Here is a 72089-nt window from a genome sequence, read left to right as displayed (position 1 = left end):
GCCACTCATCTCCCAGCCTGTAGCGCTGCTTGGGGTTGTTGCGCCCCAGGTGCAGGACCCGGCACTTGGCCTTGTTGAACTTCATACAGTTGGCCTCAGCCCACCAGTCCAGCTTATCCAGATCCTCCTGCAGAGCCTTCCCACCCTCGAGCAGATCGACACACGCACCTAACTTGGTATCGTCTGCAAACTTACTGGGGGTGCACTCGATCCCCTCATCCAAATCATCAACAAAGATATTAAAGAGAACTGGCCCCAGTACTGAGCCCTGGGGGACTCCACTAGTGACCGGCCTCCAACTGGATTTAACTCTATTCACCACGACTCTTTGGGCCTGGCTATCCAGCCAGTTTCTAACCCAACGAAGCGTACACCAGTCCAAGCCAAGAGCAACCAGTTTCTTGAAGAGAATGCTGTGGGAAACGGTGTCAAAAGCCTTACTGAAGTCAAGGTAGACCACATCCACAGCCTTTCCCTCATCCACTAAGTGCGTCACTTTAGGGCCTCACCTTTGGTCCCTGCCTGTGCCTGGCCTTATGCCACATTAATACGGAGCATGACTCAGTGGCTTGACTTCCTGGCTTGACCTGGTCTTGTGTGGCGATCACCAGATTCTTGTCTGAGCCTTGTTGCCTTCACTGGACCTGCCCTGCTCACCTTCTTTGGGTGCTGTGGGACTGTGCTGCTGTGTCAGCAAGGTCTCAGCCCCTGCCTGCCTTGCTGCCACCCTCAGCTACCAGCTCATCTTTCCTCACAGAGCAAACTACACTTGCTGAGACAGTATGAAGAAAAAAAAAAGTCTCAATACTTTGCAATATCTAGCCAGTGAAATTCAAATACTAGGTTTCCTATAGGTAAGCATTATGATAGAGCAAACTGTGACTAAAGAAAACGTCCTTTTTTGAGTTTACAAATACTTATGTGCAAAGGAGTGCAGAGTTACTGTTTCATGCAAAAAGCAGGCCATGCAGTGAACACTCCAGCTGGCTGAAGCACCGAACTTCAAGTCAGTTGGCAGGCTATCTTCAGTAGAAAATGCCAGACTATGGCCCACAACTTCCTTCTGAGGAATTCCCTAAAATTAACTGATTGTGCTTCTGGTACAAGATCTGAGCAATCAGCATCAAAAGGACTAGCAGAACAGTGGAGCAAGCACAAGAGAATGTGTATATGAATGTATGTGCACATTTGGGAACTTCCTTCAATACAAAACTAGCCAAAATCACACAGTCCTGTTGTGAGAATGTTAACACCCAAAAGCAGATACAGTTCTGGCCCACTGTGAACTGCTGTCATACAGCTGCAAACAACAACAAATGCAAATGACATTCTCTGCATCTATAAATCAGAGTTTATATGGTAAAGCAATACCAGGAGGTTGTTACAGTTTAGCCACACCTGTGCTGCTACTGGCTAAAGCAGTGCATCTGAGACATCCAAGGATCTGGGATTCCAGGAAATGCAAAATTATACTGAGATATGACTCTGCCCACTAACACTTAAACCATATGATAATAGCAGTATAATAATAAACAACTCCCAATTAAGTATAGTACTACAAAATGGAAATTCTTATGCTTCCCTAAAAGAGTAAGTTACAGTACAAATGAGGTTACGTTTTGATCCATTCATACCAGTGGAAATGTAGAGTAATTCCAGTGACTTCAGCAGAGTTCCTGAGTATTGACATGTCGGTCCAGGTGGCATCAGAAGCTGGTTGATTGTCCTTTCCATTGCTTTGCTTATTAAGACTCCATGCGTTATACAAAATTATCAAGTTGTGGCAGAAAAGATTGTTGAGTATTTGTGCTATTCAGAGTGGGTAAACTATTTTTTTTTTTTTCTGTGGAAGCAAGGCTTATAAAGACACGTGGGCTGTCCAAGGGCAAGATGGAAGATTGTGATGTTAGTTTGCTTGTAATTTCCTTTCTATTTTCTTTCTTCCCACAGTGTTGCTTGAACACGTGAGACTGTTTCAGCTATATATGAAACATGTGAAAGTGTCTCAGAGAGATTAACCTCTGATAATCAATATGACAATTACTAGCTGTTGAGGAGAGTTCTTCCCAGTGCTTCCCTGCTTATGGAGAGACAGCAAGGTAAGCTTAGGTCTTCACTGACCCCAGGGAATTCTTTCAGGAATGCACTCTTGAAGACAATTAGAGGAAGAGCTTCCATTCTCTAGTGTCATTATTAGAAACCAAAGTTACCACAAGATGCCAAGCATGATTCTTTACTTTCAGAATTCATGAAGTTACTTGTCTTATATTATGTTTGCCTGCTAATCAGGCTATAGTATTCAGACATCATTGACCCATGAGAGGCTTTAGTGAAGGATTAGTCAGTTCAGATAACAGGTTTGCATATTAGAGTTTAGCAAAATAACAGCATCTCTACAGGGTATGCGTTTCCATAATTAGCACTAGACTGTAACCCCTTAGATCCTGTGAAACCCAAGAAAATGCTCCCCAGGGGCTCCATGGAGAAGACTTTGATTCCTCCAATAACAGCAATAATTTCATGGCATTCTTGATGTCTGATTTGTGGTGATTGTAGTGGAATATCTTCATGTTAGAGAAAGAGAAGAGAAAAATGGTGGGATTGTGGTTAGCAGGTTGTTGGAGAATGGTGTGGACAGTCTGGAAATGATAGGCTTCTGATGCAGTTTCAGGTTTCCATCTTGCTTTAAAATCTAGTCATAGGTAGCCTTTGCCTAGGTTATCAACAGATTCCAGCTGTTCTGAAGGCCCTTCTAGGAAAGTCCATGGATTGACTGCACTGGCTTCTTGGTGTTTTTGAAGGGCCCAAATAATATATGGAAACAGCTGATCTGACAGAGAATACTATGTACATGCATACTTCAAGGAAGTGTACGCTTGACTGTATTTCAACACACAAAAAACATCTGAGATTTCTCCTCTGTAACAACTGAGTCCACATCCAGATCTGAGGTCACTTTTATAAAGAGGGTGAACAAACCCTGGAATTAAGCTTTGACTCTTAAAGCTGTTCTTAAAATGCAGTGTGTGTAGACAGCTCACCCACAAAGTGAAGAGATACAGGAACCAGGAACATGCAGCAACAATGACCCACTTGTGAATATAAAAACACTGTGGGGCTTGGATTAGGAGTATGACAGGGAATGATGACAGGACCCTCTCCTGAAGCCAGGAACTCTGAGGTATGTATGGAGTTAGAAGTTGAATCTTTTTTTTACTGCTGAACGGCAGTAGGTTTTATGTATTTATGCTTGTTTATGTGCTAGAGACCTTGGACTCTAGAATACTACATCACTACATTCTGATAATCAGCTGTAGTTACCTGACTTCTTCAGGGACTTGTAAATAATGGCATGAAAGTTGAATTCTGTAATCTGACTATATGGAGTACAGGGACAGGGCTACTGATTCTGCAAACTTCACCATTCAACTTGAGCCACAAGCAGAGATAGATGGAAACGCTCTTCTAACAGGTGACTACTGGTACTTAATACCAATCCAAATAGTTAACTAGGTTTATGGATCACTAAACTGGCTGAGCAACTGTGCTCCCTGACTTACACTATTAATACGTCAGAAACTATGTGTCCCTGCTGCAGACAAAACACAAGTAAGGTTAAGATCTTGTGGAATGAGTTTGCTGGTTCAATGGCAGGCAGACAAGCGTACAATGGGAACTGAGAGAAACCTGAAGAAATCTTGTATCTGAATAAATTTACCAGTACAAGATTCATTAACAGAAACTAGACCAAAAAATAAAAACATACTGTTTTGAGAATAGCTAAATCTGCACAACCATATACAGAGATCAAGCCCATGAAGTAAATGGAAAAAGATCAGTCACTCATACTGTGTTGTGTGCTTGCATATAAAAACTCAATTTTATTCCTTATACTGTCATCAAATTTCTGAGCATTCCTCTTTAGCCTGAAAGATCAATAGACAGTTTTCACACCTCTTTTTGCTCAGAAATACTGTGAATACATTTCACTTCTTTGTTCAAAGCTTGACTTCACATCATGTCTTCTTCCCTACAGCCAGAGTAGGGGATAATACAAAAAATGCTTTCTTGAATGAAAGGTGAGCAGAAAGATTGGGCTTGGCTAAGGTTTTGCTTTTCTAGTTTATTGAGATTAGAGGTGTATAATAAGTGTTGGGTTTCACAGTAAGACATCTCCGCTCGGTTTATCACATGCCAGTCATTCAGCCTTTCTACTCCACAGTATGCAGAAAACCTTTACATAAGTAGTTGGTCTCAGCAATGCACTTTTCCAGACTGTGCATTACAGATTCCAGTTTCACTACCCCTCACAACACCCCAGAACAAAATGGAACGGAAAAATAATAAACGTTCTGTAATTTTTTAGCTCCCACTGAAGACATACACGAGCTAAAATAGAGTTTCTGTGTGGATACGCTTCTGAAAAGTAAAAAAAATATTCTTTTAAGTATAGCCTTCTCCAAGGAATAATCTTGGTCTAGATGATGCTTCAGTATCCTAGTCAGACCCAGACAGGGCCCTGAATAATGATAACAGAACCTTCATCTAGATTATATGCGAGAGAGCTGATGTCGAGATGATGGACAGAAATAAGGCTTTTGGTGTCCTGTGCTGTTAAGTGAGCAAATGGCTGCATTATAGTTCACCAGAACTGAGTCAGAACAATCCCCAGAGTTGTTTCTGGGTGTAAATAATACAATAAACCAGAACCATATAGATGACTGCCACAGTGAAATCAAAATCTGATTGAACAAGGCCTAGATTTCCAGATTCCTACAGCTAAGAAATTGATTTATTAGTATCCATGTTTTGGGGGCTATTCCAGAAGAGAAAGGAATCCAGAAGAACTGGCCATGCTGACTTACTTGGTGATATGAAGCCAGATACCATAGATGAATGGGTACATTCTGTTCTGAAGATGCGTTTTTCAAGACAGAAATTCCCCCGCAGACTTCCTCCATCCTGCCAGGCTCTGCCTGGCTGTTCTTTGTCCAGATGTTGATGTTTTCCAGGTGCTGAAAACAGAGAGATGATGCTATTTGCATATGAGGTAAAAAGATGTAGAATTGAGCATTGCTTATGCTGCTTATGGCCCCAGCCATGCTGCTTCAATCAGTTACATCAAGCACTGTGGTGGCAGAGATAGCAAAAATGGAGGGGGTGCAGGAAGGCCCACAGTCCCTTCAGTTTAAGGGCATGAGGCAGAGGACTCCTGACCTTTCAGGAGTGGAGTTCCTTTGATATAAACTTCTTTCACCATGCTTTTGTCAATGGTACAGCAGCTGTTTGATGGGTACTTTGCGAACATATGGTCACCTTCGCCATTAACCCATGTAAAATACATTAGTATAAAAGCATGCACCATGTCTGGGCCTCTTGCTTGGCTTCAAAACCACGCCTTACTTGTGCGGACTTTGTTTCAAATCCAGAGTATTCTGGGGTCTGGGACTGTTTTTGTTTTGTGTCTTGTTCAACACAGAGCATGCTGAGACTGCTTAGCACGTAATAAAATAAAGAATAACCCTAAATGAAGAGGAAGCCTTGAACTATGGAAAGAATAAAAGCATTTCAAAGGTGTCCTGACAATGTTTTACAGGTTTCAAGCAGCAGCTAGATGGCTCACGACGGAGGTCTGCTCTTTCAGACTCAGCATCTCTTACCCTAACGCTCTGAGCCGAAGAAAACGTTTGTTTGCTGCCAGTGCTTGTAGTCACAAGGGCAGCAGCCACCTTCTGAGGACAAGAGCCTTTTGTGCTGCTGCACATTCTGCTGCAGTAAGCACAGGGGTGAGACCGCACCTCACCTTTTATCCCAATTTCACACATTGGCTTCACAGCATTAATAAATTGGTTTCGTTTGCCACACATTTGGCAGGAGAATTTTCTAATAACATTTTTATCCCCTTTGAGAACATGAATCACTCACACGCCGAGTATAAAATTACTTCCCTCCCTCCCCTTATTAAAGGCACCGCACGTTAGCAGGGGTCAGACACTCAGCGTTGCCAGTGGCAAAGTCAAAAACAAGGGCATGGCTGGGAGGCACGGTTGCAAAGCTCAATGCTTTTCTTTCTTACGGGCGGCAGATAACCTATTTAGCACTCCAAATATACGGTTTTCTCCAGCTGTCAATCCTACCTGCTCGGGGTACAGATTGAGAAAACGTGTCAGACTTACCGCGCCGCCCACACGGCCATTCCAAACAATAAATAAATAAAACGTGCGCAGCAGATGTCCACTGCGGCTGTGCTCTCAGGGGCCGGCAGAAGCTCCCCTTGCTGACCTGGCCATCCTCCCCCACCAGGCCAAGGCGAGACAGGCCCAGACAGGCCAAGGCAAGCCAGGCCGAGACAGACCAAGCTGAGCCAGGCCAAGCTGAGCCAGGCCAAACGGGGCCGAGCCCGGCCAAGCCAGGCCAAGCCGAGCCAGGCCAAGCCAAGCCAGGCCATGCCGGGCCTGATCTTGCTGCCACCAGGGGGCAGCCAGGGCCGGCCGCTCCCCGCCGCAGGCACCTCAGGCCGGGATTGGGTTTGGCTTGAGATATGCCAAAGGGTGGGGGGCAGTTGAGTGGCAAACCGAAAATCACTGTGCTCGCACATTTCTAAATCCATCTGGTTTTGATTTCTGGTTTAAAGAAAACAAAAAAAAAATATATAAATCACTTTTCTGATTTCCAGAGTAATGGTGGTTTTCTGTTGTTGTGTTGTGTTTTGCTTTGTTTTGTGGTGTTTTTTTTTGTTTGTTTGTTTGTTTGCTTTTTTTTTTAAAGGGAGAACTTTGTTTAGTGTTTACTTTAGACAGCAAGCAGGTCATACTGCCAGAAGCAGTTTAGTAGATGACTTGAGGAGTATTGTACTTTGATCGCTATATTTTTCCCAAATCCACACCTCAGTCAAAATACACCCTTTGAAAATATATAGAAGACGTCCTCAGATCACCTTTTCTCCCACATCCTTGGCAGAGACTCCCTGCTATGGATGAAGACAGAGGAAAGAGAAGCAAGGGCGATGGCAAGAACCATCACAGACAGGGAGCTACAAACGAATTGGGGCTGCTGGAGGGATCCCAGGCAGTGGAGGAGACGGGACATGCATGTACATAACCTGCACTGCTGCTGAGTCCCAGGCATGGATTTCTCATTTCACAGAAACCTGAGAGGTGCTGGGGAGAATCCCCCACATACCACACTGGTTTTCTCCTTGAGATCTTGCAGGTTACATGCTGTACTACCTAATGCAGTCAAAAATTAACTGCCCGGCAGCAGATCTTCAAGATCACAAGGAGCTTTGCTGGGAAGGGTGTAGCTGTGTAAGGAATTTAGACATCTCCAGGTCTGGCAGCAGTTTTGCTGGCCTTCTAGCATATCCTTGGAGTGACCAAATTGTTGGTTCTTGAAGGCACTTCTTCCTTTTTAATGAGGCCTTTGCTTTTAATTTCTGAATTGTTCACAGGAATATTCATATGACAGTGTTACACAGGTACAGCAAATATCGCTTGATGGCTCTATGTCAATGATGATATTGTGCCTCCCCCATGTTACACTACAGCACATTGTGACACCAAATGTCAGCAGATTTTTCACCATTTTTTCCTAATAGGCTACTTGTTCCATGAAACTTGTCAACAGTTCTTTTAACAATTTTAAATCAATCAGGGATGTGTGAGAGTTCATATTTAGCATAGCATGCAAATTGTTCCATAGCAACATATTTGTATTTAAATACAAAAATAGACCCCTCAAAAAGACCAAATTTAGTTAATGCCACAAGCATGCAGTTGTTCGGTAAGTGCCAGGTTCATAGCTGTAGGCTCCCACACTTTCCACATTTGACCCTTTAAGGGCTGTGCGCTTCCTAGCTTCTGCATAATCAGCAAAAGAGCTGAGTGACCGGCTCAAAACACAAATGCAATCCGAGGCATCTACCCTCTTCTGTCGGTATTGAAATAACAGCCAGCAAGAGAGCCTGTGCTGCAGCTGTCTGGGTTAGGTTTGATTGGTCAGATAAATCACATTGTATTGTTTCCATTCCTTTGGCTGGGGGAATGTGTAAGCATTTCAAAACTGAATGCCTATGCATGAGAACTTAAAACTAGTTTACTTAAATGCACACATATGTATTTTTGACATTGACTTTTTACAGATTTTCTTGTCAATAAAACTAAATTGCTTGACTGTTCACAGAAAGTTAACATAAACATAGCCAAAGTGAATTCAATTTTTTAAATTGTATTTTAGCATGTGACTGCATTCAGTGACAACTTTGTCAAAAGGAATGATAAAGTGATTCCATGCCAATCACTGCATTGAAGTAATTTCTCTGACTGACAGCCCCAGTCTTTAAGAAATAGCAGAGCAAACACCAAATGCCTATTTCAGAGCAGCAGACCGCTGATTTATGGCAAGTTGCGGGTAATGGAATTGTCTCAGCTCATCAGAGGATGCAGACACTGTCCAGTTACTTCCCAACTGTGCAAACGCTTTTGTTTTGGAGCTGACAACTCTATACCTTTTCACCACATTTCAGGTCCTTCTTCAGGTTGATGGAGAAAGCCTTTCAGCATATAGCAAAAATCATGCCTCACTATCTTTCCTAACTCTCACAAAATCCCTGGGAAACAATCACAGCTGTTCTACAGAAGGGGTCCAAGAAAACCCTGCCTACTCACCCCCTCAGCACCAAGAAGACATTAAAGGAACAGGGAAAGGGAATCAAAAACTGAACTTTTAGCACAGTGGCTCAACCAAAAGGAGGGAAAGATAGGGGAACATAAGTGCTGTCAGAATTTTGGGGACAATTATTGATAAGTCATGTATGGAAGTACTGATGAATTAATCAGGGGCAGAATACTTGGTGCATTTCTAGTATTTCTAGACTTTGCTGTGAGTCCCATTTACCTGAAGTCTGCATGGCAGCTTCTCCTCCAGCAGATTGAGAGCAAGGACACCATCAGCTCCCCATGAGTCCATTCCTCGATGTCCATACAGCCATAACTGAGTGACCACAGCTGCTCACTTTTTGTACCATTAGCATTATACCTTGCTTGTCTCCCTTGACAGGCAGCTTTTCTGGATGCATTAGTACTGTTGTGACCATGGCTGTTAAACGGAAAAGATGTAGGCAGGGGCTAACTCAGTTTGTGATATTTAAAATCCGTTATTGTTGTCTGGAGACTCTAACAGACCTGACTGATGGATGGGGTCTAATTCATGTAGCTATTGTAAGGTTGCTTCAGTAATGATCTATCCTCAATCAATATGGCTGCGACAGTCTCTGCTTCCCTTCATGTGTGAAGCAGCTGCCCTTGTTTTCTGAGGATGTGGGGTGGAACTGACACAATTAAAGGTCATCCTCCATCTGGGAAGAGAAAGTTCTGGTCTACAGTGAAGCACAGGGGCTGGTTTCCATTTTGTTAGAGTTATGTAATCTCTAAATAAAAAATAATTCCGTTGTTCACTACAAGATCTTGTTGCTTAATGCTCCCTAGAAATGGCTGCCAGATTCCTGTAGGAACATAGCATGTACACAGCATTTTAAAATCTGTATAGATGGGGAGTTCTTTAAATTGTAAATGAAAAGCATTGTTTTATAGAAGGGAATCCGCTTTTCCAACTGAAAACCATTAGTGCCTGACTTTCAGAGGTGCTGTATTCCAGTCAAAGCCAAAGGCAGCTGCTTTTGGTTTTGTGCAGCCTCTCTGAAAACTATAATATTAGCAGTCTACAATATTAACAGTACGTGTTAATAGCAGGCATGTTAGGTACAGGTGAGAGAGACATGGAAATAAAGGAGGGATGCAGGGCATACACAGAGAAGCAAAATTAGACAAAAGAGAAGCAGCCAAGCTTTTAAAGAAGAGCATCAACAACAATTTGCCATTTCAGATTTCATAATTCCAGATTGATAATTCCAACTGAACTATGTTGCAAAACCTTAACCCGTAAGTTTAGAGCTTTTCAATTTAAGTATGTGTGCCTAGGAGACCGTGACAAAAAAAATATATTTCTACAAGGGATTAGAAGAGTGCACCCTTGCTTGTTTTGGATAACAAAATTTAATTAACTATTTTCCCCTTATCCTTGCATATGCACATTGTTCAACAAAGTGGACAGGTTGCAATATTACCTCTTCAATCTTCACATTTGATTCTTGAACCCAGACTCATATCTTGAGGATTGCCTACTCTTCCTTTACTCAGAAAAGTATCTTTTAACTCCTATTGATTTCTTTCTGATTCTGATGAACCAGCATAACTTAAACTGTGGGTGATCCATATAGAAATCAAAGGCTGCATTTCACTGTGGCCTCTGCAACAGAACTGGAAATCTGGCAAAATTAACGAGCTGGAGGTCCCCAGGACACATCAGAGTTTCCATGGCATTGCTCTCCTGGGCCATCCTGCTTGCTAGAAGAATCAGGCTCAATGGCAGGGACAATGTGCCAGAGAAGGCACAAGGTATGGCTGGAGTACACTATGCCCTGCGAAAACACTGACTCCCCTGAGTTTCTGCTGAGGTGGACCCTACTACTCATGTACTCCTATAGGTACATTTTTGAGTTGTCTCTTCAGCTTGAGCCTTTCTGTTAAGTTGCCACATATGTATCCGTTATGTGACCGACAATTTGTTGATCTAAACTTAACTAATGTGCTTAACTAATGCATGTTAATATAAACTCTGGCATTGTTGACAGACACACTTGGTCCTTTAAAGGCTGTTTTTAATTTGTTTCCAGTGTATAAATATGTATTAATTTCATTTCGTACATATCTAGTGTACAGTATCTGTGGATACTCAGCATCAGTTAAGGTGTCTAAATTTATAAACCAACAAAATTGTGAATATTTATGTTTGTGGAGAATCAGTTAGGTGCATCACACTATATATATCACAATACCTGACATTCTCCAACTTGACTGCAGAAAATTACAAGAGGCTTTTTAGAAGGAAAAGCACAAATTTAGAATGACAGACAGACTGGGATCTGTCAAAGAACTAGAATCATAGAATCACAGAATCATGGAATATCCCGAGTTGGAAGGGACCCATAAGGATCATCAAGTCCAACCCCTGGCACCACACAGGTCTACCCAAAAATTCAGACCATATGACTAAGAGCACAGTCCAAATGCTTCTTGAACTCCAACAGGCTTGGTGCCATGACTATGTCCCTGGGGAACCTATTCCACTCCATGACAACCCTCTCAGTGAAGAATCTCTTCCTAATATCCAGCCTGAACCTCCCCTGTCGCAGCTTGACACCATTCCCTCGGGTCCTATCACTGGTCACTAAAGAATTCTGCTCTAGTTCTGCTATTTTAAAAATACTTTCATCTGTCTCTAATCTCATTAGAGATTAGAGCTTGCCATCTCATTACCAAAATTCACTTTTCCTAGGCCAAAACCATGGAACAATGACAGTTAGACACTGAACCTGCACTGGGTGGGTTGTCTGCGTGGTCAGTATCCTTTGCTGGCAAAGACTCTCTGATAGAAAGAAAAACAACAAAGTTTGTTTCCCCTTCTTCAGCAACAGAGATAACTAAGCTAAGTAGAGTTTACTGAGGTTTGCAAGGAAAAGTTAGGATCTAGCTACAGGTAAAGATGCATGTAGGCTTTTATTGTTACAACCGTTGTGCTTGGCTGCCATTTATTTTGAAGTTAATGCATAAAGAGCAAAAGAAATACATGCAAACACAGAATCTGAAGAAAATGGGCTTGGAGGTGCTGAGCAAAACTAGGATCAAAGGTTAACAGTACTGTGCAGCCTACCTGCATGTACAGGACAACCCTGAGAGGCTTAGCCAGTCGTGGAAGTACCAGCCAGCATGGTTCTCTTGAAACAGAGAACTGAAGGAATCTAAAGATAACTAAACCAACACAACTTTAGGATTTAAATCTCCCGCTTCTTCCCATGACAAAAAAAAAGCTCTTCATTTTACTTTCATAGCCACCCCAATACAGGAAAGTAAGGGTCTTTTACAAGACTTTCCTCCTTCTGCTGCAGATCATACAGCCCTACCAAATGGAAAGAATCTGATCAGTATTTGTCCCCCCTCCATTATGCATAACCTTAAGTAAATTTAGACAATGTGGTGTTTAAAATGTCCATGATTCCTCAAGTCTCATGCATGATAGGATTTCTATTCCATCTAGCGCTACTGACACAGGGATGTAACAGTAGGAATTTTTCAGAAAAGAGCTAGAAATTAAGAGTATCCTTAGATCCTAAAATCATTTCCTATTAAGGTCAGGAAAAAAATGAAAAAGGGTAACACTAGTCACATGGAGCAGTACTTGAAAAACACTTTTTGATTTTTGTATTCCTAAAACAATTTCCTGCAGACGTGCTATCTTCCTTAGAGATTTCACATATGTAGATTACAGCACAGCATGTATAAAAAAATTGCTTTTCTTTCCCAGCCCCTTTAGAAGCAGTCCCTGGATTCCCAAAAATCTGTGGATTACAGGTTGAAAACCACTGACATGAGGACACTGCACCTCATGGGAAAAGATGAGAAAAACTGTGGATTAAAGATACAAAAAATAAAGGTGGGACAGTCATGTAACAGACTAGTAATTACCAAGTTTGTTTTCAAATCAAGGTTTGCTTTGTTTCTATGTACGTGCTCTTATTTAAACAGCAATCAGCTCAGGGAATTCAAGTGGTGTATGTTAGCCCTCAGGTATGACTAGGTGGTCCAGTTATTCCCTCTTCAGTCATGGAAGACCGTTAGAATGGTGATAGCTGTGCTTAGTTTTTGCATGCTTGTAACGTATTTTGCTCCATTACATCTAAAGCTCAGCAAGGCTAGATTATAAAATACTTGGAGGCTGTTTTGGCATTTTCACACTTACGACTCTATGCTGATGTGCACATGTGAGCACCTTGAAGGTGCTCTATGTGCTCTGTTTTGAGGAGAGCTCTGCACTCATGGCCATTTGACATTAGACATTCTCAGCAGCTAACAGTCATACCCAGGAAAGCACATTTGCCTTGCAACACTGAATACTTGACCCCTCACCCCCTTTACTCCTATTCACTGGAAAGGCTGCATTAGGGAAAACAGGCTACACTTAAAGGAGCTTTATGGAAGGAACAAAAGCATGTGGCTCTTCACAAACAGATTACCAAGATAGTAAACATCCAGCAGTGTAGAAGGAAATCTCCGCAGTCTTTAGACAGCTGTACAGATGTCATTAATGAAAAGGAAAGGAAATCTTTTCAAAGTGAATATATGCCTAGATCTGCCCCTGTGCATCTGTGCCTGAAGCAGAAGATCTGAGCATCAGTTTTTAATGAAGTAGAGCCTGAAAAGAATTCCATATATGTTAGGTGATGTAAAAGCATTCTGTCATTGAACAAAAAGTGTTGCAACCATGCCTCACTGCATGAATCAAATTACAAGAAAAACAGTAAGAATCCAAATGTGGAAGATACCTCATTGTTTAAGATTGTTAAAACAAAGCATGCACTGTTGTGTGTAAGATTGCATTGGCAATCAAGAAGTGGACAAAATTATCTGATGCTTGGGTTCTCATTTGTATTTACATAGACAGCATATTCCTAAGGACTGAAAAAGGGCACCCTTTTATTGAATCTTCTTAGTGAAAACTTCACTAAGCAAGAGATTAGTATGATTCACTCACCCATGCTGCGAGTATGATGCTTTTAAAGTGAGTAAAGAATCTACTGTTTATGACCTGATCTATCTGATACTGCTTTGCTGCAAACATTTCAGTATCTTGTACCCCAGGCCGTTGCATCCTCTAGGAACTGACACCTTTTGTTTATTGGACTCAAAATGAGACAATCCATCATAAGAAAAACAAAACACACACACAAAAAAAGGGGGGGGGAGGTGGCAAGAAAAACAATTCACCCTATTTAAACATGGACATTTTGTTTCTCAATTTTGACAAAGGATGAAGTATCCAATATATTGCATTGCCAATGATGGCTCATTATAAAAGGCTGCCCTGTGTGGTTAAAAGCATAGGTGATTGTACTGGTTGCAACAGACAGAAGTCTCCAGCAGGGTCTTAAATCCAATGAGACCCTCTGGAGGAACAACACTAGGAATCAAAAGTAATGAAGCCATGGCCACTGACTCGAATGGAGGCTCCAGAGTGTTGCAGCACAGCATCCCTATGAAGAGCTGAAAGTAGATGTGCCTCACCTTCACTCATGCAAACTGCAAGATCTCTCCTAAAGCACAGTATTAGCACAGGGCAAATAAAAACCTAATCAGAGAGTTTCTCGAGGAACGGAAGGTGGAAATGGGGGTGAGCACAGGGCGCTTCACTCTCATAGAGACCCTGTGTACTGACCCCCAGTGGCCACCCAGAGTTCACATCCAGCATCTGACCCAGACTTCCAGTCTTACCCAAGTCTCAGAGGGAAAGCTGAACACCAAAGCTCTGTGTTGTTGCTGCAGTTCTGATAGACGTGCTGCAGTATGTCACTGAAAGCCTGACAGTCCTGTTCCCTACGGGCATCCAGTCTTCCAGCATCAGAGAGGTGAAAGGCAGCTGCCATTCGCCTCAGCAGCAGCTGGAGAAGCCACAGCAATGTGTAAAGAGTGTCAGAAGTGAAAGCCTCAGGGGCAAAGAGGGAAAGAAACGACGTCACTGTAATGGAAGCCTTTTCTACTTGTCTGTCTGTCTGTCAGCAAGGACTTCTGAATCAATAAATACCAGTCAGAATGCACAATTCCTGCTGACCTGCAGTCCCCCCTTCATCTCTGGAGAAAATAAACATGGGTTGTGGGTGCTGAGCAGCTCTGCCTTCTTCAGAGCTTCCATTGTATTTGTGTTTGCAGTGTTTCAGCTGGCAACGCTGGGCAACATTCACTCGGTAGTCCCAGGAACTTGGAGGAACTCCCCAGTTATTATGAGATTATCCCTCCATTGCAAAATAAACGGTTCTTCAACGATTCCATCTCAGGGGTGTTCTCTCACAGATGTCTGGGTGTCAGGAGGGGTCAGGACAGGAGGGACTTGATTTTATGTATAAATCCTCTCAGTGCAAGCTGCAGTTCCCAGAACAATGCCCTTCACTGTCCAAAGCATCCATGGGAACAGGAGCTGCCTCTGGAAAACCAAAACTAGGCTCTCTGTCTCAGACCTCAGCCCATGGCAGCACCCTACACGCCTGGAGGCAGCTCAAAATCAGATGCAGAAGGGAGCTTCTGGTCACTTGTTTAAGGAACAGAAACATGAGATACCATATCCCAGTGTTCCCCATTCTTCATGAAAAGTGTTGTGTTTTGGGATTCCCTCTCTGTCTTATTCCATATCTTAATAGAGCCATTGGTCCTCGCTATCAGTCACTGTTCCCAGTGTAGTTGTCAAACTACTGATTTAATAACAAAAGGCCCAGCATCCTCCATGCTTGCTATTTGCTTGGGGGGAATGCAGGGAGAGAAATGTCTTTGTTACTTAATTTACTAGCAACAGCAGTAGACTGTCATTTTGTATTTCATCTGGCCACCAAAAAGGGGGCGAGACATACCTCACCCATGGGCTTCACAGGTACTTGATGACAGTGGAGTGACTCAAACACTTTCTGGATTATGTTCCACTTTCACCAAATTGGGCTGTGGTGGCGATAGATCCCTCCGGCTTTATTCTCCAGTACCATGGTGCTGCTTGCTACTAGCCTCATTCCCCATTCCCAGTTTCTAGTTCCAGATTTACTGTATTTTGTTCTTTGGGCCTGTAAGCACAATAAAACAGAGACTTTTACACAATGCCTGGAAAACACCTAATACACTGTGACTCTCCATTGACAATTTATTCAAGCCTCTTTTCTCCTTTTTCCCCTCAACCCTTCAAAATACTTAGTTATAAGCTAAAAAGAATGAAAAAATGGGGTTGTTCAGCTTGGAGAAGAGAAGGTTTCCAGTACCTAAAGGGCGCCTTTACAAGAAAGCTGGGGAGGGACTCTTTATCAGGGAATGTAGTGACAGAACAAGAAGCAATGGCTTTAAACTAAACTAGGGGAGATTTAGATTAGATATAAAGAAGAAATTTCTTACTTTGAGGTTTAGTACCAATGGAACAGGTTGTCTACAGAAGCTGTGGATGCCCCATCCCTGGAGGTGTTTAAGACCAGGTTGGATGGGGCTCGGAGCAACCTGGTCTAGTGGAAGGTGTCCCTGCCCCTTCAAAGGAACTTCAAAGTTCCTGCCAATAGTCCCAAATCATTCTATGAAAGATATTTTGGTCTTGGGGAAGGTTCTGGATTATTTATTTGCTTCTTCAAATTCTGAAAAAAATCATTACTACTGACAGTTTCAGACAGCAGAGAACAGAGCAGATCTTCTTCAGAAAAGAACAAGTTATGCAAATATTCTAGCAAGTTTCAGGTCACTTGTCTTCAGAGCTACGTGGGGTCATTCTGAAAGCCAAGCCTCCCTCAGAGTTTTCAGAATTTGTTTTCCATGTTTTTGTACAGAGCATTATTGTTTACAACGCAGTCCTGCAAGCCTGAGAAACCATCATGATGCAATCCTGAGGCTGAATTAGTATGAAGGCAAGACAGAGCTCACCAAATGTCAAACAGAAAGTGTCTGGAGGGTCACAGTGGTAGAGAACTGGTCTCACAGGTGATGTGCACAAGACTGTGTGACATAAGGTGTTCAAGAGAAACTTCTCACAAGAAAGGGCAGGATAGCAATCAGAAGTGGTACGAGCTGGACTTGGGGGGCACAGTCTGCTCTGCTGTTTACTCAGAGACTCTGACTCCTACAGCTCTGGAGCCCACTTTAAAATCAATTATTGTAAGTCATGCTATAGAAATCACAGCTTATATTTCACAAAGTTTCTGGCTATTTTAGCTATAGAAATAACTGAACCAGGGGTAAACCATTGCAGCATGTAGAACTGCCTTGGAGCTGGAAACAATAGTTCTCACATCACCTTCTCCAAGTGTTTCAGTCACAGCCTCTTGAACTCATTTATTCTGCAGCAATGGAATTTGGTAGTTTCCCATAACACATAAATTCAGTATTTTGCCAGTACCTGTAGTCAGGATCCCAACATCAGTTTCTGACCAGCTTGCAACCCAAACAAGTAAAAGCCAGAGAACAGTCTCTTTGTGTCAGTTGAGGTAGTCCTGGCACATGGCAGCATTGAGGCTGAGAATTGTGATCTGATAAACTGGTAAAGCCATCTACAAGTTATCTCGTTCCCGGGCACATACCAGAAATAAAGCCCTGGACTATGCTTCCTGAAACAATACTTCATTAAACAGGGCCCTGACAACAGAGATAGATTGCCTGGAGACATTGTGGGGCCAAGAAAAGATAAAAGCTTTCTTAAAAGAATGGTTGAAAATATTCATTGCCATATTGTGGTGATGACTATTTTCAGCAGCTATGGGCCACAGCTGCACATGTTTGTGTGAAGAAAGGAAGACAAGTATGAAAGGATTTTTTTATATCATTACAGTTTGGTCCCATCTCATTACACAAAACACAGAAGCTGGCTTAGCAAAGGATGTGTGAATCCTCTCAGATTGGAACAGAGCTAAGGTAAATACTTGTTAATTAATTTTATTTAAGCCATTAATGAAATTCTTAATCTAACTCACTTCACAGAAGGGTAGGCTATGGCCTATATATTATACCAGGTTTATGTACTGTAGAAATAATACTATGTTAAGAAACTATTAATGTTGCAAAGTCAAACGTTCCAGTGTTAAGGTTCATCAGCAATAAGCCTGACCTTATTTTAGGCCTATCTATGAGCTACCTTGCAGTCTTTAATTACATATCCGTATAACATTTTTCCACTGGATCACTGCTGTGGAACCTGTGTATTTGAGGTCTTCTTTTATACTCACTGCTCGATAGGTGTTTCATGGCTTACTTACGGCACATCAACCAAACTCTGCTCTGCATCATCAATTTTCTATGACTTTTTTTTTTCCCCTGTAATATTTGATTTTGAAATTGCCAGCTTGAATTAACTACAGAGTGGTCTATTTTAGGCAATAACCATCTGAGGTCCATGCCTATCCCCCGTCATGTTTCCATTCCCAGCTGTAAGTCCCCCGCCCTTCTTCTGAATATCAGGATTGTCCCTATGTCCTCATTCACAGTACTTTGGTCCCTACCTTCTGTAGTCTTGTCAGAAAGGTTCCTTCTTTTCCCATGCTCTGTCAGAGGAACACTGAAAACACAACAGAGGCAGCAGTGCTGTTCATCTCCTGCGCCCTGGGACAGCACAGCCGGACCACGTACCCCGCTGCTCCTGTGGGAGAGAAGGTCCACCCCTAGATTTAAGAATACACAGACATTCTTCAGAGAATATGCATTTCTAATGTCTTTGTGCAAAGTGGGTCTTTCCAAGGCTCATAACCTGAGTAAATGTGGGAAATTTTTCATGGAAATAGCCAAGTGCACATTCCTGACATCAGAGGGATCTCCCACACCAATTGCTGATCAAAAGGCAAGGCTTTGATACAAATTAGGTAGAGAATATGATTTCTTACTAGTATTCCTCCAAAGTTTTTGAATACGTACGTACATGAGAATAAAGTCTCCTTTTGTGTTTGTGTGTGTGAAAACTCAATTAATTATTCTTTCCTCCTTTCCAAACAAGGGGAAAAAGAACGATGCAAGGCATAGAGATTTATCTCCAACATGGGAAATTTCATCCTAGTTACTTCAAATGTAGAAAGTTCATGCATAACTGAAAACAAGGTATTATAATGATTGGCGCAAATTGTCAACATACTTAATTATAAACATTTTCTTATATGTAACAATCAGTTTCCTGAAAACACTTTAAGTTATTTCTGTTAAATGGAAAACAAAACTCTGTTTTGCTCTCATATTGATTAAACGGTGCAGTAAGATCTTGCAAGTATTTAGTCAAAAACTTGTTGATAATCCTTCCTATGTTGTATTTAAAATGTTTGGCTCAGTCTGTGCAACCTCTTCCATTGAATTCCCACAGACAGCCCATAGTCATCATAACACAGAGTTTTTCCCCAATATACATGACGTGGATAAAACCAGTCAGGGAAGGAATTTGATATTGTCAAAAGTATTTAAAGGCTGTAAGAATGAGCTTACCTAAGCATTGTTCAGGTTGTTTTGTTTTCAATGAGCTTTTCTCAGACTTAAACTAAACATCAGAAATGCCTGGGTAATGGTAAGAGGTATTTGCTGGCACTGCTCAGCAGCAAAGAGACACAAACCCCATTACATGGAAACATTAAAATAGGACCAGGCAAAGCAGTACAGCAGGGTGCCCAATACAAATTAACAGGGGATCATTAAAGACTCCAAGCTATCTGCATGGGGGCTTGCCTTCCTCTCCTTCTCTTGCCAGCAGCCCATCCACCTTCCCAAGCCCCATGGCTGCTTTCCCTCCAATCCTTGCCCCACTGCCATAGCACACCTTGGTCTCTACTGGGGTGGGAGGCATGTTGGGGCCTGACTGGGCCCGTGCCATGCAGTCTCATGTGGAAAAATCACTGGAGAACAACAGCAAAACATAATTTCTTGTGGTAAAGAAAGGAGTGACCAGAAGTGAACTAGCAAAATGTTAATGTATATTCCTATGGCATTGTGGTCAGGGTGAGCTCCAGCTCATTTTTTTAATCAATCCTGGCATCAGGGTTGAGGCCTGATTAGGAAACGGAATTGTCTTCTCTCCAGAAAGGGCAGAGCAGAAGGTGACTTTCTGGCCTGGGTTGAGGTGCTTTAAAAGGGGAGCCTGAGGCTCTTTGATAGGGGAGCTGGCAGTTCTGCTGCTTTGGTGGTACCTGTTTTGTGGACAAACAAATGACCTCAGTTTCCAAGGCTGTCAATCTGGAATCCCTCGTCAGCACCAAATTAATTAAAATGTCTTTAAAAAGTGAATAAAAAACATGTAAAGAGTGCTAAGCAATCCAGAAATCTGAAGCTTGAAGCCCAAGATCGGATGGTGGAGAGGGAGCAGGGGGTCTCTTTCTCACCTAGGTAATGATTATACGAGCCCCATAAGGACATAGTTAAATCAAGTATTAAGAAGACTGCACTTAAGAGGGGGAAAATATGTCAATCACACTTTGCCTTTGACAAAAGGAAATTCCTTGAAACTGAGAACGGGGAGAGAGAGGGAGGGAGAGTGTCTCGTCATGTGGGTGGCCAGGAAACTGGAGGCCAGAAAAGTACGAGAGAGAGAAAGAGTAAGAGACGGGGGGGGGGGAAAAACCCACCAGACTGAATTCTAATCCAAATGCTGTGAGGCGTTCACACCAGGCCTTGTGAGAATATTAACAAGGTTACAGGAGAGGGGCCTTTAGCCTCGGGAATTATTAGTGAATATGGAATTATATTTGCGCAAACACAACCAGATGCAAGCGGCTAAATGCTCTGCAGATGTGAGAAGAGACGGAGTGCGTTCCAAATGGGCAGCAGCTTCATGTGTTTTAACCCTCCGTCATGATGCCTGGGCGCCTGCCTTAGAGGGCTACTCTTTTTGAAATGGCAATGGGACAAGAGGGACAGGGTCTTCTTTTTTGTCAGAAATTCAAACAAGGATACACTTTAGGGATTACTCTCTCCCAGAGGCACAAGCATCTCCTAGCTAACTGACTATCATGCTGAAGAATACATCTTCACCACATTCCTTTTCATCTCCCTGTACTTTGTCTGAGATTCGCTTCCTCCAAGTTTTCATTTTTCTTCCATTTGACCATGTCTTTTTCCAGAATCTCTCTCCGTCCTCCCTCCCTGCTTTTCATTGTTCTGTTCTCTCTGTTTTCATTGTCTAACTTCATCGTGGCTTGAGCAGTCAGCTAGTACTCACGACATAGCAGGCTGTTTCCATTAGAATGAGACATTGATTACAAGAGCCAGGTATTTCTTTGAAGTAATCCTGTTTTACTACAAACTAAGTCCCGCTTCTTCAAATACAGTAAGACTGAACAAGAATCTGGTGCTTTGCTCATGATCCAGATCTGCTTGCAGTCAGTACACTGCTCAAAAAGCTCCTTCCCCTGGCTTTCTTTCAAGGCCATTGTGTATTCACTTCATTTTGTGTATCATGATTTTTGTTTTGCTCCCTGCGTGTTTCCTCCTGCTTTTCACTGTTTTAGTCACTCTAATCGATCCATTCAATGTTTATTTTGGGCATGGCATCCACAGTTTAAGCTATTGCTAAACAAATGGACATCTGTTTGTTCTCTCATTTAGCTGGTGCGCAAGGCAGCAAGCACACCCGGCAGCCTCAGTGAGATCGATGGCTGGTTCTAAGTTGGAAAGCTGCCTCTCAGCTCCCATCACAATATTAGGTGTATTATACTAGGACCTCAGTTTTAGTTGAGAATGCAGCGTTGCTTTTCTAGATGAATCGCTTGTTTTAAATAATTATGGTTCCTATTCTGAAAATGAAAGAATATATACTGAATCTTTAAAGATCAGCTTTATCAATTTAAATACAAAGACACAGAAATGGCCACAGACATAATTATAAACATTTTGATAGTCACTCTATGGCAGGGCTGAGACTTCTGCTCAAGAGGAATTTTTTTTGCTATGAGGAATAACAGAAGCAGATGACTATTCATTCATCCTATAAAATTATAAATATGAAAGATGGAGACTTGGATGCTTATGTAAGTGGGATTTTAATAGATTATACTTTGAAACAGTTGAGTATACTAATCGTGATTTTAATGACCTAAAAAGCTTGAATTTCTATTAAATAGCATCTTGAATATTTCCATGAATCACAACGCTTGTTTTCTAAGATAATCACAACATTCCTACAGTATGGCTCGTGCTTAATTATTGATGAAGCATACCCTCACATTTCATTATCTTTAAAAATATTTTCTATCACTGTAATCGTGTTTTCGAGGCAAGTAAAGACTCTAGAGTGAGGGCAAAATTTTCCAACTCTGGTATGCTTCACTGCTCTAGGAAAAACACAGTATACTCTCCCTAACGGCACAATGTGTATGGGGTGATTAAAAAAGATCTGGCTATTTCAAAGACTTATTTGAATATATTCATTTGCTTAGAGATGAAAATTAATTAAAAAATCAGGCAGTTAAAAAACAGACCACCCATTATTAGACCTTTGCCTCCTATCTTGGTAACAGAATACACTCTAGCAACCCAGGAGTATACCAGTGAAAAGCGAAGGTGGGGAAATACATCTTCACAGCTGAAATGCTTATTACTCTCTGACAAAAATTGCTTCCTATTCAAATTGTCAAATAAGAATCTCTTTCTCTCAGTAGTTAAGGGGGAGTCAAATCATCAACAGGAAAAAGCAGTACTCAACCTCCCCTACAAATCAGGCTAAAACCCTTGCTAGCTCCCACATAAGTGGACCTTGTTGAAACCTTGCATGAAGACTTCATTTCACTCAGTTTTGTTATTAAGTTGTGGGTTGTTTTTTGCTCATTTGTTTGGTTTTATTGGTTTGTTTGCTTTTTTTTCTCCTGTTGCATGTAATCCATTTCCCCCACAGCAGGGCCTGGAGGCTGCTCAGTGGCCCATGGCCTCTTTCAATATGGTTGCCACTCCCCACTGCTGTGGACCAGCAGTGAGCTGTGGCAGGCCTCAGCTGGTAGCCACGCTGAGAAGGCTCTTCTCCATTGTTCCCAATGGGGTCTGTGTTTTATGAAGCCTCACAGTATAGCCAATCGCCATCTCCCCAAGGGCAACGGCAGTTTCTGTTTCATGGAGAACAATGGATGATTGTGGCCAGTCTAAAAGGGAACAATTCTGCATGGGGAAAACAACAACAACAACGAGAAAAAGCAACAGTAAGTATGGACGTTCATAATAAGCACCAGTGAGGAAAGCACCTATTGTGCTAGACCCTCTCTGTGGAGAAGCTGAGAAGGAGGTGGGAGACAGCATGCTAGTTTTCTGCACTGAGAGGGAGGCCAGGAGCACCATCCTTGGAGGAGTGATGGAGAGGAAAGCGGGCACATGCAAAATCCTATTTTGCTGCTCAAAGTAGAAGGAACAGTGTCACTTCTGCTGTGGGATGCAGAAATGGTGAAGAGCTGAGGCAGAGCGCTCAGGGAAAAGCTGTGAGGAGCCGAACAGCCACAGCCACTATCAACAAGAGGCTAGAAGAGCAGAATGCAAAGGATGCTAGAGCCTATCTATCTATTTCATCATTTTTTCATTGCTCTGGTGAAACAAAGCAGCTGCAATTCCAGTGGAAGTATCTCATAAACCATAGGTGTTCTATGTTCCCAGATGGGAGCACAATAGTCAGAGCATAGCCATGAATATCTATGTAAACAGTAAAATAAAATAAACCAAAAAATAATGTTGGAAATCTTTATCTGGGGGTATTATTTAAATTGCCTTAACACAGTTGTATGATTTTTTTTCAAAACAATTGTAACAACTCTGCGTTTTATGTATACTTCAGTCTTTTTGGTGTCTAGAAAAACATTTCACATCGCCATATATCTGCATTTTGATGCTGTGTTTATTTTGGTATTTCATGACAGTCTCATTTTTAAAATTAACATTAAATAATCAGTGAAGTGTATATTGATCTGTACATTAAAAAGATATTAAACAACTACTAACTCAACAGGTTTTAAGCCTCTGATCTCAGTTTAGCAATTAATGTTTTTATTAGTCCCATAGAAGAAAATATGAAAGCATGGCTACTAAAGTTTGCAGATGATGCACAGCTTGGTGAAATGATAAACAGTACTGAAAAACAGCCACTTACACACAGATGGGTTGTCTGGTAGGAAAGGGAATCCATACAAGCAACAGTCTGAACAGAAATAATTTGAAGGTCACACACCTGAAAACAAAAAATTGTAAGTCATCTACAAGCTGGGAGACTGTGGAAATCACTGGCACCAAAAATGACAGAAAGAACATGAGCTCTCAGCACAGTAGGCAACAGTATTCTCAGATATATACATGTTATTTATTGTTCTATCAGTCTGTACATCAACTCCATACTTTCTTAGCAACACTTCTATTTTTTTTCCTACTGATCACTGGAAGCAGAGAAATTACATTGAGTATTGCAATAGTATGATGGCATATTTTGATGCTTACCCTGAAGAGAAGAGATTGAAAAACCACAAAGATTAAAGAAATGCAACCGTAACTTAAAATATATGAAGCCTATCTTATGATGACAGTTCTGAAAAAAAGAAAATCAGTCTATGCCATTTGCTTAAGAAAAAAAATATTTTTTGATTATGATAGGAGAACATTTCTGAAAATAAAAAGTGTTTTAGCTTAAAAGGCAACAATGTTCTATAACGTAAAATTGTAAAGTGAAATTACAGGAATTCAGATTGGAAATGGCACATTTTTTAAGAACTGGAACAATTTATAAAAATATGACAGGTTTCACATCTACTACTTTACAGAAGTGTCCAGTGCCTAATGACCAATGATTTAAATGTGAATTCTTATTACAGAAGCAGGTTGAGGGATTAATTTAATTATGGTTTGTAGTATCTCTTATGAGAATCTTGGACAAATATGTTAAGACAGAAAAGTGTTCACGCTGTAATACATACTCTAGAAAAAGCAAGAGATATGTTATGCTAATTGGTATTGTTAAAATAGCAGCTTGGTGATTCTCTTATTAATCTGAAGAAGCAGTTACAAAGGAGAGGTTCAGACTGTGTGAATTACTACCTATTTCTAAATTTTCCAAAGCTGTTTGGTTATTAGTTAAATTTGCCGTGTTTGTTTAAAACTTTTAAGTATGCTTCATTTTTTCTATTAATTATAGAAATAACAGTTGCAGTCTTAAGAGTCTTGAAAATGTTCACATGTATAGAAATATCACCATCAGCTGGGTATACCTGAATGACATTTGGCAGCTGGGGAAATGACAAGGAAAGGCAAGACCATACTTGCCAATAACGTTGCTCAAAGTAAAACTCTAGTCCATGGTCTGGTACTTGAAGAGATGTTATCACTTCAGGAATGAAGAAGTGCTGTTTCTTAGCAGTAAACGCATCCTCAAGGCACAAGAAGATTATGACTGAATAACCAATACAGAAGATGATTTTATTAAACTGTTTCCCAGATTTGTTTCAGTTTTGCACACAATGTAACAGACCTTTGTGTACAATTGGGTGAGGGAGTTAATTAATCTAGTAAAATATTATTTGGGTGGTATCTGCACTGAATGCATATTAATATATAACAGTTTTAATAGGACAGCATTTATGTTTGAGATAGGAAGGCCTTGCAGCACCATCTAAACCAGTAAACTGTCTTCTTTCCAGGATTCAATTCCTCCAGGAATATCAGATTGGAACATACTGTATATCTGGTCCCCAGGGGTTCTTGTAACATCTTTTCTGTCCTTTTCCAACTGTGTTCTTTAAAGCAGACAGATATGTGGATGATACCTCAGAACTACTTTTTTTCTTTGTGAATTCCATTGACACAGCCTTTTTTTTTTTTTCTGCCTGTGAATTGCATTTAATTTCTAGAGGATAAGTGCATTCATTCTCCATTTCTATTAATAGTCCCTAAGAACACTATCTAGACAGCAACATTTGCATATAAAACTATTTCAGATACAGAAGACAAATTATTAAAAGCACTGATACATTGCACCCAGAAATATGCTAAGCATTTAGATATTCTATCTATAGATATCTATTCTTATCAGATAAAGAATAAGATATATCTGTGCTGGGAACAATGTTTGAAGGTCTCCTCAGACATCCAGGCTGGATTAACCACTGGAAATAATAGCAGATTTGGGTTTTCTATTTACTGCAGTAAACCAACCTTGTCTATAAACTCCTTATTGCTGCAAACTAAAGGTGTGTGTCTGGGGAGGGCAAGCTTTTCCCCTTGATGTTCCAGGACATGGAAATACAATCCTTTTTCAGACACACATGTTTGCAATAGAAAACTTTCACTCTGCTCTCTTCTGTTTTTAATCTGCTCATGACAGGAAACACAGATTCAAAATGAATGTAAAAAACACAGCCACCATAACTGATGATAATACAAAAGAACATGTAGGAAAGATTTCTTTTTCCCAACATACTATAGGGAGAAAAGGTTTACAGATTTCAGAAGATTCTAGGTGTTTTTATTTCCAAGTGGCTACCAGTACAGTGTTTTTCCATGAACTTCACAGAAAATAGTTCTCTGCAATGCTATGATACTACCAACAGTTTCAGCACACAAAAGATAATACAATTCTTCATACTCTTCCAGATCTTCAGCATTCAAATGACTGCCCTGCCAAAGTTTCATTGAGCCGGCAAATGTATAAAAATGGTCAAAAATCCTTCCATAGCATGTGTAAAATATAAAATGAAACAGGTAAGACTGGGATTTACCTTCTTCAGCCAGTCATGCTGCTAACGTTGAGGCTCTCCAAAATGTCAAAGATGTGCTTTTAAACTATGTCAATTTACGTGTCTGAAATGAAGGTTTTTTTCTGTTCGTAAATGTAAAGGGTTGGACTGGACTCCTTCCTGTGCCTGTTCCAACTTTGTTTCTGACTCTGTATTCTTCAGATTCCACCCTACCTGGTCTCCTTTCTCTGCCTCATCTACTTTGCCAAAATGTCCTGTCCTTGCTTTTTTGTTCACACAGTATCTTTGTAACATCATCCTTCATTTAAAAAAGAATGTTAGGCACATGCAATGCACAATATTGCACATGGCAATTTCTGCAACCTCGTCAAACAGTGTGTCATACACTCTCTAATCTGTGTCCACTTTGCCTGTTTAGCCTATTGAACTATTTGGAGCATGGGCTACCTCCTTTTGTGTGCTTAAGCTATGAATGGCACAAAGGGGCTACATTTTAGACAGTACCTGAGCAAATACTATAGCGAACAATGATTTGCCTAGCATCATATAAGAACTTTAGGACAAGTGGCAAGGAATAAAGCCATGTTTTCAAAATGTATTCAATTTCTTTAACCATTTGTCCTTTTTACAGTCTGTTGCCACAGCCACCAAACAATTTCTAATTTTTACTTTAAATAAGACATGGAGGCTGTGGACAAAATCCCTAGAGGGACTGTTATACATCCCTAATATTCCCTGGACCCTGACATTGTAAAACAACCAAGGCTGGATCCTGTGCAAAGCAGTGCCTCTTAAAGGCTTTATACAAATATAAGTTTTGTGTACTATAGCCCAGCTACGGAAGTCCTTCTGCCCAGAAAAAAAAAAAAAAGAGTTTGTGTTCTGCTCCTAGCACTATCATGCATTTTCACTAATCACTTATTTGAGCATATGTCTAAGTCTTCTCCTGAATCATTTTATGGCTATTGTCTGCAGGTTTTTCCGTGATTTTTCAGTATTTTTTTCTAAGCATGAACACCCAAAGTGGACTTAGATTTACTGATGGGTACTCCAGTACTAAAAAATTACTTAATTCAACATTTCAGCAAGAGGATTGCACTAGAAATAGAGTTGTTTGTCAAACACAAATTCCAGGTCTTCCACAAAATTGCTGTGTCTCAGGAGACACCCACTCACCTGAAATGTATGGTCTTGAACTTTTGTTTTTAAGTCAATAGTCAGGTTGGAGATATTAAAAACAGGGAACAGACGTAGTTATATTTTGACTGAGGTCTGGTTCATGTGCACCTGCTACTGGTATTTCCTAATCTGAGCTCTGTAACAGATTCTTCACATCTAACAGCCTTGAATGGATTCACAATGCGTATTGGGGCAATATTAGCAGGGAAAAGTGGCTAGGAATCATCATTGAGAAAGGCTGGAAGAGTTTTGGCTGCAGTGGGAGATTTCAGAGGGCAATAAATATGATCAGTGAATCTTTCTCCTCCCCTAATTTGGCCCTCTCTCAGGATGCAAGCTGTCTCTTGTCTTCTCTGGGATTTTCAAGCCAACCTCCTTCTCTTCTCACCCTTCCCATATATTCACATCACTCTCCCTCTCTGCACTAAGAATATCCCATGCTGCTTCTGTGCCTGCTAGATTTCTGTTGTAGTAGTGAGCTCTTGTTTTTTTAAAGTGCTATTGTAACCCAGTAAGTGGAAATTTTTCATTTTGTTCCGCTTGAGTTTGGGTTCAACAAAGACTTCAAAGTAATAATTCAGACTCTTATGGTTGGAGGGAAAAAAAAAACAATGTGAATTCAAGTTTTTACTCCAGTTTCACTTTGATTTTAAAACATGTTTTGATTTAATACACTCTGATTATCAGAATGATAGCTGTGTTTTTGGCCTTATTTACACATCTGTCAGTATTTGTGTTAAGAGCATATTTCAAGTATCAATTATTCACCATCTATATTCTAGATTACTGGTGACAGTACTGAGTAGGGCAAAGCACAGGTTACTGTAGAAGTCTACTAGAAAGTCTCTCAATTCAAATTTGATAAGTACTTTTTCAGAGCTGTCAGGTAATCAGCCCTTAGTCCTGTTTAATGTGTGTTTCTCCAATAAGTTTAATTAGAATCCTCTGCAGTACTAAGTCGAAAATATTTAACAAGTCTAGGAAGTATTGCTTTTGTACTGTTACACTTACTAATTCAAATTCTAATAACATTGAAAATGAACACTAATACTTTTTACATAACATCAATACCTTCATTCTTAAGTTTGCAATCACTGAAACACACATAGCTTTTTGCTTCATCATTTTGCCTGAAATCAAGGTCTGACTTAATGGTTTATAATAGCATCAAAAAATTCATATTTAGTAGGTGCTGCAAAGCTTTCTCCTTGGTAATTCCGTACTGGAAAAGGGTTTGTTTTAAAACTCGTCACAAGTGAGGAATGGCCTACATTTCCTTGTCACATCTTCTCAACTTTCTTTCCAGCTTTTGAAGCTAGGTTTATATTCCACTTCCCTCTTTAGCAGCCCTCTCTTCACCTTGTTATTTTGAGACAGCCCTACCTGCTTTGATTACTCTCCAATGGAAAGAAGTTCTAGTCAGGAGACAGATGCTAAAGCATCCATACATCCCTCCCACCGCCTGGATTGTTGCCTAATGCTTCACTCAAAGCATGTCTTCAGTCTCACTTCAGTGGTGCAGCCACAAGCTCGTCTAATATTTTTTTTGCTTGTTTTGGCCTTAGGACAGGAAAATCTCAAAAAAATATCATCTGGTCTTTTCTATTTTTCGGCTTCTTCTCTGCTGTCTCCTACAATTCAAGCAGTTTCATGTAATTTTCTCAAAAACAGGCTGACATTTTTGCTGAAATGTAAAGCTAAATAAAATGTCAGAGCAAGATGGACATTGTACATGGAAGTTTTCAGCTCAAATTATGACCAATATTCACAGCGATGATACAAACAATGAAAAAGAATTACATGTACAGTTTTTGGACTCAAATTTCTCATTGACCTTGCACAGCAATTTTTTTACAGTTTGTTTTAGAGTCTGGGGAGCTAAATATAGATTAGGGTCCAATATTGTAAGCACTGTAAACATAGTTTTAAAATGTAAAAATTGTTATTAGCCAACGCATCCAAGTGAAAATGGTTATATAAACTTACGGTGCTTTTAACTATTAAGAATACTTCAGGATTTTACAGTTAGGAACTGTAAAACAGTTGGGAATGTTGTCTGAATGGGCTAAAGTTGCGCCAGGGGAGGTTTAGGTTGGATATTAGGAAGAACTTCTTTACTGAAAGGGTTGTTAGGCATTGGAATGGGCTGCCCAGGGAAGTGGTCATGTCACGATCCCTGGAGGTCTTTAAAAGACGTTTAGATGTAGAGCTTAGTAATATGGTTTAGGGGAGGACTTGTTAGTGTTAGGTCAGAGGTTGGACTGGGTGATCTTGGAGGTCTCTTCCAATCTAGATGATTCTGTGATTCTGTGGTAGGGTTTGGACTGATCTTGCCCAGTACCGTGCTGGCTGTTGGGAATAACCACCTGTGTGCTGAGGGGTGTCACTGCAGATGCACACGGGTACCCGACAGCTTCCCAGCCTGGAGCTGGGTCTGCTATAACCCAACCTCAGCGGCCCGTTAAACCTCCCTAGGCCAACCGTTGCTATGGCCGCTGCCCCCACCCCGGTAGGCGGTGCCCGGCCACCACGTGACCGTCTGAGCACCACCCCCCCCAGCTCCACTGTGGGGCGCTGCGCGCATGCGCCGGCGCTTCCGGGCTTGTACCCTCGTTCCCTCCTCCCCCCGCCCCCCCCGCCCCCGCCATGGCGACACCGGGGGGCCTGATCCGGGCCGCGCGCCGCGGGACCCTGGCCCAGGTAACGGCACCGGGACGGACGCGGGGCTCTCTCGGGCCTCTCGGGCCTCTCGGGCTCGGGCCCGGGCTTGCCCAACCGCCACGCCGCGCCTCCCCACCCACAACGGCCGCGGCCAGCTCCGCGCATGCGCAGGGGCGGGGCAGCGGGTGCTCACCCGGGCGGCTCCGGGCGTCACTCGTGGCCCCGAGCGCTGGGTTCCGGGGGGGGCTGCGAGCTCCCCTGTCCTCCGGCAGAAGGCGAATTAACGTGTGTAAACGTGGGACTGCCTGAGCGCCGCTCACGGGGCGTTGGCACAGGCTGCCCAGAGAAGCTGTGGATGCCCCATCCTTGGAGGTGCTCAAGGCCAGGCTGGATGGGGCTTTGGTTAACCTGGTCTGGTGGGGGGTGTCCCTGCCTGTGGCAGGGGGCGTGGGACTGGATGATCCTTAAGGTCTCTTCCAACCCAAACCATTCTGTAATGCTATGAATCTATCATAGTGATTTTTTTTTCCCCCATAGCTGTGCAGTTGGCTTTTTCATGAAAACCATGTTCACATTTATCTATCGTCTAAATCTGGAACGATACTCAATGTTTCTGTAGTGGAGCAGTTCATCTAGGATGGGTGTCAGCGTAGACAACCTGCATCTCGAGTTGCCTGTGAGGAGAAAGGGGAAAAGTGAAAGATCAAATACTACTATTTGATTTCTAACTGTCCATGCTGTCTCTGACCTTGCAGCTACTGTATCCCCCTCAACCACAAAGTTGTTCTGAAAACTTCAGGCCAAAAAAATACACTAACATGCAAAAAAAAATTCTTTACATATTGGTAAGTTTTGGTAAATTACAAGTTGCAGGGATGTTTGGTTTATTTCAGAACTAGGTTTTTTAAGATTAAATTTAAGAAATGAGGGCACATTTCAGTTTCTTATCAACACAGCTAATAGCATGCAATGACCTTGATTCTGCTCTGTTTTGAAAGGAGCACTCTGTTGAGGAGGGGGAGTGGGCGGGAAAAAGGAAGAATCTGTTATCCCAAAGAAAACTTTCATAAGTGATATTTCACTTAGTAATTGTACGCTTCCTACTAGATGTTACTATGGGGCAGAGGTAAGGTGTCCACTTATATTTTAGGTTTTTTTGTTTGTTTTGGAATTAATTTTGTGTATAAGACTACTCTGAATGTTAACCATATGGAAGACCTGAAGAGTCTTGACATGTCATACTGAATAAGCTTGTTAGGTATTTCCATTCCTTTAGGTGCTTTGATTTCATTTCATCGATGTGTACCTGAGTCTTCCTAGGTTTATAACACTTGAAGTTTTGAACAATTACATTATCCCTGTAATACATTTGCCAAAGCAAGCAACATGCAGATCTTGCAAATATGCCACAAACAACTTTTCATTTTTAGAACAAGAACTGCAAAATTTATCAAAACTAGTAAAAAGGATTGTATATGCCTGTATTTTCAGCTACTCACTGTAGTTCTTTGGGATCCAATCAGTATCCAAACAGGTAATTTCCCCTGCCTTCATGTCTCTTGAAAAGGTTGCTGTTCTGTTTTGCATAGTAGACAAATCTGCTCTAAGTAGACTTGGCTTTGTTACATCTTAATATTCTCTCTGACTTGAACATCTTTGCCAGCTTAAAGTCGCCCATTAAATCAAGATTATTTTTCAGGTGCTTTGTCATGTCTTTATTCTTACCTGATGTCCTTTAGATGTGCTGTGTATGTGAGAATGTAATTCCTTCCTACTATTCTATAAATGTTTTTAATTTAAAAACCAAGAAGCTCAAAGTTAGTATTATGTAACTTCTTACTACTTCTTACTTACTGTATTCCCACACTCACACAAACAATAGTGGTAATTTAAATTTTTTTTTTGTTTTCAAATTTGCAAGTCCAGTATATTGTGGGCTTTTGTCACTTTCACTTTAAGTGCCCTCTTATGGCTATCTGGAAAGAATTGCACTCTAATATGAAGAATAAAACCTGGCTTCCTAATTTATGCTGTTCCTATTGCCAGACTGCACTTTGGTGTAGTTCAACTATTACGGCAGACAGCTTGGAATGGATCAAGTATTTGCTGTGTGCTAATGCAGAAGATTCAAATTTCAAGCTCGAAATGTGTTTGTCTTCAAGCTTCGGTCATATGTACTTATTGGCACCCTAAAATATTTGATATTTTAAGCATTTGATAATGTAGTCATAGTTATTAGAAGATGCAATTTCTGTGATTTCAGCTGTGTTTCACTGGAGTGCACAGTTCATCATTAGGCTGGATTTATCCTGCTGTGGAAAAGTTCCTGGTTTTGTAACTATTTTTACTACACAACTGGAATATGTAAACACAATATACATGGTTAAGAAAAAAATATTTTGTTGGAGAGATTAATTATATTGTGAGTATCCTGACTTTTAAGACCTTACTTTCATACTCCTTGACTTACTGTTCATCAGTGGCCTGTAAGACAGGGTTATGGGAAATCATTTCATCAAGTTTTTTTCTTTGATAAGACAGTCTTAAAGATGGCAACTAGGAGGTACGTCAGGGAATTAATAATAATATTCTCAGAAGTCCAACTATAGCCTAAACTATCAGTAGGAAAATATAATCTAAGGTAAGTCAGTTGGTGTCGGTGTCTGACTTGATAAAATATGAATTAGCAGAGTTTTAGTCCTGTCAGCAAAGGACATTCTTAACCACAATAGGACATTCTTAACCACAACAGCTACTGATGAAAAAATCTCAGTATGTGAGTGAGGTGAACTTATGAACTGTATGTAGTTAGGTGATTGGGGAAGAAAATCTTACCTGTCAGCAGTACTACCAATGTCTGTGAGTAACTGCCAAGCATTTTTGTACTGGTGTGAACTTAAGCTCTTGGACAGGATATTTCTTTCCTCCTTTACACCTCAAAATGGACTTATGATTTGGTCAAAGAAAAACCTAGACAGTATTGTATGTATCCCCTTCAGACTCTGCTTTGTTCAGATCTACATCACTATTGCTACATAGCATGTTTCAGACACATACTTTATGTTGTCTCAGTGAAGTAGAAGAAATATGAGGTCTTGCTTTTGATTATAGGTTCTCATGCACCGCTAGCTGGTTTTCCAGGCACCCAGATGGAATCCATATAATGGTTTGGGTTGGAAGGGACCTTTAAGATTGCCTAATTATAACTCCCCTGCCATAGGCAGGGACACTTCCCGCTAGACCATGTTGCTCAAAGTCCCATCCAGCCTGGCCTTGAATGCTTTCAGGGACGGGGTATCCACAGATCCTCTGGGCAACCTGTTCCAGTGCCTCACCACCCTCACATTAAAGAATTTCATCCTTTTGCCTAAAAGCCTACTTTTACATGTTATTGGCCTTCCTGAAGATATCAGGAGCCTTTAGCACCATTTTTTTGTTCTAATAGCCAGGCAGTTATCACTGTTATTATAAGAATACTGTAATACCTCTATGGTTTTTCTTTCTGAGAGCATCTTTTAAAGAAAATACGAACTTTCCATTTTGCTTCTTTTTCTCCTACGCTGATCTTCCCTCTTCTATGCGTAAGCCTTCCCTGGCCTTCACATATGATCTGTTACAGAGGTGGTATTGTCTCTGCTAAAGCTGTGTGCTTTGATAGCCTACAACCTCCATCTCGTACCAACTTTAGCAGCATTCTTCTTCACTGGAAAGTGGATTTTCTTTTAGCTCTCAGTGATACAGAACTGCTTCTTCTAGCCACAAGGGATGTCTTATTTTAATACAAAATACTTTCATCTTTGGTATTAGAATTCAGCCCTTTTTTATTTTTTTGCTTGCACTCAAATTTGGATTAGCTATAACGAAACTCAGGACAGTGAGTCTGTCAGGCACTGTTCAGGTCATACAGAGAAAAGATTGATTTGAGTCCAGCAATCCCAAGGATACTGCTTCTGCCTCTTTTAGAGTGCTGCACAGAAAACATCCCTGGTGAATGTTTAGTCAGGACCATTGCAAAAACAAGATCTTCAAATCCAAGCAATCTTAGCCAACATGTTGGTAAACTTAGCAGCTCAGTTAGGAGTGTGCCTGTACCTTTACGTGAGTTAACAGCCAGAAAAATGCCACAGGATAAATCGGTTTCCTTAGCTTGCTTTTTGGTCACAGTTTGTGACCAAAGATGGTGCTAAAATCAAGGTGCACTTACTGTTTCTTCCTCTGCTGTGGCAGCTTCCTGAGGCCAAGGTTAGACTCCTCAGTCTGGCATGCTTTGCTCCTAAGAAGTCTGTGTTTGCTATTGTTTTTTTCCCCTCTAGTTATGTTCCAGGGAATTACAAAAAATGGGGTTTGTTCACTGAGAATTTATGCTAAGCAGACTACCTTCCAGGCTGCTTCTTTTCTCATCTCTTGTATTTTTGGAGACAGGAATGGCATTTGTCCTTCTCTGGTCTCTTGATACTTTGTTAGGCCTCTGTGAATGCCAGCATTCTTAGTACTTTAGAAGATCTTCAAACTAGTTGGTGTTGATGAAATATGATTCATTTTTTGATGAAGTATTGTTCTTTCTGTATTCAGGCCACCTGATCACTCCATTGTTAGTGTGCTGGTTATGTTACTGATTGGTCATGTTTCATATTTTTTTAATGAAGATTGCTGTGAAAAAGGCATTAAAGATAAAAATTGAAGGGTTATTTTAGAGAGAACCGCTAAAATGTCTTTTCCCAAATTGCAGATTTAATCTTGAATATTTTTAGCTATAGTTTCTGTATGAGTTAGGGAGAAAGGCAGTAACTGAAAGCACGAGGCCCCAATCCTTACGGATATCGAAGACTGAAGTTAAAACTGTAGTGGAAGCTAGAGCTCGATGTTTAGTATCATTCAGCTTTGTTTTAAACGAAATGCAAACTCTTTAAAGGAGACCATGTTCCCAACTTGAATTTGTTGCTGTTACATAGGGATCACTTTGTTAATCATTAATGAAATTAGTCCCCAGATACACATAACAAGCTGTGGTTGTACACAGGTTACTGCAGCAGGTCAACTTCAGAACGACCATCCAGGCACTCGTGTACTGAGATTGATGGATGAGCAGAGAGTTTAAGTGCCTGCCTTGGATTTATGATTGTGGCAGTCCCTGGTGTAGCATGTCTTTCTTCTAGAGTGCATGAAGGTTGGAGGCAGCGAAGTGCTTTTAACTGAGAAAAAAGCTGGAAATACAAATGTCTATTTGATAGCAAAAACCCGTGCCATGGCCTGGTGTCCAGTATGAGGTTGTTCAATATGTTGTAATCTACAGGACCTTTAGAAAAGATCTAAGAGACATGAGAAGTACCTTGCAAATAGGAGTGGATTCTATGTGGATTCCAGCACAGAAATTGATACTGAATTTATTTATTTTAATTTCTCATTTTCTTAAATGTTAACTGTTTGACTATTGCTGATGGGCGCAGATGCTCATGGTTTGGTTACCCAACTGCCCTTGAAATCAATTGGATTTAGCAGTGTGTTTCAGCCTCTGGATTAAACCTTTAGCATATTTTAACCAGGTTGGAAATTAATGAATTCTTTCCTAATCAGTCATTTGTTTTATTTTTAATCGCTAAGTAATTTGCATTTAGGAAAACTACCGTATCTTTTAGATAGTATTGAAGGTGTTCTGTATGCCAGAATGAAACCATTATCTTGTGTACCATTTTCAAAGGTGAAAGGAAATTAGTATGCAGTGAGAATATATATTTCTCGAGTCTTCATTGAGTTTGGGAGAACTCAAATTTCTACACAGAGTTATTAGAATTTCCAGTTGGAGAGAGACTTCCCTAATCTGCCTTGCTTAATGCTTCGTCTGTAGCGAATTTTGGCCACTGTTGTAGCTACAGAAGAGAGAGCCCCCCATTGTAGACAGAAATGAAGCATCTTTGAGGCGTGAACTAGCCCTATTCATTTCCATAATGGAATTCTAACAATAAAGTCTGGCAAATGTAGACTGTTTTAGCAGGAAACAGCCCTTTATTCTGGCATCTTGGCAGGGCTTGGGTAGAGTCCCACCATTCTTTCCCCCTCTGGCCCTTGCTTTGAGTCTCTTAGCTGAGCCTGTTTTTTCTCTTGAGAGACTTCTGTTTTTATTAACTTGTTTTTGTAGAGTGAGTTTAATGAAAGATGCTACACTGGCAATCCTGGATGTTGAATTTCTGTGTATGTTTCTCTGGTGCATATATTGGACAAACATCATGAATTGTGCAGTCTGTAGTGGATCACCTCTGTCTCTAGACTGCAGAGGGGGGTCTTGTTTTAATGCTGTTTCTTTAGCAGATAGAATTTCCATTTACTAATACGGCAAGTGCTATTCTAGACCTTCAACAATTACTTTTTCCATGACACAAGTTGTGGTTTATCCTGGGACTCTAGGGTTAGATGAACAAGCATTTTATGGAGTTGACTCAAATTACAGTAGAATCAGAAGCTGAAGTGAAGAAAACCCCTAAACTTTAAGTCAGTTATGTCACCTTAGATCATTTATTTTTTGAGCTCTGCTGAGTTTGTAAGTAGTGATTTGAAATTGTTTTCCTTCTGGTTATTTGAGCCGTTAACTGTTAGTAACTGCAACAATACCATTCTTGGAGTCCCTTGCTCAGACAATTCATGTAGGAAATTTTATCATTTTGTGTTGTATCAAGCAAATCTATTTCATCTACTGGACTGTAGAGTATTGTCTACCTTGAGAGTATATTGAACTTCTTACTACAAGGGGAAGAAAGAAGGGGAACCATATATATGGTTGCTACCAGAAATCAAATGTCTGTTTTTAACTTTTAACCTCAAGGTTTTTTTGAATTATGCTAGGGCTTGCTTCCACTGCCTGAAGCTGTCACAAGCATTGCAAAGGTGAAGTTGATCCAATAGTTTCAGTGATATCTGTACAATGTCTAAATAAAGAGTTAGTGTTGTGTGCAGGGACCACTGATACGGGTTTCCTCAGTTTTCATGGTGTTGTGTGTAGGTCACGTTACAAACCACTACCCAGGATATTGATGTTTTTTTCATAACCAGGCAGATAAAACCCTGTAATGCTCCATTTGTATTTAGATAGCACTTTCATAACTGTACAGAGTAGAACCGTTTTGTTTACATTAACTAGTTTATAGATGAGGGGTTTGGAGCCTTACAGTACACATTAGAAGGTAATGTAAGTGCTTCTTATTGAGCTTTCAGAGGGGGGTAATCCCACCTAGGTGTGTGTCAATATTTCAGTTCCTGTGCAGAAAGATCCCAAGGGTAAGTAGTGAAATGTTTCCATTTTCGAGGCTCAGAGCTCCTATATAACTCTTCTAATTCGCAGAAGTATTCAGAAGCTAAAGTGAGATGAGATTGTGTATGTACTCCCACACTGACAAACTGAGTATTAATATGTGGTTCTGAATCCAATCAGTACAATCTTCTTACAGTTGTTTCTGGTCACATACTCTCACTGACAATCAAATATCATTATACCGTGGTCTTCATAGTGTTCTCCCGACAATCTGGATGTTAAACTGTTGATCTCATTTGGGAAGTTACTGGCCAGCATTCAGAAAACTTGAGTTTCTAGCATCTTCACAGCTTCTAAGCTCACCATCATCTATTTCCTTTTGCCAGGTGTGCAGTTTTGACTTTGACATCTGCTGTGTAGCTCTGCCTTGGAAAAGATATTTCAACATTTCCTTGTTAATAAGATTTCAGGCTTCTAAATGATCTCAGGAGTGATGATTTGGTCCAAATGACCAAAGATTTACATAGCAACTATTTCTGTCATTTGCTTTCATGCTCACAGATACTCTAATATCACTGTCCTTTGGCAGCGAGATTGCTAAATAGCCTGTTTTGAGCTTATCCAACAGCAGAAACAGTTCTTTTCAGGGATTCTTCCTTAATCCTAGAAGGTCTCATGGGCATTCCGTTTTCTGCTTACCAGCGTTGCTTTTTACATTAACATCAGCAAAGAATTATGGGCAGCTACAAACTTTTGATGACAGAACCACATTATTCTATCCTTCCTAAATATAATCTTTTTATAGCCACATCAAAGATTCTTTCAAAGGTGGTCTTTGACTCCTACTTGAATTGGGTTATCCATTTGCAAATATTTTTCTTGAAATCACATACTTGCCAAGATGTGGAAAGACTTTACTTAATAGGCATCCATAGGGTGCTTTCCTTTTGCACAGAAGAACAAAATGGTTTCAAACATTTCAAAGCCTCTTTGTTGCTTATGTAAAGGGAATGAAGGGTCCAGCCCTCTGAATTCCTAACCAAATCTCATTTTGCATCTCTGCTGGCAACAAATTAACCTATGTAATTGCTACCACCAAGAATGAGTACACTTCTGGTCTCCATGTATTTCTAATGCTTTTTGTTGTTTTAGAATATATTCACATTTGACATCTTTGCAGAGTTAAAGCAGTGTCAGCACTTTCCATGTTCATCGAGCATTAAGCAAGGTCAGAACAGCGAAAGGTGGTGTTCCTCACTTCAGAGTGACATTTTTACAGTTCACAGCCATGCTAAATGGATTGTGAGTCTCTAGCAGAATACATTCAAAAAATAATGGAATGTTATACATCTCTGGAATTACTGTAGTACAGTCTGCTTCTTTTACACCAATGTACAAATTGTATATCCAAATTGAGAGTCGGCAATTTTTCTGGTTTCCTGTGGGCCAGATTGGGTAATACAGGTAAGTTAGTGAGGGAGATTCCATCTTTAAAATAAAGCAATGTCACCCAGGAACTAGGGAACTTTTCATTTGACATTTCTGGGCTCAAAGTGCATCACGGTTGGGACTGTGATGGTATGATGTGACATGGATCGAGTGTGCTGCAGCTATTCTAATCTCACACATAATGTTCTGCATACTTTTATGTGCAATAGGCCTCAATCATGATAAGCCGTAATTGTACTGCTACAAATCTTTATATTTAAATGGTAGTAAACAAGGGGCAGTCTTCTTTAAACAGCATTTTATTGTGCTAGTGACTGGGGGTGCTGGTGCACATTAGATATCAGACCTACAAGAGCTTCTTTTCTAAGCAAAGGATTTGCTCTGCATACTGAACATTTCAACAGTTGTAATTTCAGTAGTTGCTTGCCTATTCTTTCAAACACATGCAGTGGAAATCTAGGTACTACACTCATTTTCAACCCAACCATAGATACAATTCCTTAGGGAGAGAATATAGCTTTTATTGACCAATTTGACCATTTTTTTATTGACCATATTGACCATTGTCTTTGTGGTCAGTGCTTGTATCTAAGCTGAAGCTTCCAGATGAGTTTCTGTGCTCCTGGACTCAGAAACATGCCTTGGCTACATCAGCCTTTGTGGGCAAGACCTGAGCATAAATGAACCTCCCTGTTTTTGTCCCTCTCATCCATTCCTTGTTCCTTGTTTGTCCTTTCTGTGGAAACAGCCCAATTTGGTGATTTTTTGGACCAACTTATTAAAAACAGTTTAAATGAAGTTCCAAGTATTACCTTTCTCACTTCAGAAAAAGTTTTTTTTTTTCCTTAATGCTGTAGAAGTCCTTGATAGAAGTGATTATTATGTCTAAAGTATTTAACTTGATAGTTCTCCTAAGCATAGACAAGGTGGACCAGTTGTGGCATTTTCTTTTGTGCATGAGTACACCATTAGAGAATTTACTGAGAGTTCCACTTTGTAAGTTCTCCCAACAGTCGTCAGGTGGTTTTAAAATTTTCCTTTTCAGACAGTGACCACAAGGTGAAAATTTTTAAACAGCTGTGTTAATTTTGGCCCCATGTGAAATGAAGACAACTTTTCCCAGCTACAGGTAATTGCCAAATAAAATAATGGAGGGGAAATGAACTACTCTTTGAGTTTCTAGGATGATATTCTGAAGAAACATAAAAATTCCGAAGAAAAGTTATTTTTTTAAAAAACATCCCTCTCGATGTAAGTTGATAGTCTTTGTTTATATCCCATAGGGCAATCTTGGTAGCATGCAGCCTCCTCATTCGAAAAAATATATAAGAAATATAATGAACTCTCTTTCAGCTAGAGGTCAGAGGAGAATCAACAGTCAGCAGATGTTTTAAGACATTTGGATACTACTGTGATCAAAAATATAAAATTTCTCCGATTTCTCTGGGAGGGAAGTATTTAGTTATGGGGGCATTCTTTAGCTTTTTTGTTTGTTTTAAGATTGCAATGTTTTCAATACTTAAAATGTGTTTGTTCAAATAAGCTATAATTATAATTTATAAATAATTTATGACTTTCTTAATGCTGATCTCTTGTAGCAAAATGAGTGCTAATTCTTCAATGGTTGCTATCAGTTTTATTCTATTAAAGCGGTGTGTGTTTCTGAATATGGGTATTTACCAGATTACAAGCAGTTAATGTTAACCAGTATTTCACATCTTTCAGCAACACAGAATGGTCTTTCAGAGCATGTCAGTGTATAGCTGCTACCTGTGAAAAGGCCTCAAATCTCAAATTTTGTTAAATGCTGGTAGAAAGACTTGCATCTTGAGCTACAGCGAGATCCTAGGCAGTCTAAGTAGAGCTGTCTTCTATCTTCTTTGTTCATCTCACTTCGACCTTAGTCAGTTACATAAAATCATAGGCTCAGAGAACTGGAAGAGACCCACCTAGAGGTGAGCTGGTGCTTCCGCTGTCCCAAAATAGAAGTGAGCTGCCGCTATGTCTTTATCAACACATCTCATATAATATTTTCTTATAACTATTTCATTACTGTTAGACAATCAGAACCTCTGTAAGCACTCTTATGAAATGTTTTCTTTTTCTTACTGTTGAAAAGTTTTCTTTTCATCTGTTCTGAATCTTTCTTACTGCAACTTAAGCTCATTTTTTCTTACCCTATTAACTGTGGTCTCAAAAGTCATATGTAGAGGACTATGTATCTAAGGCATGTTTAAAATCTTGTCTCTCCTCAATTTTCCTTCCATTGGACTAAACCTCAGTTCTTTTAGGCTTTCCTCCATAGTCTTATTTCTGAGGTCTCTCATTAGACTTGGTTATACTTCTGTGGCCTTTTTCTACCACTGTTTTGAAATGCAGACCCAGATCTTGGCCCACTGCTACAGCTTGAGGCCGTTGTCATCATGAGTAGGGTGAGAGATTTGTTTTGTGCCTTTCGATTTTGATTCTATTAATGCATTCCTGTGCAATTTTTGCTATAGTTTATTAATCTGTGTTTTTGCATAAGCATGACATTAAGTCTTCACTTTCTAAAGTGTTACAAACTTCAGATCCTTTTCTGCAGTTGTTGCCTAAACAGCTGTTCTCCTTCCTGTATTTTTGCAGTTCAGTATTTCTCACTGTATATATCCATGTCTTTTTTCCCAGTAAAGAGCATCCCATTTTTTCAGACCATTTTGCCTCTCTGTCAAGATCTCTTTGAGCCCTTATCACCCATCCAGCTTTGTGTCATCTGCAGATTTAATGAATACTCTTTATTTCATCGTCAAGATCACTAATGAAGATAATAAAGTAATGAATAATACTGGACCCAGGATGAAACCCTGCAAATCTACAATTGGTTTATCTTTCCACACCCACTGTAAGCCATCAATAAATGCTGTTTTGTTTGTTTGTTTGCTGTCCAGTTCAATCTCCTAGCATGTAGTATTTTGTCTAGGTGCTATTTCCATAGCTTATGGGAAACTGAGACCCTAAAAATCAGGATATAACCTTTAATACTTCTCCATGCTAGCATCTCTTCTGCTGTAGAAGGTTATTAGAAAAGTCTGGCATTGCTAAGTCTTGAGAAGTACTGCTGTTTGCTGTTTATAGCTGTAATTTCTTCTAGGTTCTTAAAATTACTTCCTGTATTTTCCAAAAATTGCAGTTACTCTGACTAATGCAGAGTAACTCTTGGGTGAGGTCCCAGAGTGGAGTAGAAGCCTCTCTGCTCTCTCCTGGCCCACTGCTGCTGTGCGAGTGTGCTTTGTACGGCCCCTGGGGCTGCAGCTGGATCAGGAGGAAGGCAGACCTGGTGGATGCATCAGAGAATTGTCCCCAGTCTCCAAGCATCTGTGCCCTCAAGTGTTTATTATTTGATTGCTGCTTATTCAGCAAAGTTCAGTAAGCTTTTTTATGGATGTGTGTCTTAGGTGTGTTCTCCACAATGAAATAAGCCTGTGTAACTCCCTCTTCTTTTCCCTTTGCCTTGTAAGCAGTGCCTACAGTATTGTGTAACTATCATATTTTCAGCTTTGAGCGTTGTGTGTGTGTCACCTAAGGGATGTGGAGGTGGCGTGTATGGGGCTGGCCTGACCTTGGTGCCTTGCCCAGCTGGCCAGAAGGCTCCTGCTGGTTGTCCAGCAGGCTTAGCTCCCCCTGCAGCCTCCTGCTGGAGAGGCACTAATTGAGCATTTCACTGGGTTTCTGTGAAATGGGCTAACGGAGCCTGCAGTTAATGTGTGTGAATAGGCAGTTTTCTTGAAGAAGCTTTATCACTTTAAAAAAGGGAGAGCAAATGGTCTGAGAACAGCTCATGAGGAGTTAAGGCTGGTAGGGTGCTGCCTGTCTTGTACTGTTTGAGACCATCGGCTGCAGTTCAGCGTGTGGCTTTGGAACCAGGCGGTGCAGCAGCAGCACCTGCATCCATGTGCATTGCTCAGGAGCTGTGCCCCTCTGGGCTATGCCTCAGCTTTGGACAGGTGCCACGGCATGCTGTCTGTCCACTTGATATGGAGGTCTGTGGGGAGCACAGCACGCAAAACTCAGGCTATCAGTCTGTGGCCTTGCTCAGGGAGGCTTTGTGTTTTAGAGTAGGACCGGTCACAACAGCTGGCTGTGTGCAGGACCTGTGCTTGCTTACTTCACCCACTGCGCGCAAACCCTTCACACTCTGTCAAAGATTAACACTGCCTCTTGTGCTAAGATCTCCGTGGAGTATTTGAGCCAGCTCTTCTGTTTTGTAGGCTGCCGGCTGCTTTGCAGTCCCTTAGCTGGAGTTTGTGTCACTTGTTTAATGCTGCGCAAGAGGGACAGGTCTGCGATGCCTTGGTCTCGGAGGTAACTCTGCGGTGTGGTGGTGTGAACTGCAGCAACCTGCCACAGATAATCCTTGCGCCTGTCAGTACAGCTGTCACTAGCACATCAAATGGCACGTGGAGCTCATAAAGGCAAGTGGGAGAATACGTTTGTGGGACACAGCACACCACATGAAAGGATCCATTTGCTTAGTCATCTTCAAGGAGGCAGCATGAGAGGGCAGCCTAACCCAAACGCAGTTACACTGCAGTCTATTGCTAGCCCTAGAGGGCAGAATTAAATTTATAGAGTGGGGTTAGTGTATGCTGTAAATGTTTCTCCTTTAAATGTGTTTCTCATTTTAAATACAAATATTAAAATCTTAAGTTTAAATATAAATGTATTTGACATTCAAGAAAGGGGTACCAGGCAGTGCTCTTTAAATCTTAATTTAGTTTGGTTTCTGAGCAGTGAGTTAAGCCCTTCTGAGAAGCTATTAATCTGAAATCTTGCTCTGGTATAAATATGTTTTCTTTCTAATTTAATGTTAGTTCTTTAATCCCTAAATTTAAGAATTAAGCATGATGAAATAGCATTTGTACCAGATGAATTTGATGTATTGAGTTAAGAGATTGAGATAAACATGTTTTAAAGCCTTCTACAGCAACTTTGCGGAGAAGTAATTGCTTAAGAGGCAATAAATGAAGAAAAGCCTATAGTACATAGACTGCTTCTAAGGTTCTCTCTTACATTTTTTTTTCTATTTCTAGTGGCATTAACACTTAAATTGTCCCAATTAGGCTTTAAAATATATGCTTTGGCTAGTAAAATCTGACTTCTGGTTCCCCTGAATTTTGCTGCTTAATAGCTAGTTGAAGACAGTTTTCTGCTAAGCCAGCGTATCGTTTTATCGTTTTAGAAACGAGAGCTTTGAAGTTGCAAAGTATTAATGAGGGAAATAAAAAATCATAGACAGATGCAAAAAATGCAGTAGTTGGGAACTTTTGTCAGCCAAAGAATTTCTTTTGTCTCTGAGGTTGAGGCAAGTTTTTCTTTTTTTTTTTTTTCCCTCTCTTTTTGATCCCTGTTGGGAGGATCTTCACGTTTGAAATTTGAAAATTTCTAATTTGTGTGTTTTACTCGTGTCTGTGTTTACTTAATACTTCTTCCCCTAACTTTCACATTTGCTTTTTTTCTGGCAACTTTGAACTTGCTTCAGTTTGGGACAGCTAGGACTAAATGAACTGCCACGGATAAAATTATAACAAGAAGAGCAATGTCTGTGAATGATCCTTTGCTGTTTCCTGAGTCGTTCCAGTCTCATTAATCAGTGCTAGTGCTGAGGCGGCTGTGCGGTGTGTTATGTCGCCAGCACAGCAGCTTCTCCGTCCCTTTCCCCCACCCCCTGCGTGCCTACACAGTGGGGAAAACTAGAGAGGGAAGCCATCAATCTTGCCTGTCGTATGTGTCAGCAGCGATTCTCCTGTCGACTTCCTGTACTCTCCGTCTTGCCCGCCACCTGTGTTTAGAATTAGCTCGGATGCTGCAGTCTTCGCTCACCTCTTCACCTGTTCTGCCCTGACTACATGGCTATCAAAATAAAGCAGAGGGGCTAAATGTTATAGCATGTGAATAGCAACCATCACTGTGGGTTGCAGGGTGATTTCTGTTGCAGCTGTTGTTGTGTTACAGCTATTGTAATACTGCTGCAACCTTCTGTAACGATGAGGTTTTTAGCTCTGAAAACTTTTGCTAGTGTTTCAGCCCAAAGGTGAGCTTGTGAGCGAGTTGTTTTTCTTTTAATTAATTTAAAAATGAAAATATTAATTAGATACATTATGTAAATGCAGGAGTCTGTCTCCCATCAGTTAGCTTGCTGGGTTAGATTTATGAACAGGCCGAAGGAATTATTCAGAAACCTCATCTTTATACTCTGTTACTCAGGCGATACAATTAGCAGATTCTCCAGGAGATGATTTTTATATCTGTATATCTGGCTGGAGGCAGGGGGGGTCTTGAAAATACAAGCGTCCATCTCCCCCTTCCCTGGGTACCAGTAGATTGAAAAGCGGAGATGTACTGCCTCTGTGCTTCTAGGCCAGGATTAATGCCATAGTCTTATGGCCTGTCATGTTAAACCGTAGCTCTGTAACAGACTCCTATCAGCTGAATTCTTATGAAATTATCTAAATATTTCCTATGCCAAATGAAAAGGAGAAAGCAGTCCTGAGAATTGCCAATTGGCAGTTTTCTCTTACCTCCTTGAACAGATGCTAGCTTTTTCTCTTTTTAGAACAGGGAAGAGATTCAATTGGTATAAGATTTCTTTATACTTGTAAGTTTGTCTTCATCTGACATCTTTTCAAGTGTATGATGTCAATATTTATGTTATAAATAAAGTTATAAAGAAGTTATAAAGAAGAGGAGCTTAATTCCTGTGAATGCTTTTATGTCGTTTTATTTGTGTAACTTCTTTTGAGAATCAAATTAACTGCATTGTGACTGATTGTGCTGCATGTTTGAGAGGCAGATTTCTGTTGACCATGCCAGATAAATACATCTAACTTAGATTCAGCTCTCCCAGAATTCATAAAGCTAAACATGATGGGCATAGTCAGGATACAAAGAATTGCTTAGAGTAACACAGAGGTTTTTTGATCTGTTTGAATCTTTTCAGTGTGGATTCTCAGTACTTTCAGAGTCTTGGATTGTTTTCTTCTTTTGAGTGGGTACAGTCTGAGGCTTCCCAAATCACAGGTTCCTTCACTAAATAGCTATATTTCTGTCCATGCTGTGTCTTGCAGTATGAAGACAGTTCATACTTGAGCTTGCCTGGGTCTTATCCTGACCAATTAAAAAAATAAATTCTTCCTGGTGAAGAATCTTAAAAATCTTTTTTTAAAAAAAATAGTAACTTCCTATAATTTTAAAGGAGAGAGAGGTGGCTTCTTATACTAATAAACAAAAGAAGACTTGCCCTTTTAAAAGTTGCAGATGTGGTGCTGAGCTCATGGAAAGAGCACTATAAGTTCATGGTCAGTGATAGAATGAAATGCTTTTAGCAATGGGCATGTTTTGCTTTCCACTTGATTTTTAGTTTGGTAAAGCAATTCTAGGTTATTGCTAGTTGTACATTTCCATGCTTGTTTCTAAAAGACTCTTAAACTCTTTACTTTCCAGAGTCTGTAATCTTTAATTTTAAAGAAAGACGTTTTTTCCAGATTTCTCTAAAGAAACTACTATGTATTTTAATTTAATTTTTAGGTATGTAATTGTTTTACATGGGCTTTTTTTTAAAGATGTCTTGTAGCTGTTGTTTTGTTTGGATATCAATTATACCTATATCTGAGTAATATGTACTCAAATTGTACAGATGTCTAAATTGGAGGGTATTAACAAAGTGAATTTGAGTCAGCTGAAAGTCATGGAATGAAAAAGAGAAACTTTATTGTGAAACTTCTTCTACAGCTGCAAATAGTTTAAGGAGCATATGGCATCCTGCTCTGGAGGTTGCAAAAACCTTTTAAACGCAATTGGAAATGCAATATGTACAGCTACCAGCATCGAAAGGACTGCATAGCTGCTCTAACATGCTGCTGGGTTGCTGAAGAGCTTGGAAGCTTCTCAGTGTGCTCTTTAGCAGATGAGAGAATCATGTGTCTGTTTTCTGAGGTGTACACCTTAACCCCTAAAATCCTCCTTCTGTAGGGTTCCTATAACTTGTGAAAGGGACTGTTTCTTGATGTAGCATGACTGCTTAATATGTGAAAACAGTTTGGCCCACCAAGGACCAAAAACTAAGGGGAACTTAATCAAAGGTAGCTGTATTTTTGAATTCTCCCTTCTCTTCTTCAAACAATTTCTTGCTTTGGTAGATTGTTATAAGTATATATTTTGTGCAGTCTGCATGTTTCTTTCAAAGATAATAAGGTTCGGTACTGTTTGAGGCAGTCTGCCCATGTCATAACTAACATGAGAAAGTTGTGTATCATGCAGACATTTCCCTATGTATCTGAACAGTATTTTGTTGATTTTATTAATATTCTTTCAAGAATTATTTTGGCTAGAGAAGCATGCTATAAACACCGTAGCGTTCAAAATAAAACTGTGTGATAGACTTAAGGAGACACCATTGGTATGTGTCCTGAACTCTAGCAACTTGGCTGTGTTCTCCAGTTCTAGCACACTTGTCTCATATGTACAGGGAATGAGTGTGGTTTTGACTGCCAAATTGATGCCTTGACAATTGTAGCCCTCCTTACTGCACATGTGACCTGTTGAGAAAAGCTCAGCATTGGTCCAAAACAGCAGCACTGGGTTTGGGAAGATGTCGTCTTTTCCTGTATAGCCTTTGGCATTCAGAATAGATGCAGGGTATTGGGATCATCACACTCTGCGACAAGAAGGTAATGCTTATTCCTGATAGTTCAAGAGCATTTACTTGTCAGCTGCTAGTTTGAGGAGCAGCAGTTGCTCATTCACTACTGAAAAAGAAGGTAGGTAAGAAGACACCTGATCCTTAACAGGTTTCAGACCAAACTTGTTTAGAAGTGCAGCCGGGAAATGCACTGTGGTGTCTGGAATCGCCATGCAGATGTCTTATTGAGAGAAAACAAGTAATGGATGTTAAAATGTCTGTTGGATCCCATGCTCTTAACAGGAGTGTAGATTAACATGCAGCACTAGTGGTGTAGGTGCACACACCATACAGAGTTAAACATACGAACAGCAGGCTCACACTGTGCTTACTACAGATGTCTGAATGAGTGAGTGCCTGTGGGCTGGAGCTGCATGTCTTGTGGCTTTCACTCTGCTCCATTGGGAAGTCTTCACTCCTTTTGTTTTCATCCTTTTCCAACTTCGGTACTTCGGAGCACACAGCTCCCATCCCCTGACCTAGCAGCTTCACTGAAGCGCATTCCAGCCCTATGATTTCATGGTACCAGGCAGAACTCCCCTGCCATGCTGCTATGCTGCCCGCTGCTTCTCACGGAGTGAACAAACAGGGAACATAAACTCTCTCCAAAGGAGCAATGTTCTCTGTATATTTTTAGTGCTAGAAATTCAAGATTCATTTAAGGGTGTTTCTTCTGTTGTTTTTTGTTTTAATATAGACTTCTGCTAACACAATGAAATATTTCATACCACCCTATTTGCTGTAACATCTCATGCTTTATGTTGTTAAATAGAATCAAAGGAGTTAAAGATGAAAGACTTCTAGTCAACTGGTCCCTCAGCTGGGAGCCAGTGTGGGTTTGTTCTTTGTAATGTACTTGCTAGTCAAGCCTAGCTCAGTTTTCATTATTGGATTTACTTGTTTCTGCAAATTCCATACTTTAAGTAATTGCTGAGCTTTGACTCAGTATAATGCTGCTACTGTTTGTTTCTTGTGTTTAACTTGTTATTTATTGCCCATATACTGAACAACCTTTTATAAGTAGTTGTTTACCATTTGAACACACAAGCACCTTTAAAGATGCCATGCTTGCTTTCACAGGTACACTCTTTTCTGGGTAGATGGAGAACTTTGTTCTCTGTTTATATAAAACCATGTCCATTTTGCATTGTATTTGGGTGTTTTCTTTCCAACTTAAATTGTGTCACCAAATGTTAACTTATGTAGTATTACAATAAACCCATCTTTAATTAGCTCATCATTACCCTTCAGGTATTTGGTGTAAGTACAGAATTTGAACGTGCATGTTGAGACACCAATATTTTGTATTTTCTTGGTGAAAAATGTTTTCAAACTACCTGTTAAAATGTCTCTGTTACATCTGTGCCATCTATTTGAGTATATTAAAATCAGGGACAATTTTGTTAATATGTCTGATACGTTCATAGTGACTTAATCTACAGAGTTGGCAGTGATCTTGGAAGTGAAGAAGAAAGATAAAGAACATGTCATGGAAAGCATATGAAGCAGGGACCGAGGCTGCAAGAGACTGGAATCAGTGTGACTTTGGGGCTGAGGTTTGTAGATAGAGTTGTTCTCCACAGGCTCAGGGTGCCAGCTGTGTTTGGGTCAAGGCATTGGCACGTGAGCTGACCTGTGTGAACTGCAGAGATTCCAGCTTTCTGGTACAACAGATGTTTACCCCAAGGGGGCAGAGCTGTTTCTGTCCTAAAGTACTATGAGCTTCAGAGTATCAGGGAAATGAAACAGTAACAGGATATTTCATGTGATGCTGTCTTTGTCTAGATGGCAGTCGAAAGATGTGCAATCTTCTGCATCATGCTTTAACATGGTCATCTTAACATACTTTATGTATGTCCGTAGTGCCTTTCTAAAACATTGTAAAGTTTCTCAACTATTCTGGCAGTGCAGCTAGGAAACATTCTCTATAAAGCCCCTGGAGTCAAGGCAGTAACAGCCTCCTTACCGTATGGCATTCTCTCTGCTTCCTTACTGTCTTGATATGCCATGCAAGAGGTCATCTGGGAAGCAGGGGATGGGAGAAAACAAGTAGAGGAAGAAAATACGACAAGAACATGGGAGGGGTGAAACTATGTGGAGAAGAAAACGAAGAGTGGAGCTGTAAGCAGCCATAGCCTGTGTAGAATAGTGTGGTTAAACAGGCGTATAAATGGGTGCTGGAAACTATCAGCGCTGTGAAAAGACATGAAGGTGGGAAGGAGCATCAGGATTTGAAGTGAGTGAAGAAGACAGAGAGATGAGAAGAGGAAATGTGCTCTGAGAAACAACCAGCTGTTCTGGGATCCCTGGGTACAGAACGCCATCTTAGTGATCATCTATTTATAGTCTTGTTTCCTTTCCTGAGCAACACTGGAAGCAAAAGACAAATGTTATGCCTGCTAAATAACTTTTGCATTGCTTTGCCACCACTCTATGTCGTTAATAATAACAGCACAGCTCTGAACCCTAGTGAATTTTCAGTTCAAGTGTCTACAAAACTTCATTTTATTTATATATTTTGGGATTCTTTATGCCTCCTTCTCTAGGTGAGCACCTGGACTTGCTCAGTTAACAGCAAGTTGGCTGCAGTCCTTGGGCCAGGTAGTAGCTTAGCAGGAATTCAGGGGTTCTGCAGGTGGCAATAAATGCTCTGATGTAGGTTCCTAGGAAAACAGGGGGTCACATGGCAAGCAAGGAATTGTATAGCATGATCACATTTTTTGTAATGGAGAAAAAGGGTATGGGTGGTCAAGGACTGGAGAATGAGAACTGGGAGTTAGAATTACTGTTGGAGGAAATGGTGTGCTTTTCACAGCAATAGCTGCATTCTAGCTACTGTGCTGGAGGTTCCCCAAGAGCATTTAGAAACTGACTCAGGAATATACCACGAAATCAAGCAGATATTTGGGGTGGAGGGGGAGGGTTACCGCATGGACTTAAGTGTGTAGGCACTTAGGAGAGAAATTAGTGTGGCTGCTAGCCCAAACTTGCTCTTACCTGTCGGCACAAATGCTAATGCATTGGATAAGAAAACTATCTTGACCTGAAAAATTAGCTTGCTTTGAAAGCAAGAATTTTTCAGCGAATTTTGAAGTAAATGGGCTAGGCTTTTCTGAACTACAGATGATGATTTTTTTTTTTAGTTTTTTTCTTCAAAAAAAAAAACTCTGCTTGGAAATACTTTCTCAATAATTTTTCTTGAGTCTGAGTTGAAGAGAATAAAGGGAATGCTGTCAATTTGAAGTCCTATTTTTAATAGTTAAAATTACTGGTACTTGTCTGACTCTTGCTGCCATTTTGCGTGGTTTCATAGTTGTGTGACTTTTTTTTTCTCCTCCCACCCCTCCTACATTTATAACAGAGTCACAGGAATGGTAACATTATATCACTAAATAAATAATCTGTAACTTTTTATAAATGTTGCTTGTAAAACTTAGCAGGAAAGAAATCATGCAGCCAGAGGTATAATGAAGTTGATGTTCCTGTTGTGTATCAGAGTCTAATGGTTTGTATTGTGCATCTCTGTGACTGGGACTCCCTGTTGAGGTTGCTGAGACCCTTGTTTATAAGTTGAGCAGTCTTGCATGCTCTTACGACTTGGCATGTAACAAGCATTTTCACGTAAAGCATTGCTGAATTACTTTCTGAATATGGTGGAATTCTTTGGAAAAGTAGGGACGTAATTGATCATATGCTGACAGCTTGAGCCTCTGAGAAACGGTCAGATGGAGCGCTGAGATGCAGGAAAACAAACTTTCCAAGATGGTAACTGTCATCTAGCCAAGCTATACATCTTTTAAGCTTTTTAATCTTTGCTCACAACCTCAGCTTCTTAATCATTTTTTTGCCGTTTCTCTGAACTTCCTTCAGATGTTGACTTTTCACTGGTGCTGTTGTGTTGATGGTATTCCAGGTGTGATCCTGAGCTATGGCAATATTTCTTTATAGAGTCCTTTAGAAACTCTCCTGCTGCCAAGGTGGATAGCTTCAGAACTTTGATAGTCTTGATCTTTGGATCAAGGACTAGGAACACTCAGAATGTTCTCTGCAACTGGAATAAGAGTGTAGCGCTCATGGGAGTTAAGATGGCAATCTGCTTGGATATTGTATACATTTATAATAAAAATGTTTTGATTTCTCTGTGTTGTGATCGTAAGTATTGGCATCAGAAAGATAACGTACTGAAGAGAAACATAGTGTCAGAGCAAAAAGAAGATGAAAGAATCTACCACTTGGTTTCTGAAACCTAGCATTCATTGATCTTGTTTACAGCTATATTTGTTTGCATATTTGATCTGGCTATTTAAGATCATGCTAATTGTCAGTCTCTGCAGCAAGATAGAGTATTTTGACTGACTTATTGCACTTATTTTTAGGCATCTCTAGGTAGGGCTTTTTAATGCATTGACAAGTGGAAAGAAGAGACAAGCATAAGTAAGGCTTTATTAATAACCTAAAATATAAAAGAATTTGGCAAAAATGCTTATGTTAATTTTACCAATGCTTTGTAACAGAATATGGTCATGGATCGGATTTTCTCTGGCATACAGCCAACTGGGACACCTCATCTGGGTAACTACCTTGGAGCCATTCAGAACTGGGTGAATCTGCAGGAAGAGTACAGCTCAGTGTTATACAGCATTATGGACTTGCACTCTCTCACCATGCCAAAGGAACCAGCTGTCCTGCGTCAAAACATACTGGACACCACTGCTGCCGTCCTTGCCTGTGGGATCGACCCCAAGAAGTGCTTCCTGTTCCGACAGTCGCTGGTTAGTGCCCCTGTTATATTAGAAGCATTTCTAGTTAAGTGGCTTTCCAGTCCTGTTAATGAAGGAGTATAGCATTACTGAATTTTTGTATCTTCTTCATGCTTGTGGTCCTAGGAAATGTTAGCAGTGTTGGATTTCAAATTCACCCCTTACTGCTGTTCTGAAGAAGCTGAAACCATGATCAGAAAGTCCATTTAGAGATAAATACATTATAAATTTTCCAAGCAGAGCTAGCAGCTTATGCATGTGTGATGGACACCAGGTATCCACCATGCCATTCTCTCACTCTCCTGCCTCAACAGGACATGGGGATACGATGAAACAACTTGTGGGCTGAGATAAGAACAGGGAGATCTCTCACCAGTTACCATCATGGGCAAAGCAGACCTGGCTTGATGAAGGTTCATTTAATTTACTGCCAATTAATAACAGTAGAGAGCAGTGAGAACTGAAAGCACCTTCCCCCGATCCACCTTCTACCTCCTCCCCGCAAGTGGCACAGGAAAATGGAGAGGGAGTGTTATTGTCAGTCCATAGCATTTCATCTCTGTGTCTCCTTCATCCTTACTTTCTTTCTCTGCTCCGGTGTGAGGTCCATACCATGGGATGCAGTCCTTCCTGAACTCATCCAACATGGGCTTCCAACAGGCTGCAGTTCTTGAAGAACTGCTTCAGTATGGCTCCATACCACGCTGTTCATCCTTCAGGAACTGGACTGCGCCAGCACACATCCACTGTGGGCAGCAGCTCTCTCTAGATCACCTTCTCCTGTGTGGGTTCCTCTCCCCTGGCTGCAGCTCAAGCCCAGGGTCTGCTCTGGTGGGGGCCACAGCCCCCTTCAGGACACCTCCACCTGCTCCACTGTGGGCTCTTCCACAGGTGGCAGCGTGGAGATCTGCTCCATGTGGGACCCATGGGCTGCAGGGGGACAGCCTGCTCCATCAGGGGCCTCTCCACAGGCCGCAGGGGACTGCTGCTGTGTGCCTGGAGCACCTCCTGCCCTCCTCCTGCACTGACTTTGGGGGCTGCAGGGCTGTTTCTTTCTACATTTTCTCACTACTCTTTCCTAGCTTCTGTTGTGCAACAATTTTTCCCTTTCTTAAACATGCTCTCACAGATGTGAGATAGGAGCACCACCGTTGTTCGGTGGCTCAGCTCTGGCCAGCAGTGGGTCCCTTTTGGAGCCAGCTGGAGCTGGCTTTTCTCTAACATGGGACAGCTTCTGGGTTCTTCTCACGGAGGCCACCCCTGCAGCCCCCTTGCAACCAAAACCTTGCCATGTAAAACCAATAGAGTGTGTTATGAGTAACACAGTGGAAATACCCATTAATCGTTAATTTAGCTCAGTAAATCTTATTTTGGTCACAGAATAGTAATTCATAAATACATAAACATAGTCTGTGCAACCATAAGGGCAAGTAAAACATGTCTCTATGCTTTGGTTTTGGCATTTACTACTCAGTCTGCCAGCTGCACAGTATCTCCTGCAGGTGATTGGCATGGTATGTTTTTGTTAGTTGCATTAAAATCACCAGTGAGTTCTGTCTTCTCTGGAATTTTTTTTCTCCTCTTTCAATACAAGCTCCTTTTCATACACACCTTTTCCCACCTGATCTAGTAGTTCATATGTGATTGCTTCTTCTGATTGTGCCAAATGATACTGGGTTTACCTTCCTACTTGGTATGTGTAAGCCTGATCTAGCACACGCTGCATTTTCCTGAAGCATAACTTATTTTCTTGCCCTAATAACTTTCTATAACAGACTTTAAATTGGCAAACTTCTGTTATTTCCAACAGAGGCAGATACATCATAGCTTATGCTGTTGTGAAGACATCTTTAAACAGATGTCCAACTTGCAATAGAACTGCAAAGGTGATATACACAAGGTCTGGATTTTACCAGTGAGAGATGAAACCCAGCTATTACTTTTTTCTTTTGAACATGGTTCTTTACAGGCAGTTTCCTGTCATTGTCAAACTGCAAATGATAATCACAGCTCCGTGTCCTTGATGGATATTGAAACAATGAAGACAGATTCAATGTCTGCATCTTTTTTTCTTCTATATTAGAAAACTAATCTAAGTAGATTACCACCGAATTCTAATTAAGATATGCTTAAATTAATTTAACCTTTGTTCAAATCTGTTCATCTTTTTGAATAAAAAGCTTGGCTTTTAACTTGGCTGTAGCCTGACTTAGCTTCATTCAGGTTGAGGCTGACATTAACTGGAATATTCTCAAGATGAGTTACAAGCCATCAGTGCAGTAAAAAACAGTTTGGTTTGTTTTTCTTTTTTTTTCTTTTTTTCTCCAAGCAACTGAACAATTCAGTTAGTTACAAGATCAGCAACTAGAAACACAGACAAAGACTTTTCAGTGTGGAATACAGATGATTTGCAGGTTATGGTTAGAGGGGAAGGAAATACAGGTTTCTAAAACAGAAGGTGGATTCAAAAAGGACTGGACAAAATATTCTGCAAATTCTCTTGAGGTCTGTTGCAAACCTGAGGTGCCACCTTTGCAGAAATTGCTGCCACCACCCTTAGCCCATGTTAGGAAAGTATCTCTGCTTTCCTCTGTACCTAAACTCTCTTCTGCTGTTTGCTGTCAGAGGTGAATATTTGGTCTGATCCAGTGTCGCTGTTCTTACATTCTTGCGACTTTTAAAGCTGAACTATTGCTATTGCAGGTCTTGCTAAAGCCAACATGCAGAATTCCCTTGAACCTACCAGATTATCAATGAGGATCTTGCATTGCAGTTAGCCATAGAAAACATGTTGTATCTTTCACAATGTAATTATACCGAGATAGAATCTTTGTGTCCCCAGAGAGAAAGTATCAGACTCAGAAAATGGAAGACAGGACTGTAAGTGATGCTTCTGTAGAACCAATGCACTCAACAACCAATGAAAATTTTGGCTAGCTAGACTTGAAAAATGTTCAGCTTTATCAAACAGAAGTTGACACCAAAGATGATTCTGTTTTATGTTATGATGGGTTGTCTGGCCTTTGTTAAATATACTTAATAGCTTTTATCTATCTTAACTTTTCTGGGTGCCCTTATCAGTCCAGATAGCATGTTTTTTCTTGTTATTTAATCTAAAGCATTAAATACTTGCTTTCTATGAGTGGTGTCTAATGCCTTGAACTGTTGTCTTAGTAGTACTTACCACATGTATCAATACAGCTTTCAGAAGTGGCTGATTTTAGCAGGTTTTTGTAAGCTTGTTGTCACACTGCAAACAGCAGAAGGACTATGATAGTAGTTTGTGAATCCAGACCGTTTCAGTAATGGTTCAGGCTGAAGTGGTTTGTTGACTTCCCCAAAATAAGTCTATTCAAGCTATATGTGGTGGTCAGGTATACACAGCAATGCACTCTTCATCTGTTACAATTACATTGGCAGGACCAGACATTTCTCTGGAAGCAATTAAAAGAAATATCTGCGTGTAGCTGTTGATGCGAGGAAAGGAGACAGGAACCTTGCTAATGTGATAATTGCATTAGTATGATAAAGAAATAGTAAGTTAAGGAATGATATAATATTAAGATGATTGTTCCTCAGAACAAAGGTGTAAGATGGATTGCAGTTATTGCTAATTAAGAAAGCTTATTGCCTGATTTTATTTTCTTTTTTAGATTTCTAATTGCTTAGTTTTTGTTTCTTTTTGTTTTTTGTTTTTTAAAAAAGAGAGATGAAAAGGAGATAGCCTCTCCTTTTCAGCAACTGTAGCAGCCCCCAAGGATAGTTTAAAAAAGACTATTTTTGTTTACAAAGATTTGGCTGAAGCGTAAAGCAAAGTAACCAAAACTGGATGGATACTAATGTAGGCTGTATTTTCAGAGGACAGCAGAAAAACAAAATCCATCTGCAAATAGAGAAATGTTTTTTGTGTTTGGTGATTGACAAAGTGGCTTTCTGTTTTATTGGTTCAGATTGCTATTTAAAAGACAGAGTACTCAGTAGATTAGCACACCACAATTATTCTTGTATTTTCTGTTCTATCTTGAAAATTACAAAATATGTAGATCACAGAAGTGTTACTGCAGTTACTTCTGATTAACACTTCTGTTCATTTTTCAGTAAACACTACACAATTACGTGATTATGAAATATGAACTTCTGTGTTTAATTACTAAAAACAGCTACAAGTAATGACTGGAAACACCCTGGTCCTGTAGCAGTAATAATGATGAAATTCTTGTACTTTAAAACTAATCTGATAATGGCAAGCTCCCACTAAGGGAATTGATCATGCAGTTGCTATTGAAAATGTTCCTGTGTCCTTTTACTTTCTCTGGATCAACATGGGGAAGAATGGTCTAGAATCCCTGAAGAAGTTTTTGGTTTGTTTTATTTTAGCTACTCTTTCTATTCTTTCTTTCTGCTGTTTGTGTAGCTTCTCTGGAATATGTTTGCCATATGTGAAGAAAAATATTGATTACTTTGTTTCTCCAAAGGCATGTGCATTTTGTAAGGGTTTCACTGTCGGTAGTCTTTTATTTACAGCAGGGTTTATGCAGATCAAATCTCTAATCCAGAACTATCTGAAATACCTCCAGAGTTTTCCCACATTTTATCATCCATTCCAATGCAAGAAAGAGACAAAAGGCTGAATAATATTAAACACGATGCTGGGAAAATAGTGTTGCGAGAACAGATAGCTCTCGGATTTACACTAGATCCAAAAGGTGCTGTTGTGATAAGGATACAGGTTGCCTTTGAGTCCCCAAACTTTGATGTGCCTTGCAAGGAAAATGAAATAAAAGTAAGTGGAATTTTGTATAGGCTGATTTCTGTTGTGTTACTTTGAGGTCATATGGCATCTGTTCTTAATTGTCACATGTATAGCTCAGTTATCTACATATGCGAATTGCTAGTTTGATGAAAATTAGACGTGTATGCTTCAGAATCTACCATTTGTAAATTACAGTTTTCCATAATATACGTAAACAGAAACTGAATGTGTGTCTGAATATTTGGTCTATATATATAGCTGTTCTCCAAATACCTCCCACACCTATGTTACCTTATACAAATTTGATCTCTAGCTTAGGTAAATAGTGACTGGAAAGAATAAATGATGATAACTTGAAAGTACTTAGACGATGACGAAGATTTAGGGTAATGTTTGGAACCACGCTGTCTGTGAAGGGTTATAAACAAGCACACCTAGTTAAATTACCTAGGAAGAGACAACTGTGGAATATGTTGGATTCTCTAATGGCCTCCTAGTGAGTGAAGATTTTTCATTACAGTTCTTTTAATTACATTTTCTTAGGTAGGAAGACAAGTCATAGAAGAGTGACAATATCTGTAAAAACAAAAATAAATGCATATTTCAGAATTATTAATTTTCATTTGGAGTACAGCTGCAAGATGTATGAAACTGTCTTTGCTCGTAGAGAAAACAATATCAGGATACCCTTTCAGTGTCCGTCTTTGCCTATCAGGCATAAAATGGAAGTTAACAGAATAATGACATATACAACGTATCCTAAGAATACTATAAAAATATATATATATTTCTTAAATAGTACCATAACTGATAAAAAGCTGTAACAGTCATCTTTCATAAAACAGAGAATTTTTTACTAAAACCAAAAAGCACTACAGGGAAGAAAAGAAGACAGTAAGCAATCTGCACACATGGTAAGCTTACAGGGTATAACCCATTTTCTCTGATTCCTGGTAGATACAATGCACATTTCAGTTCTTACCCATAACCATCTTGTATCTCATCTGCTTCACAGTCAAAACGATTTTAGAAACTGCTGTTGCTTTTATGTGGTCTCAGGCTGTTCTTCCTGTCCACCTACCTATCCTCATTGACACATGCAAAATTCAGCAGGCAAAGGTTGATATGCTGCACTAACACTTCTCTGAGAAGTCCTGTGAGTTTCTGGACAACTTAACTTTCAGTTTCTGGGTGGAAAATTGCAGTTTTCAGCCTTCTGGATGGGGTGATTTATTTTTTAAGTATAATCAGCTGCAGTATTCTTGCAATGTGCAAGCAAATTGAAGCAGTAACTCTTGGAGGTGGGAATTTGCCAGTTTGTCTTAGCTTTAACTCCAAAAGCCAAAAAAAGACAATTTAAATGTGTGCACTAACTGTTGCACTGCTATTATATTCCAGAAATATCCAGCTGCTTTGTTTTGTGAGCAGAATTTGAATAGATTCAAGCTACTTCTTGTCCAATTTTCAGAGGGCCTTAAAAGCTTCCATTGCATCACGGCTTATAAATTCATTAAAGTCCATTAGTTTATCATAGTCCATTGAAAACTTCCTGTTGTAAGAGGAAGTATGTAACTAATTTAGCAAATTATTCTGCTTCTCTCATCCCTGTGTTTTCTCCCCCATAGGACTGAGCTAGACATAACTAGTGCTCAGTGGGAAGAAAAGTTATGGTTCAGTAGTATTTTTTTCTTTTTTTTTCCTCTTCCGTAATTTACCTGGTTTATTTCATACTATGATGTAGCTGTCTGTACATTCCTCTCCACCAGTCTTCTGGACACACCAAACTGATTACCCAGACAGTATTGTGGGTTCAACTGGAAAAATCTTTCTGAAAAGAAGTTCATTTGGTATTGAATAAATTGAATAAATGGAGGTTGTCTGGACCAAATGACTCTGCTTTATCCGGGTTTATAATTGTTGGACTCTGGCAGGGTTATTCTTGATCAGATTTTGGGGGAAAAAAGAGCCAGATCTTATTTCTGTAAGTTTTAATCAAATATAAATGAGGGTAAGTTATTAAATTGGTCAAAGGTGGTAATGAAAGCTGTAAATACTGATGGATTTACCAACAATAGCTAACCATCCCTCCCCCCACAATTTGCTATATTGCTTGACTTATGTTCTTTAAGTGAGACGCTGCCTTTGTAACCATGAACTTATTTCACCCTTGCTACAACTATTTCTTTGAATGGGAATTTGGGATGTCATGTTAAATTTTCTATCATAAAAGTTTCTCACTGGGTGCTTCAGTTGCTATGTGCATTTGATTCAAGAACAGTCTAATTTGTCTTGTTCATGGCTCCATTATTCTCTCTAACTGTATAATATAAACATGCATTACCAAGCATCTTGAACATAGTGCTTGCAGTCTTAGGCATTAATAAAATCTTATTTCTAGTTGTAGAAAAACAAATGTGGAGAGAACTTTGTTATAAAAGGCCTCTTGAATTTAGAATCTTGAATTAGAAGCACTAACTGGTATGTCTAGATGAGACAAAAATGCTCAAAAATGTTTTCTCTCTTTTGTAGTTTAGGACGTGTTCTGTCTTCTGTCCCCACTTTTTTAGTACACAAATATACAAAATATCTCTCCAGACTTGTTTATTTGTCTCCTGCACTGTCAAAAACAAATCTTTGAAACTTTCTGCCCATCTAAAATGTAGATCTTAATGAGGTTACATTGCTGATGGGAAGCTGCTTCCACATAACAGACATGCAGCAAGTCTGAAGTCCCTTATAAAGAAGGGCATAGGTTGCAACTTGAGGAAATCTATCTTCAAAATGAAACAGTGAATCTCTGTTTGCAGGAAGCCTCTTCAGCTGCTGACGCAAAACTTTGTGTAGTAAGCATCAGAAAGCCCAGTGCCATTGTTACCAAGCTGCCTACTTTCATATCTGCTTGCAGGATCCATGCCTTTCCCTCTGTTCCTGAATCTGGTAGCTTGCTGTTCTCCTCAGCTGTATGTCTCAGCATGAAAAACTATCTAGAATTACTTGGACTCAAAGTAGCTATTGGTTTTCCATGTCATCAACTCTGGCTGTGGCCAGGGGATAGCAGTAATAACTTGGTCGGGAATAGCTGGGGTCAAGAGCTAAGTAGTACATCTGCAGGGAGAAGCCCTGAGGTTGTACTTCAGCATATAACACTCCAGAGATGTTCCAAGTGTAAATTGTGATCTGAGTTTAGTAATGTTGAGTGGCTGCACAAGTGAACAATTAAGAAGCTATTTGTAAAGAGGAAGAAGCAAGGTACTTAGCCAAACGCAGAAACAGAGATGTCTGTACCTTCTAGCTAACTGTGCATTATCTCTTGTAAGTGGTAACCTTTGTTAAAAGTGTGGTTTTAAAATAATAATTAACAATAATAATAATAAAACCTGTCTGCAGAATGGAGTGTGTTGGGCCATGAGGAAGGAATGCCAGTAGTTTGTTCTGGAAATAACTCTTTGAGTAGTGATTAGCAAGCCAGTCATGGGGGATGCGTAATGCAGTGGAAATTGAAGGAGGAAATGTGTTGCTGGTAATAGCAGAGAGATGACCATCTTGACCCTTTGAGAAATGTTGATGGGTTTTACAGACTTGTAAAGGATTAGGAAGGAAAGCTGCATTAAAATGGGCAAGAGGGAAGAACAGAAAATGGGTAGAAACAATGTATTTACTGAGAGAAGCAAAGGGTGAGATTTGGGCTGTCTAAAAAGCAGCATTCACTATATGGATCTGCTTAAGCTTGTTTGTGAAAGCTACAAAATGCAAAATAGTTGTCACTGTCAGGGAAACAATAAATAGAGGATTTACTAGGTAATTAGTCCTCCAATTATTGATTAGAGAAGCTGCACATTTAGGACGGAGCAGTATTATTACATTTTAACTGTCCATGTAAAGGCTTTATCAAAGGCATACTGATAACATTTTTGGATGCAATAAATGATGCTTCCTAGTTTTAAAATCCATGAGAAATAATGCCATTCTTGGTTTGTTTTTGTTTGATGCAGAGGACCTACCTAGATCAGGATGTTTTAGTGGAGTCCTATCAGTACTAGCCACCTAATTACAGCTGTGTTTAGCATTGTAGTTGGAGAGATCAGGTGAAATAAAGTACATGAATGCTCAATTTCAGGAAAGAGAGCTAGCTGAAAGTGAAGTCCAATTGTCAAAAATACATTTTTTTTTTAAAGGCGTGAAAGCTACAACCATCTTGGAGGTAGTATTTTAAAAAACAAACATATATAGGTATATTTTTAAAAATATAAAATATGAAGCACCACTCAAACTCCACAGTAGTCTAGAAAATCCCTTTCCCAAAGAAAAGGGATTGCCCAAGTTTGTGGGCAATGCTGAGCACTTTTTGGGTTGTTAAATGCTATGGCAGGGGAAAAGAACACCCAATGGCCTCATAAAACAAGATTAGGTAGGCACATTGGTTGCAGAAGAGCTTGAAATGCAAAGTAAAGCATCTAGCTAAAAGTAGTGTAAACCTTTACACAGTATGGAACTTAGTCACAACTCAGTAAAGAAGTCTTGTGGAATTGTTGAATTGTGCAATACAAGACGTAGGTGGCATTTACAACTAGTAATGAGAATTTAGTGGATAAATGAAAGTATTTTACCCACCAGGTTTGAACCTCTGGAACTTGTTGCTGTGTGAGGTTGTGGAGTGAGTAGTATGAGCAGGTTCAAGAAGGGATTAGACACATTCATGGGGAACATGGATACTAATGAGACTGGGCCAGAGGTAATAGCTTCTGATTTTCCCTAATACAGCTATTATGAATGCTGGTGAAGTATGAGGGGAAAGGTACTGTAGGAAGAAATGGGCTCATGTGTGCTGTCTAAATTGCATCTCTTTTTGCCACTCTTGGAAACAGGTGCTTGGCTACAGGTACCTCTGCTGTGATCCAGTATGATGTTTCATATGTTCTTATGTTTTCATTGCTTAGCAGACCTTCACTCAGGTTTTTAAACAGAATGGTGGTGGCGAGAGAGGGGAGGCAGGAGGCTAACAGAGCTTGTCCAAGAGACGAGCACCAATTATCAGCACCAGGGAATTATCAGCACCAGAAAGGAAGAGGTGACTGGGCCTTTATTTTACTGGTATCATATACATGTCATGTCTTCAAGTTTCTTTGTATTTGTATACAACTTCGCAGTTGTACAAATCAAAGTGGTAGAGTACTGTAGCTTGAGTAATCACATTTCAACTGGTGCACAGTGACCGACCAATGCACCAATTACCTGTCCCTCTTGCCAAGTAAAACACAGTAGCTTAAACTGTGATTTAGTCTGACAAATGATTTGTGGTTTAGGCCTAGTACCTCTTGATTCACAGACCAACATACAGTCAGTTACTGCAATTTGGGTGATGACTTAACGCATTAGGCTCCAGTACCAATTTTTTTTTCCAGCTGAAATCTCTACCCTTCTGTGCATTCTTTTATATTTTCTCCCCTTTTCTTCAGTCTTTTTCTTAACAGTATTCAGAACTCTTCTAGCCTTGCTTAGGAAAGGACAGGGTTGCTTTTGAAGTTTAGAAGCGAGTATAGCTTGCAGGAACACAGAACTGTGGAATCAACTCAACAAATGCTGTTTAGATCACTTGGTGTTTTGGTAACTGATGTAATGTCAAAGCCACTGATGCAATGAAACACACATGCAGTCTTGGCTGTGGAAGCAACGTCTGACAGAGTCAGATCGATGACTGCATAGTTTTAAAGGGAGTCCTTGTCAACACAAGTGCAACAGAGCACCATCTTCTCTCTATCCGTGACTAGAAGAAAGGAATGAGAAACCACTTTGAACCAGATGGTGATTCCTCCTAGATGAAATAGGAGTCTGGGCTTAGTATTTTCTATGCAGCTAAGTTTACTCCTTGTGTCTTGCAGAAGATACATTTGGTGCATCTTGATGCACTTTGTCTTGTGCACAGAAAATAGCAAGTCATATAAGCATGAGGAAATTAAAAGAGAGAGAGAGAGAGAGAAAATCAACCAGAAATATTTCATATCTCTCACTGGGATTTTGCCTTGAGGTCAGATACCTTTATGCAACATTGGCAACCAAAACAGTCTAATGACTGTTAGCTAGGAAATGACTTAATATAAAATGTGACAACAAAGGAATTGCCATTAACAATGCAAGTTCTTACTTGTTAACAAACGCTTCTTACTGCCTTCCATCTGGGAGGTTGTATCATATTGTGAGCATAACGCTTTGAACACCTTTGAGATGGTGAGCATGCTTTTAAATATCCAAACCTGCCAATATTGAAAGGAGCGAATAAAATTTGTAAGCAAAGGAACAGAATACAGATCACCTTGGTTTTTTTTGTTTTTTTTTTTATCTTATAGCTAACTAGCAACAGATCAAAATGGCTAAAGAGATATTAAAGAACAGAGTATGCATCAGCAAAGCTTGCCTGTTTTTTTACTAATCCTGAAATTAATATTGAAAATGAAAAAGCTGAGGGATGTTTGTCAAAAATCTAAATGTGGATTCATCCAGCATAGGTTGCTGCACAGCATGTTTCTTGTCTTGGTCTGTAGAAAGTCTTCCTCTTAGCAGGAAGAGGGGAATATCATTCTGTCTAATATGTTTCTGAAGCTATTAAAATTGCACTGATGTAACATTTTCCCCAGAAGGTTAAATGAAGACTTTGTTGTATGAGATTACACAGGGTCTTCTTTCTCTCTCATCTTTTAAAACCACCCTTGCAGAAAAGGGAGGCCTGATCCTTCTCTTCCACCTCCAGATAAGTATTAGTTTTGATAGGACTGCTGAACTGAGGGGCAAATTAATGTGCTATTCAGGCTATGCTCTAAGTTCAACACACAACTTCTGCTGTTATCCCTGTTATTCAGACAGTGGCAGTGCAATTAAGGCCTGTTGGTGCACTCAAAGCCCTGACAAACCCCACCAGGGCCCTCCACCCATGCACCATTGCACCAGGGTCTCCACCTAAGCTCAGACTGTGGCCCCTGGTCTTCACCTGAGCTATGTCATGGTGTACGTGTTCTCAGTGCTGTACCTGCTGCCCTGGTTTTCTCACTGGGCTTCCTGGATTGGCCTCCGACATGGCCTCAGCCTTTAAGTTAGTTTGTCACTGCTGACCTCAGTGAAAAAAAAATGACAAAAATAAATGATTTTCTAATCTTTGATATTGTTTATCTATTTTGATTTCAAGGAAATGTACGTATAAATGCAGAAGAATAAAATACATTCTGACTTTTTACTTCCAGGTTCCTGAGCATGCAGAACTTGCCTGGATTCTTGGGTGCATAACTAATGTGCCACGTTTACTACGCTTGCCCCAATGGAAGGTATTTATGAACTGTTTAATAAGTTGAAAGGAAATGTGTGGGAATTCAGCAGAATTTTTGTCCTTGAAATACTTGTTATCTGTGAAGTACTAACTGTATCTTGGTTATCCTTGCTTTTGGGTTAAACAATTCTCTAGTCATATGGTGGAAAGAGGAAAATGTGTGTTTTCATGTCTGTTGCTATCAGTGAATGTGTTCCTGTTAGAAACTACAGGATAATATTTTTGGCAGAGACTAGCAGAAGCTGTACCAGATGGAAGAGTTGTTTAATTAGTTTTATTAAACTGATTTTTTTTAAATAAATAAAAGGACTTATTTCAATGTTTGTTTAATAATGCAGAAAAGTACAATATTTTGTAGTGGAAGCCTTGCTTATTAAGGAGTTCCATAAAGGGAGGTGGCTGTTCTGTAGATTTTATGGAAGAGGATGCAAAAGAAACATTTGTTGGGAGAGGAGTATAGAAATTATAAATATTAAAAGTGTGCCGAATGATAAAGTTAATGCACCTTGAATGTTTGCCTTTACAAGTTCCATGCTCATCTTAATCTTGGTACTGTATCAGCATTGCTGTATCAACTGCATTCTTGCGTTTAATTTCCTTGGATTTTATTTGGCATTTAGTAGGCAGAAAAACCAAACAGCAGGAGAGAGAAGTATCAAAAAAGGGGGAAAAAATCTTAAGAGCAGTTTGGCTTGCAGAGTTCAGAGCAGTCCTAAATACCTCCAGATGTTTTCTTTTTTTCCTGTTTTTCTTCTTAATTAAATAAAAACAGTAAAACTTAAATACAGCAACCAGCGTTAATGTGTGGCATAGATTAAAGCCAACCTTTTTAAACCTGAGGTTCTAAAGTTAAACTCTAAAGTCCTACTTTAACTGGATTGACTTTCCAAACCTACAGATAGGTGTTACAGGTGCTAGGTTTTGCAGAGTAGGTTTCCTGAACCTAGGCACGTGGGGATGAAGAGATAATCTGTGTGATAGGGCGAGGAAAAAATTAAAGATATTTTAATCTTAGTGAAATCACTTAGGTTGTAGAGTTTTAGTGTAGTTAACTATGGTTAAAAACAAAAAGTAGATATGCTGTTGCTAGAACATATTGAATATCTTTATCTGGAATATCTTGGTTTCAATGATCAATATCCTGGAGTGGTAAAAGACTTCAGGACAGAGGGTGGATTGTGTGGGGCAATGTGAACTAATGGAGAGAACATTGGACCCTGCCTCTGTAGTTCTGGGTTCTCCTCCTGGTTGTCACTGACCCTCCTGGTGACTGCAATCGCTGCATCTTGATCTGTGGTCATTGAAATGCAGGTGGTTAATGCCTTTTTATATTTACGCTATAAAGTGTTTCAAAAATTTAAAGCTGAAAACACTATTTAAAAGGTAAGGGTTATCATAATAAGTGTAATAACCAACCTGACCATTTTTTGTTTGTAATCATTTGGTTAGTGGGTTAGAAAGCATGCATAAGGCTGTATTCTCTTCCTACTACAATATTAGAACAGTGTAGGAAAATTCATATAGAACATAAAAAGGGATGTGTGTATTCACAAGGAGCAGATTTTACATGACACACTTTTCTATAGAGTTACACGATGAATGAGCGCTGTGGCTGAAACACACAAATTAGTTGGAGCTCTAATTAATTAAAATCATGGACTTTGATATTGTTAGCTAAAAAGGTGATTTTTTTTGTTTTTCTTGTCCAAACAGATGAAGCGTGCCAGCCAGAGTAATGGTGGAACTGTTGGTTTGTTGACTTACCCTGTGCTTCAAGCAGCAGATATTTTGCTGTACAAGTAAGAATCAGAATGTGAGCCCATGGGCAATGTCTGTTCATCTGCTTTAGAATGAATGAATGTTCATCAGGTCAACATGCTAACTTACTAAGTGGGGAGCTGGGTGTGATTAGATCAGAAGATTGGAAATGGATGACAGCTTTTTCACTCTACAGTGGCCAGTTGAAATCTAGCCTAGGTTGAAAGCAAAAGACATGGCTTTAAACAAACAAAAAAGCCAGTCACCTCAGAACAATTCTCAGAAAATTATAGCACATTGATTTTAATTATAGATATTACATATTCACACACATTTGTACGTAACTTTTCTTTTTCAAGTAGTTATGCTTTATTTCATGCAGTGCTGATTCTATAGAGCCTAGCTGTTCAAGCTTGCTGTACACTGTCATGACTGGTTATATTTCATATGTTTTAAACTGTCTCCATAAGTAAATGTCAGAGGTATTGCGCTGTGCATTAATTATTTTTATGTTTCAAGTGTATGTACTTTGAAATTTTTTGAAGTGAGGTTGTGACTATTTGCTGGAATACTGAAGTTATATGCAGAACTATAAAGACAAAATAACTAAGATTTGCAAGTAGTTAACCAGAAAAATGTATCTAGAGAAATTTAATCCTAAGTAATCATTAGTAGGGGAAGACAGTAACGTAGGAAGACCAGTAGATGATATTTCTAATTAATTTGAAATTTAACTAAAAATAATGGGAAGGAAGCAAAAGGAAGAATTAGAATTTGAACATTAAAATAATCTTTTATATATTGAGACCCATTTGATTGTCAAGCAGTACTGTAGGGTGAAATGTAGGCAACGTTATCAGAAATTACCTTGCTTTTGGATTGATTGATTTCAACCATGTATGTCTCTTCCATCTCTATTAAGATCATGTGATTCATCATTCTTTAGTGAAGTCTGTGTTTTGTTTGCTACCATGTGTATTAACAGCAGGTTGTCCAGACAGAGCGCAAAACAGGGAAGTGAAAGAGAAACAATATCTCTTTGAAGAAGTTTCACATAGTATCTTTAATAAGAAATGTTTTAATGTAAAAGCATAATATAGGGAACAAGAATAAGGGAGAAATGGAAACACAGGAAGGGAACAGCAGTCACAAAGAAGAATTAAGAACAGGAGAAGGGGATAAACAGTACTAATTCAGATGAACCAAGGATCAAAGAAAAAGGAAAATGGACAGAAGGTGAATATATGACAGAAAGGAATAAAAATAGCAACAGGACAGAAATATTAAAAAAGCAGCAAAGGAAAAGGCAAAGAATCATGCAGAGACATTTATAAAAACAATATGTTTTCTGTTTAGTGGCAAACTTTGTGAATATGGAACCATTTTGGCATATGGAAACATTTCTTTTGACCTGCTTATAGTATATTGATTATGGTAACTGATTTTCTTCCTGTTAGTTGTAGGCCACTGTGATTTCCTATTGGCTACTGTAACTGTTTTTAGGTTGCTTTGCTGACTATTTGGTGGTGGATAAAGGTGGACAAATTGATTCCTGGATGTCTGCCCAGTAATTCAGAATCGGAAGGAAGAAGTACTGTGTTGAACTGAATTTTTCTGGGAACTTGAAAGATGCGTAGTGAACTTTCTTACACTGGAACATATCCAGGATTCAGAGATGAATACCCTGCAAGCATTAGAAAAAAATCTGCTTGGAGGAGGGAAGAGTAATCAAAAGCTGGCAAAATTTCAAGTCAGCCTCATCTAAAAGAATCATATATATTTTTAGCGAGTATGATTAACTGTGGGAAAGAATCACCAGGGGAAGTAATGGATTCTTCACCTAGTCGTGTCCTCAGACACAGATTATATTTTCCTCTAGAATTTCATTCAAGCTATGGAGCTCAGTACAGAAGATCAAATGATCCTTTGATCCTAACAGCCCTAATCTAGGAAAGATAACACTTGTGGTAGTAGAAATGCTGTCCCACGTGATATTTATAAAATCATGACCCATGAGGAAGAACCACTCTCTTCTTTCCTTCCCTTGGTAAATTCATAGTACTAACTTCTCAACAACAGTTATGTCTTCCTGGGACTTGACAAGGCAAGGTTGGACTTTATGCCTTGCAGATCTTTCTTGCTTTGTTCACACACTCTAACACATGCTCTTTGATCTCTAAAGAGACAGCAGGAGATATGACAAAAACCTTTCTTTGAGCTGAGTTTAATTATTTGCTCTTACTGGTTTCTTTACTATATGTGTTTTTGTGAAACGTTATTTTTACCCTTGGAGTTGTGCTTCAGTTTAGGCACAGAAAGCAGATTCACACTGGGATGCAGTCTGTTTGGAATGTTGTCCACACAGCACCTATATCTAGCTGGGACTGTGTGTTTGGCTCAGTCTGGTCCTCAGTCATGGCAGGAGCTGTGACAGTCTTGAGTAACATTTCAGCAGAACCACAGAGCTTTGCTGAATTTCCTGTATCTGTCTTTTATTAAAAGGTCGACACATGTTCCTGTTGGAGAAGATCAAGTCCTGCACCTGGAACTAGCCCAAGATATAGCACAACATTTCAACAAGAAATACGGTGAATTCTTTCCTGTGCCCAAAGCCATTTTAAGTGAGCTGGTCTTGGTGTTTTATTTATTTATTTATTTACCCCCTAAATTGCACTTCAGGGCTGAAGATGGATTTAAATATTGTGGGAACAGTTTCGGGTACCAGGAAAAGAGAATTCTCTGATGCTAAAAGGGTTGACAAGGGAAAAACTGATAGCAAAAGACTAGCGGCTGTGAAAATGAACTACCAAAACGGACGTAAGTCTTTACAAGGCCTTGGTAGAGAAATGTATGCATTTAGGGTCTCTCCTACATGTTGCTAGTTCAGGAGATGTTTAAAGAACAAGGTAAGACCCCTAGCAAGTAGAATTCTGTAGTTTCTGAATGGTAATCTTTACATTAAGCATGCTAAATAGCTCGTAGGTTTATTGCTACAGTGTTCAAAAAGTGCTCAAGTGTGTTTAATTTATACTTGCATATTTCAGTAAGGGTCTTTTATAGAGCTTAGACTTGCTGTTTTTTGATCTTAGACTAAGGGAGACTTATAAGGAAAATCTTCTCAGCCATTTTGAGCTACAAGGTCATAGGCCGGGGGGTGAGGGGGAGTCAGATGGCGCAAATGGCATGTTTGTTAAGAAACGTGAAAAATTGGGCAAGGAAGAAGCATTGCATCTTTGTTGTAAGTAATGTAGAGGAATGCACAGCAGAGACCTTCGCCCCCAAAAGGGCAAGGAGCTCTCACCTTAAAAAAGACAGGCAGTAATAAACCTTTCTCGGTTTTCAAGCCTCAGTGACAAAAATGGTGTTAGACCTAGAGTGGGGTTTAAAGAATACTGATTATTGCAAGCCCTGTAGTTTCTAATGAACAACTAAATAGTAAGCGCTGTAATGAGGAGGTGAATGTAGCCTATGGCACAGGGGGAGACTGTTTAGCAGTAAGCCAAAAGCTCCAACTGTAAAAAAACGAACTTTTCACTTTCCTCATGAGAAGCATACCTTAGTAAGTGCACAGGTATACACAAACCAATGACATGACCTAGATTAATGGAGCAGTTAGGGAGTTACTCAGACTCACTAACTGTAGGAAGCTTAATTACCCAGACTCCTTCAAATTTGCAGGAAAGAGACAGACTCTTCCAAAAGGTGATTCAGAACAGAGCCCTTTCTGGGGTAGTCTGAACTGTACCCTGTCCTTACACTGAGTGCATAATCAGTCAATGAAGAGTACATGATGAATTTAGTTGGTTGTATTAGATGTCTAAAAACAATTGGTGTGAATGCTTTCTAAATTAGAGGTACTTTTGTGTATACCATGAATCATGTTTCTTGGTGAAAGACTGAAACAGTTCAGGTTGATTCTGTTAAACAAAATACTTTGCAATCTTCCCCTAATGCTGTTATTCTATTTCATGTGTACACATGTATCTCAGTAGTTTGTACAATACGCACAGCTTGTCTGAGCAGTGACTTCCCTTTACCGGAACTGGTTAGTGTATGGTTAGGGAACTCTTGAGAACTAGTTGTCTTTATTGACATTTAGGATAATTACCAAAATGCTTGGTGATAAGAGTTTCCTAAAGGAGATTACCTGTTCTGGGCTTCTGTTTACCAAGGGATTTAGCCCATTCCCCCACCGTTACAGAAGCTTTCAGTAATGTCAATTCTGTGCTATCAAGGTATCTCATTCCTGGTGCCAGGAATGTAACAGAATGAGAGAGTTTGTGGGGAAGATCATCATGTAGCCACAGAAAATATTAGACAGTGTCCCCACAGAAGTTTCCACTTAGACAGGAGGGCAAAAATGAAGTTAAGTTTTCATTTAGTTAGGGGAGGTGAAATTGACTTAGAAGGACAGGGAGACCACAAGGACTAAATGGGAGGGTACGCGATAGTGTTCACAACTCCTTTTTAAGCATGGGCAAACAGAGCTTTACCATACAGCTACCAGTGTTCTTAGCAATTGTCATAAGAAACCATTGTCTGTGCATGTGCATAATTGTTCCTTTTTTTTTTTTTAAGGTACAACAAAGAAAATAAAATCCCTCAGAGATCCAACAGTGAAGATGTCTAAGTCAGACCCACAGAAGTTAGCTACTGTTAACATAGTGGACAGCCCTGATGAGATAGTGTTGAAATTCCGCAAGGCTGTGACTGACTTTACCTCTGAGGTGACCTATGACCCAGCCAGTCGCCCTGGTGTCTCCAATCTGGTGTCCATTCATGCTGCAGTATCAGGACTTAGCACAGAAGAAGTACTGCACCAATCTGTTGGTCTTGACACTGCTCACTACAAAATGGTGGTAGCAGAGGCAGTTATTCAAAAATTTGCACCAATCAGGAATGAAATCAAGAAACTCCAGGAGGACAAATCCCATCTGATAAAGGTTTTAGAGGCTGGAGCAGAGAAAGCCAAAGAACTGGCTACCCCCATCTATCAAGAAATAAGAAGACTGGTGGGATTTCAGTAGAAACTACTGAGTAGTTGTGTGGACATTTGCTCCTGGGACAGCTATTTTGTTACTTGTATCATCTTAATTGTTTCAGTTTGAAACAGACACTTTTTTTTCCCATTGCAAAATCCAAGTAGAACATCTAAGATGTTTGCATCAAAAATATGCGTGAAGCCAGTTCTTTCCAATGGGACCAGCAGTGATCTTATCAGGATGGTCAGAGGAGGAGGGTGCAGGCAATCCCAGTTCATGAAGAAATCCCACAAAAGCAGAAGACAAGGTTGCCCATGTGCGTTTTTTTTTATATATATATATATATCGACTACTGCAAAAAGCTACAGTATAGGTAATGATTTGAATCTCGCTGAAAGAGTTGTAATCTTCCCAAGAACATCCTTAGCTGTGGATGTGGTCTTGTTACAGATGGATAGTTCATCCTGTTAATGGTTATTCGGCTCTGATACTGTGGTAGACCATGTTCTTGAATAGCCAGAAAGCATAGACTTCCAAATAAAAATGCTCAGGGATTTGGTGGTGAACTTACTGCCTCTCCCTGTTGTGTCTTCAAACCCAGTGTAATTTTTTTTATTTACATTTAGTTTGTGTGAAGTAAATTAGTCTGTCTTATGGATACAGATATTTATACTGTAAAACTCACTCTGACTATTGGGCTAGATGGCCTCTTTTGTAGTCACTCCAAAGAATACACAGAGTGAATGTGAATTTCATTTCTGCTGCCTGTGCAATCCTACTGTTCAGTTCTGAGGTTCTTCAGCAGGAAACTACATGTGCTTCAGCTGCTTCTTTTCTACCCACTCTTTGGTTTAACGGAGAGCTATGGGATTTTTGGTTCAGCATCAAATCTAAGATTGCTTTAGAAAAGGTTAAGGGGGGGAGGTGTGTGAAAGAGATGTTAGACTGATAAAATAGAGAACTTCCTGTGTAAT

The 72089-nt window shown here is 40.0% G+C and overlaps 1 protein-coding gene across 4 annotated transcripts; it reads left to right on the top strand.

Annotated features, from left to right (window-relative positions):
* Positions 1-30019: 30019 nt before the first annotated feature.
* On the top strand, positions 30020-71711 carry WARS2 (tryptophanyl tRNA synthetase 2, mitochondrial). 4 transcript variants are annotated; one of them, XM_083851179.1, is made up of 7 exons: positions 30026-30178; positions 32403-32473; positions 52062-52319; positions 64293-64373; positions 66089-66174; positions 68636-68754; positions 70712-71711. In XM_083851179.1, exons 1-7 carry the CDS (start codon positions 30061-30063, stop codon positions 71158-71160), a joined length of 1182 nt encoding a protein of 393 aa, XP_083707305.1. In that variant the 5' UTR covers positions 30026-30060; the 3' UTR covers positions 71161-71711. The 4 variants fall into 4 exon arrangements, with proteins under 4 accessions (XP_083707306.1, XP_083707305.1, XP_083707308.1 ...); XM_083851182.1 differs by lacking the exon at positions 32403-32473 and adding an exon at positions 43079-43282 and having other exon boundaries at positions 30057-30178; XM_083851180.1 differs by lacking the exon at positions 32403-32473 and having other exon boundaries at positions 30020-30178.
* The last annotated feature ends 378 nt before the right edge of the window (positions 71712-72089 follow it).

Source organism: Anser anser (genome assembly GCF_964211835.1).
Source record: "Anser anser genome assembly, chromosome: 1".
In the NCBI taxonomy this organism is placed as follows: domain Eukaryota; kingdom Metazoa; phylum Chordata; class Aves; order Anseriformes; family Anatidae; genus Anser; species Anser anser.
Note: the sequence above shows the minus strand (reverse complement) of the source record. Positions and strands in the feature narration are given on the sequence as shown.

Excerpts from the sequence above, each read along its gene's own strand:
- WARS2 (XM_083851179.1), top strand. The coding sequence starts at position 30,061 with ATGCGCCGGCGCTTCCGGGCTTGTACCCTCGTTCCCTCCTCCCCCCGC. Across the intron at positions 52,320-64,292 it reads TCCTGTTCCGACAGTCGCTG|GTTCCTGAGCATGCAGAACT; the intron begins GTTAGTGCCCCT and ends TTTTACTTCCAG. Across the intron at positions 66,175-68,635 it reads GCAGATATTTTGCTGTACAA|GTCGACACATGTTCCTGTTG; the intron begins GTAAGAATCAGA and ends TTTTATTAAAAG.